General features: G+C 39.8%; 4 protein-coding genes, 2 long non-coding RNA genes and 2 pseudogenes across 6 annotated transcripts; 5 read left to right on the forward strand and 3 right to left on the reverse strand.

The window, feature by feature from the left end:
* The first annotated feature begins 9,963 nt into the window (after positions 1-9,963).
* LOC133953379 (4-galactosyl-N-acetylglucosaminide 3-alpha-L-fucosyltransferase 9-like) lies at positions 9,964-12,987 on the forward strand. The gene has a single exon (XM_062387285.1). The coding sequence runs from the start codon at positions 9,964-9,966 to the stop codon at positions 11,053-11,055; it is 1,092 nt and encodes a 363-aa protein (XP_062243269.1). The 3' UTR covers positions 11,056-12,987.
* An 898-nt stretch (positions 12,988-13,885) lies between these two features.
* Positions 13,886-14,680, forward strand: LOC133953380 (4-galactosyl-N-acetylglucosaminide 3-alpha-L-fucosyltransferase 9-like; annotated as a pseudogene).
* A 7,592-nt stretch (positions 14,681-22,272) lies between these two features.
* LOC133953442 (uncharacterized) lies at positions 22,273-29,795 on the reverse strand. The gene is made up of 2 exons (XM_062387369.1): positions 22,824-29,795; positions 22,273-22,748 (listed from the first exon to the last, which is right to left on the reverse strand). Exons 1-2 carry the CDS (start codon positions 23,251-23,253, stop codon positions 22,273-22,275), a joined length of 906 nt encoding a protein of 301 aa, XP_062243353.1. The 5' UTR covers positions 23,254-29,795.
* On the forward strand, positions 26,667-28,009 carry LOC133953381 (4-galactosyl-N-acetylglucosaminide 3-alpha-L-fucosyltransferase 9-like; annotated as a pseudogene).
* A 114-nt stretch (positions 29,796-29,909) lies between the features above and the next one.
* LOC133953440 (high affinity choline transporter 1-like) lies at positions 29,910-40,000 on the reverse strand. The gene is made up of 8 exons (XM_062387366.1): positions 39,656-40,000; positions 39,084-39,197; positions 38,030-38,185; positions 37,775-37,923; positions 36,742-36,885; positions 32,871-33,024; positions 30,910-31,127; positions 29,910-30,734 (listed from the first exon to the last, which is right to left on the reverse strand). The coding sequence occupies exons 1-8, from the start codon at positions 39,837-39,839 to the stop codon at positions 30,171-30,173; spliced, it is 1,683 nt and encodes a 560-aa protein (XP_062243350.1). The 5' UTR covers positions 39,840-40,000; the 3' UTR covers positions 29,910-30,170.
* Positions 39,301-47,670, forward strand: LOC133953443 (uncharacterized). Its single transcript, XR_009920691.1, has 3 exons — positions 39,301-39,487; positions 39,659-39,870; positions 47,563-47,670. It is a non-coding gene; the product is annotated as an uncharacterized LOC133953443 (long non-coding RNA).
* Positions 41,052-53,008, reverse strand: LOC133953439 (multidrug and toxin extrusion protein 1-like). The gene is made up of 16 exons (XM_062387365.1): positions 52,787-53,008; positions 48,083-48,184; positions 47,885-47,953; positions 47,535-47,683; positions 46,896-46,938; positions 46,251-46,295; positions 46,064-46,161; positions 45,756-45,853; positions 44,393-44,574; positions 44,206-44,314; positions 43,427-43,502; positions 43,034-43,103; positions 42,809-42,941; positions 42,609-42,703; positions 42,441-42,504; positions 41,052-41,939 (listed from the first exon to the last, which is right to left on the reverse strand). Exons 1-16 carry the CDS (start codon positions 52,976-52,978, stop codon positions 41,695-41,697), a joined length of 1,770 nt encoding a protein of 589 aa, XP_062243349.1. The 5' UTR covers positions 52,979-53,008; the 3' UTR covers positions 41,052-41,694.
* Positions 53,009-63,767: 10,759 nt separating this feature from the next.
* Positions 63,768-66,105, forward strand: LOC133953444 (uncharacterized). Its single transcript, XR_009920692.1, has 2 exons — positions 63,768-64,171; positions 65,571-66,105. It is a non-coding gene; the product is annotated as an uncharacterized LOC133953444 (long non-coding RNA).
* Positions 66,106-72,089: the final 5,984 nt, after the last annotated feature.

Below are 72,089 nucleotides of genomic sequence, written 5' to 3' on the forward strand. Positions count from 1 at the left end.
GATGAGAGGGTTTTACCCTCTGAAGTGATTATATGACCCAGAAAGTTAACTTTTTCCGAAACAAACTGCATTTTAGATAAACTAACTTTATGACCATTTGTTGCTAAATGTTTGAGTAAAGCCACTGTGTCCTGTACACATCTCTCCTTTGTGGGGGAACAAATCATTAAATCATCCACATACTGCAAAAGGGCACTACCTCCTGGTAGTTCCAGTGATTCCAGATTGTCCTTTAATGCTGCATTAAAACTTGTGGGTGACTCACAATACCCCTGGCAAAGGCGTGTAAACGTGTACATTTTTCCCTCAAAAGAAAATGCAAACCAGAACTGACTGTCGGGGTGAATGGGAATACTGAAAAATACATTTGACACATCAACCACAGAAAACCATTTACTCTCAGATGGAACCTGTGAAAGAATAGTATGAGGATTTGGAACATTTGGTGCACAAGCCTGGACTGCAGCATTCACTGCTTGCAAGTCCTGCACAAATCTCCATGCTTGAGGTTGTCCAGCTTCCTTCACTTTCCTAACAGGAAAAATAGGTGTTCGAACAGGAGATTTTTCACATGGAACTATCACACCAGCCCTTAAAAGAGATTCAAAGACTGGTTTAATACCTTCCACTGCCTCCTTCTTCAATGGATATTGATTTTGACAAGGTCTATATGATGATTTTGGGATTATTACTACTGGTTCTGCTCCTTTGATTAGACCCACATCATATTTGTGCTCAGCCCACACACATGACGGTACCTCCTTTAATTCAGGAATGTCATTTATGTTTAACACAAAACTGAATCCTTCATCACTCATTTCAAGAGGTATTCCCACTTGCGGTGTATGTTTATCAATGACAAATTCTATATCAGGAATGAGTTCAACACTCCTGATTGCATTTATCACTGCAGGAAATCTCTTACGATTCACCTTCAAACTTCTGTGAAACTCAATGTTAGGATCAGCTGTTTTCTCCCATCCAGTAGCTGCATTACACCTTTTGGTCCAGGTCCCCAAATCCTTCCATTCTTTCTGTCTGGGTTTGATTAGTGGAACATGGGGATCAGAATTTGGCATTTTAAACAAATCTTGTTTGAGTGAATCAGTCAGAGCTACTGATACAACACAGTGATTATTGTTCCAGTATAGCCAATCCAACCTAAGTTTTTCTTTACCCAGGCCTTCTCTGAACCAGTCTTTCTCAAACTAATGATCTGATCCAACAGAGATGTGTGCTCTACAATGTAAGCTTTGTGCTGTCATAACATCTGTTAATACGTCTGTACTAAGTGACTCTGCCTGTTGCAAAAGAGTGTTATTTAAAGCAGTGCGAGCAGAGTCTGGAATATTCCATTGATATGCATATATCAAATCCTCCTTGCAATACTTCAAAAACACTGATGTTTGTGGGACTCTAGTTACGACTATTCCTTGTGATGTTGAGATTAACATAATGCCCAATGAACACATCAAATCTCTACCCATAAGATTTACTGGACACCGTGGTGACAACAAGAATGAATGTTTAAAACTCCCCTCAACCTCATCATGACAAAACAATTGTACAGTATATCTCTCTGTCACTGTAGTACCAGTTGCTCCCATCGTTCTGAGATATCTTGCACTCATTTTAGGAGTAATATCAAACTCTTCACTTTTAATGACTGATTCTGTGGCCCCTGAATCTACCAAAAATGTGATGTCTTTACCACTCACTACAATCGTATGTTCTGGCATTTGTTTATATGCATCGTGTGAATATTTAGCATAAAGCTCAATGAGCCCCCCTTTATCCATCTCCTGTTTAACCTCACAATAATTGATAGCCTTCCTAATCATCTGCTCTGTGTCCAACATTAATTTGCATGGTGTGTGTGTGTCAGTGTTCTTACGATACTGATGTGAGGGTTGAAACTCTCTCTCCACGTTTGCCACACCTGGATCCGTATCTGTCCCCAGCTCCGCCGCCAGTCAATCGCACTGTGTGCGCTGATTCATAGGGCACTCTCTCGACCAATGCCCCATTTTTCCGCATTTAAAACACGCGTCAGCTCTTCCTCGTCCTCTTCCCCTCCATCGACCTCTCCCTCTCCCGCGGACTTGTGTTTGATAAGCCGCCAGCTGTGCCATCTGTAGCTTCTCTGTAAACTCAGAAGTCTTTTTCTTACTGTTCAAGAGTTTTTCGGCATGGGTGGCATGTAACTCGACCTTCTCGAGATTTGCAGACTCCCAAGCGATGCAGCTTGTTTGCACCATCTCACTGATCTCCGGTTTGATGCCGTGGATGAAGCGATCTCTCAAGTGAGCTTCCCACGGGGTGATAGGATTCTGTCCCCCCATTGCATTCGGCTTCTCGAGGCCACTATTTGCGGTGTGGATCACTGAGAGCCTGTGGAGATAATCGGTCACAGTCTCATCTTCACCTTGTTTACACATCGAAATTTTACTCATGTCCATTTTTGCGGGAAATTGTCGTCTTATTTCTTCACACAGTTCATTGATGAAGTCTCTATATTCATGGTTGTCATTATGGCCCCATGCTGGATTCACCAATCTCCGCTCTCGTGCGGGGAAAACTTGCCTTACTTTGGAATAATGAATCCCCATCTGCGTCATCAACAGTCTCTGCAGTTCAGTACTAGTTGGTTTAAACTGTTTGCAAAAAGCTTCCAATTGCACTGCATACTGTGTTCCCCCACTTACAACTTGTGGGAGAAATGAAATGGTAGATTCCTTCATTTCGGTGAATGTCCATGGTCTGTAAATCAGCTGAGTGTTTCCTGCAGCCACCTCCACCATCGGTGCTTGCACGGGTGTTTTTAAACCGTAAGGTGTGCCTTTTCGGGTGCGGTTTGGAGTGTGAGCTGCGGACCACGGAGTGTTATACGCTGGAGGGCTGTCTTCCCCCTCCGCCGCAGGGAGGTCGAGGCCTTGGTAGAGTTGAGAGAACTGCCGCTTGCGCCATCTGCACCGGTTGCGGCTGAGCATTTGGCGGGCCATCGTGCAGCACCGCTGCCGGCTGTGGTCGTCCCCTTGGCGGAGCTGAGTCGAGATCCGGATCTAAGCGGAGAAACTGAGACTTGGAGATAATATCAGTCCCTGCCTGCTGTTTTCTATCTCGAATATTTGCCTCTGTTACCCAACATTCATATGCGGGCCAGTTCGGTACAAATACTCTTTCATTTTTTTTCCTTTTTTGTTTATTTTCTTTACTCCGTTCTTCTTTAACTAGTAGTTTAATTTTGAGCTGCTGTAACTGGTTCAAACTCAAACTTCCTGTGCTTGGAAAGCCACAATCCCCAACCCATTCTCTAAACTGTTCAGTACTACTTTTGCCATAATTCGTTTCCATGTACTGAAAATTAGGAGATGAAGGCTGAGGTGCATTTACAGAAACTTTCCTCTTTCCTTCTTTACTGCTTTTTAAACCCATTTTTGCAGACCAAAAGATGTACTGATACGGGAGAAAAAATTAAAATGTTCCTGATTCCTTTTTTATTTATCTTATCAATATTCCTTTATTTAACTATTCTTTAAATTTGAATTTTGATTTGAGATTATTTTCTTTTACTTTTTAGCTTTAATAAACCCAATTCTATCTCGTATTTTAGTTACTTTTCCTAATAAGAGGTTTTAGAAATCCTCTTTTCCCCTTTTTTTTTTTTTTTTTAAAAATACCCTTAGTGCATCATAATACTTTTAGAGAAATATCATTCAAATCTCTAGACACACACTTCTCTCTAGTAATACGCCTCCAGGTATTAAATACTTGGAAATGCTATTACTTATTTTATGATAACAGTTATTTTTATCATGAACTCGACGTCAGAGCTCAAACTTAAAGGTGTGTTTAAATTAATAAACACGTCATACATTCATATATACTTTGTTAATACAGTTAACATTTGGACCTTTTTCCTGAAAGGTTCCTTCCTGGAGCGCCCCTTGGATCCTACACCGATTTTGTAACTCAAAACCTTGCCATGCAAACACGTCTGTTTCTCACTAAATGAGTGGATCTCTTAACGTATAAGTAAATATTCAAATCTAAAAATAGGTTTCATACATTCTATTGGGGTCATTTGGATTATTATGTCATAAACATAAATGCAGGTTTTGCTCCGCGCTGGAATGGACGTGTGCAGGTGAGGATATTTATTTATAAAACTAAAAGAAGAGGGACTATCTTCAGAAAACTGTGTGTGTAGAGACAGAACTGGAGCGATGCTGGGGAAAAGGCATGACTGAAAGCGAGTGTCAAGTTGCACGGCACGTAAATTTCACGCACTGACTATCAGACTTGCTCTTGCGGGGAAATGAGCTGAGCTGCCTGTATGAACTGCGGGAAGAGGTGCGCATATTTGTGATGGAGCATTGATCCCAGTGATGGTATCAGCGTTGCCATACATATACGCAGTTAATCTCCTCAGTCAGCGTGTACCCACAAACTAATGGGAACAATACTTATAAGTAATACTCCGGAACATTTATCCAGAGTCTATACTTTTGTGTCTGTGACATTAAGTGTAGTTGTCTTTTCCTGTTTAAGTACTTGCTATCAAGAAAATAATTTTATTTTTATAAATGTTTTCAAACATGTTGATAAACTTGTTTAATAACTGTGTGACCTAATACAAAATGTTTGTTTCATAGGGCTGCCTTCGGGCAGAATATTTACGGTCACTGTCTTTTCCCACATTTAGAATTCATTTAGATTATTTGGCCTTGTTTAGATTTAGTTTCTTTCTGAATAATTGGTTTAATTTCTGGTTTCCTCTGTTTTATTTTATTTTGTTGTTCTGTGGCCAATGTGCAATATGTTTGATGGGTACTGTGCAATCCGGGTTTAAAGGCTTGAATATTGGTGAGTTATTGGCTCCGTAAACTATCGCTTCCAGTGATAATCCAATTCTTAAAGTGTGCTGTGCTTATTTTATGCATGATATTTTAGCTTTGTTAAATTGGGTCTGGAGCCTTTAACTCCATCCGATGTCCCGATTCAATAACCATCTCTCGTGTCAGTATAAGAGAACAACACGCTCGGCAACATTAGTCACTAGTAGTTATTTATTTGTACAGAAGGACAGTTTTAAGCGACGCTATACGTCATGGCGCTAATACACTTCCGTAGAAACGTAACTCTTTTTTGCTGAATAAAAAAAAACATAAAAAATAATTTCAGGCACAATTTTGGCAATATTTGTTATGGAAAATATAGAAAATTAAACGAAACACAATTTTTCGAAACTAAGTACTGTTGCATAACCAACAGAAGATCCCAAACATGTGACGTGATTTTGGCGAGAATATAACGTAAAGTTATTGAATATTCTTCATAAACAATATTTCCCAAAATTATGCTAAATCAATTTCCCCCAAAACTAAGTACTGTAGCATATCAAGCAGGACCTTTGACATGATTTTGGTGAGAATATACAATATTACAGTTAAATTATTGAATATTTTCCATAATAAATATTTTCAGAAATTATACAAAACACAATTTTTCCAAACTAAATACTGTAGTATAGCCAGGAGATCCTAGGTCTGTGACATGATATTGGTGAAAATATACATTATTACAGTAAAGCTATTAAATATTTTTCAAAATAAATATTTCCCCAAATTACACAAAACCACATTTCTCCAGAAAAAGTACAATAGCATAGCCAGTAGGAGATCATAGACCTGTGACATTACATTGATACAATGTAATGTTCTACAGTATTACAATGAAGTTATTGAATAATATATCCCAAATCTATGCCAAATATATTTTCTTGAAATTAAATACTGTAGCTTAGCCAGCAGGTGACCCTGGACCTGTGACATCATTTTGGTGGGAATATACAGTAATAGAGTCAAGTTATTGAATATTTTTGTAATATCTTTTTTCGGTGTTGCACTTTGTAGACGGTTCCTGCGCACTCGTTTCACAGAAGGCTGTTCATAGACACCAATGTTCTGTGTCTCTCATGGAGGACGACGACTCATATTGATTATAACTGGCCGAATCTATAAATATCTTTCCAACTTTACTGAACTCTGAACTCTTCCAGGTTCCGCTGAAGATACGCCGAGGCGGATTTGATTGTTCTACGCACACTGAGTCAAATTGTGATCTTCAAGTATTGATCGTCAGGACAGAGGATGTCACACTATGTTAAATCCCTATGAGACGAATTGTGATTTGTGAATATGGGCTATACAAATAAAATTTGATTGATTCATTGATCGTCCAGCAGTGCAAAGCCGTCTTGTCAGGCTAGGAGCTGAGGATTTCGGACTCCTCCCTGGTTTCCCTGGTTGAAAAGTTACAACCGAATCAGAATCAGCAGAATTGGACACATCCAGCCCTGTGGAAAGGTGAGGGCAAGATTATTCAATGCAAGTTGATTGTGCTGTAGATTAATTTATAAACTACAAGTGTTAGTCGCCTCGCGTGTGATCATTCTCTGTCACGGTTATTTAAGAGTTGCTTTTACATGATAAATAGATAATAATTAATTTACTGTTGTGAATGCCACTTCATTATATCATGGTCTAGCCTGAAGCTAAAGCGAACATGTTCTTAGCAGAAATATTATTGATATGGATATTGTTATAATTTTCAACAACATATTATGAGGACAATTTTAAATAGTGCTTTTTAAGTAAGATTTAATAATTTTCCTAGCACAAAAGGGTGAATGGATAACAAAAAATACAAAATAAACAAATATCGGTATCGGCCAAGAATTTCCATATCTGTGCATCCATAGCTGCAACACTTTCTGAATGCTTTTTCAAAATAAGCATTGTTTTGATAGGAGCTAGCACAATATATTTACTAAATAAAGTTTAAAAAGTAGCACCAGTATGTACGATTAACTTATGAGCAGCAGTGTGAAAGATGGACCACAATAAACAAAAGTCTGTGTAGAGGTGGGTAAATAGGGAATGCAATATCAAAAGCAGGTCAAGGAATGACGCATTAGGGAAATGGTGGGTCGCACAGCGGACATTCAATATTACTGGTTTTATTTGTTTGGTAAGTAGGCAGGGACTTTGATATCAGACCACGGTGTGTGATCATATCACAAAAGCATGCCAGTATCAAATGGAGCACTACACAGGAAAGGTAAGAACATGTTTTTTATTCAGTTGGGAAAATCCTAGTATTGACTTTTCCTAAATAAGTATTTATTACCATAAGTCTCTTGCATTGAATTATGTTATATATAAACTAGTGCTGTTAATCGATTAAATAAATTATTCAAGTTAATCACGTCAATAGGCTATGATTAATCATGATTAATCACAAACTTAAATATTATTTAATACTATTTTCAAGTACAGTGTTTAAATAAAGAAATGTATAAACTAACTGGTTAGGGCTTTTCTAAACTTTATTTTACATCTCAGGCAATTACAATATCTTTATTCACTGAGCAACAACATATAAAATGCTAATTTATTTGGCAGACAACCACATCAAGTACAAGAATAACTGCTTACCTGTAAATAATTTGTAAAATGACATATGAGTAGGCTTAACATTCGTAAAGAAAATTAATGCCATGGTGTCTTTGAAGAGTAAACAGTCCCTTTTCCAACTCTACAATGAATAATATTATTTGATACTTGTGAGCTTTATCTATTAGATGAGCTGTTATGCCGAGGTAGTTATGGGTGCTTACTGATGTCCAGTGGTCTCCTGTAAGTTCAATAAATGAAGCTCGTGCCAGCTGCTCCACTTTCGTTTCCTTTTCACTTCCATAGAGTTCAGGGATTCTTGTGACAATAGTTCTCCTCGAAGGCGTTTTGTAGGATGAGTCCTCTGAGGCGATATGGACAATGTCTCGAAGCCCCTTGTCTTCAACTATGTTGATGGGTCTGCAGTCGGTTGCGACCCATTTAGCGATAGCGTTAGTTAGCTTAGTTGTTATCGTCTTTTTGACAGAGAACAGGTGTTCCAGTTTAACTGGCGGGCACAAAAAAGTACAGAAATCTATTTACTTTTTTTTTTTTTTTTTTTACCATTTAAATGTATATTGTGGTCTCAACGTGATGCTGACACGGACACATGAACTCGTGAAGGGTTTCTGTAGGATTTTTATTTCAGCAAGACCTGCAGTAGATCACCGCACTTAACACACAGGCGCTTTGTGAAAATGAAGAATCTGCCACCGGCTCTGAAAAACAGCCTCAACATCTGGAATGTCGCCAGAAACAATGCCCGCCAGTTAAACTGGAACACCGGCTCTGCTGCAGTCTGCCAGTGTAACTTGACGAGCACGTCTTGAACTTGTCTCTGTGTTAGCGTCTGTGTTAGCAAAGATGTGCTTTGCACGACGACGTTACTACAGACTCGTTGTACTACGGTGGAAAGACAGTTCATCACTGCAGTATGTACACACAAATCTGGTTTTATCTATACTCCCATTCCGAGGCTTTTTAAATCTAAATTTGCCGTTAAGCACACCGGGGTCCGTCTCCTCACTCATCACTTCGCTACTTCTTCACCCACAGGCAGGTAAACATCCGCGCTGGAGGACTACGGCAGGAAATTGTGTTCAGACTTGGTGATGTGATTAATTTGCGTTAAAAAAAATGAACGCGTTAAGGTTTCCAGATTAATTGCACGCGTTAACGCGTTAACGTTGACAGCCTTAATATAAACTACAATTATTGTTCTGTAATCTGTAATATTTCTATCTCATAAACACATAAACCTCTAATCAAGTGAAGATTGAGTCAGTATTTTTCACTATTTGTCTGATGATTAACAAACTCTTAGAAATTAATACTGAAAGAAAAAAGTTAATGGGTCAATCCGACTTGAATTTATAATCATGAGAAATATCAACTAATATTTGGATCAGTTTTTCTTATAAAGAACATCGGAATATTTTGTTTTTTACTTCCATTTATTTCATAAATAGCCACATTCAGTTTATATAATCATGAGATGTCAGCAATCCTGTGGGAAATCAAAGATCTTAGTTAATTAAATTAGGGATCGTAGAAATGTGTATTTATTAAGGATAATCAACTCTCCTCGTTGTGTTGCAGCTCTGTTTTAAAGCAAGAATGGACAAGTTGAAATACATTTATTGTTCTTACTACATGCCACTATTTGACATGTGTACAAGGGATATTTCCTATTGAGAAGTCATAAGAGAGAGAGGGTGGGGTGTTGAGTCACTGGCCACATTATGAGAGACATTGCTATTGATTAAAGTTTGTCGGTTTCATGTTCAAATATTTGTTGCAATAATAGAACCGGTTAGTGTTTGTCAAATCTAGTCTCCGACTCAGTCACTCCCCCCCATTTGATTACATAGATATGATGGAAGTGATGAGCCATTACTATTAGAACCGAACAAATTTGGAGCCTGACGTTATGGATCAGTATCTTCTGTTCGTGCGCCATCACCACCACGGTGTTGCCATTCTCCGAAGGTGAATTGGCCTGCAGGAGAATATACTACCTAGTGAAGCTAATGTAATGTAATGTAATGAAGCTGCTACGTACAGACCTTGCATCCGTCACCAGAGGCCGTTCCCCTCAAAGGCACCCTGGCTGTAGGGAATATACCTAGTGAACTTGAATTTCCTGCGAGCAAATGGCAACAAATAAAACAAAATCCAAATTGAACACTTTAAACCCAGCAAACCACCTGATATGCAACAATTTCATTAGGCTGCAAAGTATATACAAATTAAAGCATCTGGGGTGCAGCAAACCACCTGATATGCAACAATAGTGATAGGCAGCTAAGCACATACATATTATTCAATGAAATTATGCAATCACGCACACTGCTTAAATGTGAAGCTTGAAAATGTGAATCTTATCAGGCCTGTTGTTACTAGATACAGGTGCATAGCTGACTGTATTGGCTAATGGTCCTTTGAAGAACTGCAAGTCATGATGTTGTTATTAAAGAGGTGACAATAGTTTATTTTTTCTTTACAGATGAGAGGATCTTCCAATAAAACGCTGTTCCTGGTAAACTTAGCTATCCTTGGTCCTATCTGTTGCGTTATTTCTTTATTTGTATATTTAGAGGCTCAATCTCCCGCATGTCAGACTATGTCTAAAGTAGCTGATGAAAAAAATTATGAAGCTACAGGGGCAACTGAAAAGCCCATCGTTCTGCTGTGGTTCTGGCCTTTTGATGTGAAGTTTGATTTCCAAATCTGCTCAAGCCACTTCCACATTGATGACTGCATTCTGACTGATAACAGGTCATTGTACAGCCAAGCAGAGGGAGTTATCTTCCACCATAAAGCAATAAACTGGTATTTGAAAAACATGCCCAAGGAGCCACGTCCACATTTTCAGAAGTGGATTTGGTTTGATCAGGAATCTCCCACGAACACGGGGAAAACACCAGGTCTGGAAAATCTGTTCAACTTAACAATGGGCTACAGACGAGATGCTGACATCACAGTGAGAGATGAGGTGAAAATCAAGCAGACAGAGACCAAGGAGGAATTTGTTCTTCCCAAGAAAGACAAACTGGTTTGTTGGGTTGTCAGTAACACCAGCCCAACTACTGGAACAGCTACGAGACAGAAATATTACACAGAACTGTCCCAACACATAAAGGTAGATGTCTATGGTGCTGCTTATAATGGACACCAGTTGAAACCTGAAGACTATTACCCAACCCTTGCGAGTTGTAAATTCTATCTCTCATTTGAGAACTCACTCCATGTGGACTACATGACGGAGAAGGTCAATGGGCCCCTCGCAGCAGGGACCGTCCCTGTAGTTCTGGGTCCACCAAGGGAAAACTACGAGCAGTTCCTTCCCAATGGTTCCTTCATTCACGTTAATGATTTTCCTGACGCCAAAGGTATGGCAGAGTATCTGCAACGCCTGGACAAGGACCATGAAGCATACATGAGTTACTTTGAGTGGAGAAAGTACTATGAAGTCACTCCTCATCTTTTGACCTTGAGCAATGAATTCATTCATCCCGTCTGCCTCGCCTGTGACCACATCTCAAAGGACAAAGAATACCATGTTGTCAATGATCTTTATGAGTGGTACTTTCCATGAAAACTACAGTGAGAACATCATTTGACAGAGTATGAACTAGAACATATACTTTGAATTTGTGGGATTGCTTTGACATTTTATAGAGTAATGATTTAATGAATCAATATAATTCACATGGTAACCATTGATATTAATATATAGCTGGGGTGTTTTGAGTCACTTTGAGTTGTTTTGAATACATCTAGACAAATAAATGAATATTCAAATCTAAAAATAGGTTTTACCGATTCTATTGGGGTCATTTGGATGATTATGTCATGTTTATTTTTGTTTTGTTTACGGGGACCTTATTTTATAATTTTTTAAAGACAAGTGAACTTCCAGTTTCTACCCTGACTTCCTTAGGTTTTCTATTGAGTAAGGTTGTGCTAATGATTAGGTGGGGCATCAGTTGCATGGATCCAGCTGAGTATCTGCACACTTACATTAAAAACTGACATAATTTTACAACTCTAAGGGAAAAGCCTGTGCTTTACACCTGCTTTACACTGTTTTGATTCAAATTAACTCGCCAACACCATTTGGTGGGGAGACATCTTGTAGAGCAGAAATTATGCTATTGGATCTAAATAAACATTGCATGAGCATCCATTTTGCTTTTCATGCTATGTAGCAGTAGTTTTAATATAGCGCCCACATAAGGCTTGAAGGTAGAACAAAAAAGGGGCCTGGCTTGTGTTACTTAGATGGGCACCAACTAACTCCCAGTGTAAGCCTGCATGAAATCTGTTTCTCTAGAGCAGGGTTCCCAAAGTGGGGGTCCTGACCCCCCCGGTTGTCTCGAGACACAGAGGGGGGTGGGGTCGCGAGATGCTGTCCAAAAAAAGAAAATGTAAGTTTTTGCAGAGCATAATGTTTACGCTGTTTGTACACATGCTGGACATTACTTTGAAAATCTCCATAGTCAAAATATTTAATATTCAGTATGTGAACACAGGTATATCAGTCTCACTCTGGAATTATTGAGTATTTTTAAATATCCAGAAATTAGGTATTTGAAGCTAAAAATTTGTGACTTTTATTTTGTAAAATCTATTCATTTATATAATCAAAATTATATTAATAAAATGACACAGTGGCTGGCTTCCAGTTACCGTTCAGTCCGCTTTGGGTGCATTTACCATAAATGTCAGTAGATGTGCGCAGTAGAATTTCTGTATTGGCTGATTTGACCACAGAGACGCGAGTGTCGACTGGCTTGACAGCAGTTAATCTCCTCCAGCCAGCGTGTACTCACAAACTAATGAGAAAAATACTTGTAAGTATTGCGCCGGAACATTTATCCAGAGTCTATACTATTGTGTCTGTGACATTAAGTGTAGTAGTCTTTTCCTGTTTTGGTTTTAGTACTTGTCATCAAGACAATAAGGACGGCGTGGGTCTCTGTTTTTTTTTTTAATGAATTGAAGGTATATGTTTTATGTAAGTAAATGTTTTCAAACATGTTGATAAACTTGTTTAATAACTGTGTGACCTAATACAACATGTTTGTTTCATAGGGCTGCCTTCAGGCAGAATGTTTACGGTCACTGTTTTTTCCCACATTGAGATTACATTTAGATTTAGATGTTTAGATTTAGTTTCTTTATAATTAATTGGTTTGATTTCTGGTTTCTTTGTTTTATTTTATTTTGTTATTTGTTCTGTGGGCAATGTGCGATATGGTTGACGGGTACTGTGCAATCCGGGTTAAATGGCTTGAATATTGGTTATTGGCTCCGTAAACTAGAGGCCCTCTTCTGTTATTTCAGTGTATAATATTGTTTTCAATAATAATCCAATTCTTAAAGTGTGCTGTGCTTGTTGTATGGATGATATTTTAGCTTTGTTAAATTGGGTGTGGAGCCTTCAACTCCCCCCTTTTTAACCTTTGAACATGACCCTGTGCGGTTTGATCAGTTTTTATCACCTCTTGTGCGAATTGAATAAATTCTCTATTTCTGGAATCATCAGCCTCCCGTCCCGTTTATTCTGGATATATGTGGTGAACCCGATTGACATTCAACTGTCACCCTACACTTTTGGCCACTACACAAAGGTAAAGTTTTTTTCATCCAGGCCCTTGGAAAGGTGAGGGCAAGATTATTCAATGCAAGTTGATTGTGCTGTAGATTAATTTATAAACTACAGACTCTGGTCTGTAGTTTATAGTTAATCGCCTGGCCTGTGATCATTCTATGTCACGGTTATTTAAGAGTTGCTTTTACATGATAAATAGATAATAATTAATTTACTGTGAATGCCACTTCATTATATCATTGTCAAGCCTGAAGCTAAAGCGAACATGTCCCAAGCAGAAATAGCATTGATATGGATATTGTTATAATTTTTAACTACTTATTATGAGGAAAATTATCATATTATTTACTGATACATGATTTTCCTGAACACTCATGTATCAGCCAGGAATATCATATTTAATGTTCCTCCAGCCAACCAAAAATAATTACTACATTTTTCCTGATGTTTATTTATAAATATATTATTTAGAAATTATTTCATGTGTTTACAAACTCGATAATCATTCTGGTTGCATAACACCATGGTGGCTCCATATATTGCTACTATTAATTAGAGGAACGTTTTGAAATTATAAAGAATTTGGGCAGAAATTATGACCATTTGGTTTCAAACAAACACGTACTATAGATTATTGGTCTTTTAATGTTTCATGCAGTTTAACAGTACTTTGACAATTAGATTAGAATTGTAACTGGTGTGACGACTTGTGTATATTATATTAATAATTGTCATGACGTCAACAATATAACTAAGAAATGTGTTGACAGAGAGTTGTGATTATGCTTTCTTCTTTTCTGGCAGTTTCAAAATGGCTCCCGTTTCCACTTCTTCTTTTTTGCGGGCCTTGCATAAAGTGACCATTGTGCTGGCTTGGGTCATAGTGCTCTTTTTAATGGACTATAGGTATTTTCCATCTCCAAGATGTCCCCCTCCCCCAAAAGGGGTGACGAGGCATACTCCTACACGTCAGTGGTTTCAACCTCCCCAAGCAGCTTTTTCAACTCTGCAAGGATATAAACATCAACAGCTGCCACCTGACGGATGATAGATCCTTATACTCCCTAGCTAATGCAGTTGTGATATTTAACAAAGCTATCAAAGATGACCTGTCCAATCTTCCCACCACGCCAAGGCCCAAATTCCAAAGGTGGATCTAGTTTAACATGGACCCATCCACCAGCACACGCAAGATACCAGGCATCGAAGGATTTTTTTATTTAACCTTGAACTAGAGGCTAAATGCCAGCGAGCAGACATCCCTGCTCGCTGGCAACTGACCGTCAAGAAGCAAATAGATAAGGAATTTGAGCTGCTCAAAAAAGATCTATATGTTTGTTGGATTGTGAATGCAACTAACCTTTACACAAGCACAGAGGCTAGATACAGCTACTACCGTGAGCTCGCAAAACACGTAAAGGTGAACATCTTTGACATTTCCTCTGCCAAGAACTTGAAGGGAGAAATCTATTTCATAACTATTAGTAAATGCAAATTCTTCCTTTCCTTCGAGGATTCAGTTCACCCAGATTACACAGAAACATTCAATGGTAGTCTTTCAGCACGCACTGTACCAATGGCTTTGGGCCCACCCAGAAGAAACTAAGAGAATTTTTCCCCCAGGGGTAGGGCGGGGGCTTTGAAGACCGTCATCATTTACCCCCAAACCAGTACATTGAACCGGTTACCTACAACAACAAGCGGAAAAAGTAGAATTGCAGGCTGACCGGCTCTGAGAAATGCGCGTCGGTGGTGAACAGCCAGGCTTTTGAACGCTAGAGATTAGAGCTACGCGGCGCTTCAGCATTGCGTCAGCGTCTGGTGTGAACCCGGCATCAGACAACAGGTCCTCTGGTTGGAGATTTCCTGACCCGCTTGCAAGGACATCAATCACAGCACAAAGCATACCGACTTAAAATTATTTGTATTCACAACAGAACAATATTTTGTGTATTTTGCTGCTTCACGGTGCTCCTATACCACTCATTGAATTGGAACTATTGTATTACTACCTACTGTTCTGGTGGTGAATTGTTCTCATGACCCACAGTTCGGAGTACTATGAATGAAAAAGAGATGGTCCGATCCGTCATGAGATAAAAGCATAACGTTCATTCTATTGTAGTAATGCGTTGTGGAATCACAAAGCTTTTATTTTTAAAAGTTGTGAACTTGGATCCAAAGGTTTTATCGATTGCTTAACAGACCTCTGAAATAGCCGACATGCAAGTTATAAAAGAACTATAAAAGCAGTTTAGTTAATCATTTGAACTCATACATATATAAACCACACACATGAACAGCAATAAAGAAAAGTCAGTTTGTTTTTTATGACCAACTCTGACTATAAAATATTCACTGCACATAAACTAGATAGGATGAGCAAGTTCTTACTTCACGTTCTACAATAAAGGTCAGGGACACAAACAATAAATATTTAATATATATTCTGTTGTGGATTACTAAAAATAATTTTTGGAATGTTTGTTGTGGTTTAAAATGTTGTTTGGTAGTTGTCCTAGTTTGCTGCAACTTTTGTTGGGCTAGTCATGAGATAAAAGCATAAAGTTCAAAGACGTTATCGTTTGCTACGCAGACCTCTGAAATAGCCGACATGCAAGGTATAAAAGAACTATAAAATTAGTTTTGTTAATCATTTGAACTCATACATATATAAACCAAACACATGAACAGCACTAAAGAAAAGTCAGTTTGCTTTTTTGTGAGCAACTCTGACCATAAAGTATTCACTTCACATAAACCAATAGGATGAGCAAGTTCTTACTTCACATTCTGCAATAAAGGTCCAGCACACAAACAATAAAGATTTAATATATATTCTGTTGTGTATTACTAAAATAATTTTGGGAATGTTTGTTGTGGTTTAAAATGTTGTTTGGTTGCGTCCCAGTTTGCTGCCACTGTTGTTGGGCTAGTCATGAGATCTTCAATTGAAGGACTCTATGCCCGGGGTTATGTCCATGCAAAAATGTCAGTGCTGGTGGGTTAGCCTAACCCTTAAAACAAAAAATCCTAACTATTACTGAATTAGTAAATGGGCTCGTTACTATTCACTTACTTGGAAAACTGCAGAGGGCAGCAGACGAAGGCAGTTTATGATTAACCATAATTTCTGTCAGTGGTGTATAAAGTACTTGAAACCCACACTTGAGTTAAAGTACAGATATCTTACCTGAAAGTGATTCCAGGAAAAGAAAAGTTACCCGTCAGAAAATGACTTGAGTAAAAGTCCTAAAGTAGCTCCTTTTAAATGTACTTATGTATCAAAAGTATCTGGTGTTGAAATGTACTTAAGTATCAAAAGTAAAAGTACAAGTATCAAAATTTAAAATGTAAAGTGCTTTTTATAGTAGTCCTATACAGACACAAAACCACCCAAAATTGTTCTCTTCAGGATTTATTTCAACTGACTGAAAAATTATAACAACAATATACATATAATGTATAATTTTACAAATTTGGAACCCCAGATGCTGAGGTTAAAATAGTATTGGACTAGTGCATTTTAACTTATATTGACAAAAAATAATCAACACAACAGAATAAACAAGTGCCTCTTGCGTCTACCTCAAAACACTAATAGACCATAGTATAACCACTTAATAATTCTGTAAATATCACTAAACATGGACCTTTCATCAGTAGCAGGAATGATACACAATGCCCCTTATGATAACTCAGCAAAGGGAAACCAGTCCTAGGCACACAAAATAAGGTAGTTTCTCTTTTGTTAACAGCCTGCACAGTGCTAGTACAGAGAAGAAAAAATCACTGGACACAGTCTCGTTTAGCTGAAGGCCAAATTTCAGAAATCAGAAAGTCCAACCGAATCATTCAAAACTAAAAAGAGGACTCGCAGAAAGGACTCAAGTGAGTGACTCAACCTGTCGCAGTTCCCAGCTTAAACGCCTTAAGTATATTTGGTTACGCCTCAAAAGTGTTTGTCTTCTCCTGGATATCTTTGTCATGCTCTGTTATACAAACAGTAAGAATATATTTTTAACAATACCCTATTTGCATTTCTTTTTTTTTATATTGGTTGCTTTGCAAATTGTCCTCCACTTAGGGCTCATGCAGTGCTGAGCGCCAGTCCAAACAGCTGCAGCCTACTTCTTCTCTGACCCACAGCATCAGACAAACAGGTATGGCGGTGTTTGTGTAGTCACGGACTCAAAAACTTAAAGGATTCATGATGTTAATGTGTTTCTTTTAATGATTTTGAACTGTACATTGAATTTCCGAACTGTACATTGAACTAAACTAGAATTATCACGAAGCCCTGTCGAGAAAACATAGAAACGCTGGAGCAGAGTGGTTCAAATCGATGTAAAGTGTCATGGAGCATGCGCATGAAATGACAGAAGACGAAAGTCGAGATCCTACTAGCTGAACGACTTCTCTACCACCTGAAATCACTGTTACCGCAGCAATCAAACAGGACTTGTTAGAATCGAGTTGTAAGATTTGCCGGTTTTGAACAATGGTCAGATGAGAATAGATTAAGCAGTGATAGATTAAAGTGTTGCTTGGTAATGTCATCCCTTTCCTAACCAGATTCTTAAAAACATCGATATGGTTCATGTTGTTGCTATTATGAATAGGGTTTAGGAATAAGGCCAACTTAGCAACTTTGTCGCTAAATCTGGCGACTTTTTAAATCCTCATGGCGAAAGCTACTAGCGACAAATCTAGCGACTTTTTCTGGTGTTATGGAGACTAGCTCTGCCAGAGTGTTTCTTTTGAATCATTTTGCTGGTCCCAAGCCCGGATACAGGAGGAGGGCTGGACGTAGAAAACAGAATTATTTTTTAGTTTAGTGAATGTAATACTCTTCTGTAGATAAAAGCTTATTTGTAGTTCTAAACATATTTAAGGAGATTTTTTTCTCACTTTTTGTATGGCCTACAGCGACCATTACATTATGCAAATTAGGCGATGGTGTCACTCAGCGACTTTTAGGAGAGCCAATAGCTACTTTCCTTACTGAGGAGTTGGCAACAATGGAGGGGAGGCGTGGTGCGTTCACGGTTAAATACAACAAGCGGAGAAAGAAATGCGCGTCCCGTTTTAACAGCCAGGCGCCTGCGCACTTGAGAATTTTGCGATGCTGCGCTTCGCCGTCTTACCGAGATCAGTCTTGTACAGCTAGGGGGAGTATTTCCCCTCTAACAGCCGGTGGTGACCGGACAGATGCTTGTCTGGGGCAGGGCGTGCAGCACTTGGGCTCTTCTCTGCACTTGGATCCGGAGCAGGAGAGCTCCTCCGGCTGCTACTCGCATGAGAGTGGCTGTTACCATCATAAACCTGGGAGCGTCATCAAAACGTGGATATTTTTAGGTGCTTCTCAGGTGGTTCATGAGACATGTTCTCAGATGCTCTCTGTCCGCTGGTGGGAGGTTGCTCACCTGTGTGGGCGCGCATGTGTCAGTGTTTGCGCGCATCTGGATGGAACTCCGCCGTGCGCGATACAGAGAGCAGAGATCTAAACGCGCGACCATGTAGAGACAGACATAACATTCCTCTGGCGATCTGGCGCTTTATTACAAAATAAGAAATAAAATAAATAATAAAGTTGATCTTCCATGGGGGGCGGGAGGTGCCGTTGGCGGGGTGCCCCCCTAGTAGAACGGTAGGGGAAACACTGAATGTGCATGTCCAGCAGCGAGAGAGAAGTGCGCCGTGCGTACAGGCGCACCTCTGCTGCTCAAGTAACCAGTCAGGTTTGAGAATATACGAAGTAGAAAGTACAGATATTTGTGCTCAAATGAAGCGAGTAATAGTAAAAAGTCTTCAGGAAGATCAGTACTCAAGTAAAGTCCTGATATGTGAAACATCTACTTTAGAACAGTAAGGAAGAATTTCTACTTCGCTACTTCCAACAACTGATTTCTGTTGGCTTTCAGATAGACATTAGCCTGGGTGCCAGACGAACTTAACCCCGCCCACAACATTTGAGGTCGGGAAGTTCGGTCTGGAGTCGCTCCGTTGGGGAGAAATTATGCCCGGTTCGAAAGTGACCAGACCAATCAGATTATCAGGGCGGATTTTATACGATAACGGTTTCAACGGTAACGTAATCAACCAGGTCATCAAAGTGCGGTGGGTTGTTTTCAACAAACATGCCTGCGGCTGGAGAGCTGAGATGTGTAGATGCTGCATTTGAGTCTGTTTTAGGAGATATCAACAGCGCATTCATTTTGAAAGAGGAACAGAGAACCAAGGGCGACGAGGCAGCGCTAATAATATCACCCGTTGATCCAGTAGATTAAAAGCATATACTTACTTGCTCCAACATTAAGCAACAGCGTCCCAACATTTGTATTTCTTGGTGTTGTCTTTATACAACATGATCCGAGGATCATACAACGCACTGCACTTCTCCACTTCAATTATTAATTTAATGTCATCCATGTTTAAGAACTTCTCCGCTGTTTGCTCCATTAAATGTCGGGTGTCGAGGGTAAATTACGAATTCTCCATTGAAGCCTACGTTGAGAATACGTAGCCCCCCTCTCTTTTTATCTTTATCACTGCTTGTGTGGCCGTAGTGAATGGGCAGAGGGGGTCATTTAATAATGTCATTGGTAAAATTAAAGCTCCAGGACAACAGAAGGGGACTTCAAATCATCATTTATATCTTATAAAATATGTCATCACTATCGTTAAAAATCGATACACTCGCGTCAAGCGCAAAAAATAGACTCAACGCCGTAACGATCTCTGCACGGTGCGAGGCAGCCTCGGCGCAGCGCGGCGCTACAGCCTCCGGTGTGACCCGCACAAAGGTTTAACATGGGAGTGGATGGGAGCCAGCTGTTATTTAAGGCTTGGCGCTGCGCTTCAGTGTCGCTTAAGCGTCTGGTGTGAACCCGGCGTTAGTAAATAACTCACAATGAGTCGCTTAACATACGTCACATACTACGTTGCTCTGATTGGTTGTAGGTCTATCCAATTGAGACAAGAGGAATTTTTTTTTCTGGTTCGGTTGAAACACGCCCCATAATCACAGCCCAATGAAGCGGTATCAGACTCACAATCTTTCTAGAATTGTGAGTATAACAACGTCAGGCTACAAGATCAAGATCAAGATTTTTATTTGTCAAATGCACAACAATAACATTAAGCAGTCGCTGGCAGTGAAATGCTTGAGTCTCAGGCTCTCTTCTAACAATGCTCAAGTAATTACACACTATACAATAAAATAAGAGAAATAGTATAAAATAGAACATCAAAATAGGAAATAATGTATGTATATCTAAATATATATTAACAGCTGAGGAGAAAATAAAACAACAGAAGTGCAAATATGCAAATATGTCACGGTGCTAGTTTGATGGAGTTATTGCAGTTCAGAGGAGTTTAAAAGTCTTATGGCCTGGGGGATGAAACTGTCTCTGAGCCTGGTGTTGCGGGCTCGGGTACCGTCGGCCAGATGGCAGCAGGCAAAAATGTTTATGGCTGGGATGAAAGGGGTCTTTAATAATCTGGCTGCTCTTCTTCCTGCACCGCTGGGTGTAGAGGTCCTCTATGGATGGTAGCGCTGTCCTGGTGATGTGCTGGGCAGACTTCACAACCCTCTGTAAAGCCTTACGATTCAGGGCGGTGCAGCTGCCATACCAGGCGGTGATGCAGCCAGTCAGGATGCTCTCTATGGTGCATCTGTAGAAGTTGCAGAGTATCCTGGAGTCCATGTGGAGCTTCCGCATCCTGCGGAGGAAGAAGAGCCGCTGTCTGGCCGTCTTTCTGATGGAGTCTGTGTGATGGGTCCAGGTCAGGTCATCAGTGATGTGGACCCCGAGGAACTTGAAGCTGCTGACTCGCTCCACCGTGGCCCTGTTGATGGAGAGGGGGGCGTGTTCTTCTCCTCATCTCTTCCTGTAGTCCACGATCAGCTCCTTCGTTTTGCTGATGTTGAGATGGAGGTTGTTGTCCTGGCACCAAGATGTCAGGGCTCTGACCTCCTCTCTGTAGGCCTTCTCATCGTCGCCTGTTATCAGGCCTATGACAGTGGTGTCATCAGCAAACTTAACGATGGTGTTGGAGCTGTGGGTGGCCACGCAGTCATGCGTGAACAGGGAGTACAGAAGAGGACTGAGCACGCAGCCCTGGGGGGCCCCGGTGTTGAGAGTCAGGGTGGAGGATGTGGTGCTGCCGATCCGCACCGCCTGTGGTCTGCCTGTCAGGAAGTTCAGGATCCAATCACGGAGGGCGATGTTGAGCCCAAGGTCTCTGAGCTTGGTGACGAGCTTCAGGGGCACGATGGTGTTGAATGCTGAACTGTAGTCGATGAACAGCATTCTCACATATGTGTCCCTCTGGTCCATGTGGGAGAGGGCAGTGTGGAGGGTGAGGGAGATGGCATCTGCAGTCGACCTATTTGACCTGTAGGCAAACTGAAGAGGGTCCAGAGAGTCAAGGAGGGAGGAGGTGATGAAAGGTTGGACCGGCCGCTCAAAGCAATTCATGATGATGGAAGTGAGTGCTACTGGGCGGTAGTCGTTTAGGCAGAGGATTTTTGTTTTTTTGGGAACAGGGACAATGATGGTCTTCTTGAAGCATGCGGGGACTACAGACTGGAGCAGTGACCGGTTGAAGATGTCTGTGAACACATCTGCCAGCTGATCTGCACACACCTTGAGAGCTCGGCCGGGGGTCCCATCAGCTCCAGGTGCCTTGCGTGTGTTGATCCTTTTGAGGGATTTCCTGGATATGACTGGGGGGCTGTCCTGGATATGACTGGGGGGCAGCGGTCCTCCTGGGCCTCTTCGATCTCCGCAGCTGGGGAGTTACTCTCAAAGCATGGATAAAAAGTGTTCAGATCCTCTGGGAGAGATGCAGACACCACATCAGCACTGCTGGTCTTGGCTTTGTAGTCTGTGATGGTTCTCAGTCCGGCCCACATGTTCCTAGTGTTGGAGCCCTTGTAGAGTCTCTATTAGCACTGCTAATAGCACTCCGGAGCGCATACCTGGATTTCTTGTATTCCTCCAGATCCCCCGAGATGAAGGCAGCAGTCCGTGCTTTGAGTTTAGCATGGACATCACCATTTATCCAGGGCTTCTGGTTGGGAAATATTTTTACTGTAATCCTGGGTCCGACGCCATCGATGCATTTGCTAATGTAGCAGATGACCGCGTCTGTGTACGTGTTAATGTCATCATCCTGGAACACGCACCACTATGTTGTTTTGAAGCAGTCCTGAAGAGCCGAGTCTGATTGATCGGTCCACTGCTGGATGGTCCGAGTCACCGGTCTGTCACGCTTGACTTTCTGCCTATAGAAAGGCAGCAGCAGGACGGAAACGTGATCTGATTTGCCGAATGGGGGGCGGGGGAGGGCCTTATACGCACCCCGGAAGGGAGTGTAAACATGATCCGGTGTGTTTGCTCCGCGCGTCGGGCAGCTGATGTGCTGGAAGTATCTCGGCAGGACTTTCCTCATCTTGGCGTTGTTAAAATCCCCGGCCACGATAAACACAGCCTCGGGCCGTGATGTCTCTGTCCTGTCGATCACGGCATGCAGCTCGTCCAGTGCCTGGTTAGTGTCGGCGCTGGACGGGATGTACACTGCTATTAGAATGACCGATGTAAACTCCCTCTGGATGTAATAAGGACGGCATCTGATCATTAGGTGCTCCAGGTCCGGAGTACAGCCTGAAGAAATAATTCTCACATCAGAGCACCATAGATTATTCACCATGAAGCAGACACCCCCTCCCTTGCTCTTACCTGAGTTTGTTGTCCGGTCCTGGCGGTGAATGGAGACCCCCTTGGGAACAATGGCGGTGTCCGGGATCGAGGGGTCGAGCCAGGTCTCCGTGAAAACCATCACGTTACAAAACTTGATGTCCCGTTGAAACGCCATCCTGCTACGAAGTTCATCCAGCTTGTTGTCCAGGGACTGGACATTAGCAAGAAGAATGCTTGGTAGAGGAGGCCGGTTTTCACGTTTCCTCAGCCGGACCAGGACGCCGGCTCGCGACCCTCTTTTCCTTCGTCCTCGCCTCCGTGTTCCAGGTACAGCAGGTAAACCGCGCCATGGGTAGTCTCCCTTGTTTGTTGTCGGTGGCGGTGAAAAAGTGTTTTTTACCATCAAACCAATGGACAGAAGTTGTTCTCTATCATATATGATGATAGGGCTCGCTTTACCAGAGTGCATGATACAAAAATAAGTAAAATAAATAACAAGATAGAAAAAAAAGAGAAAAAAGAGCAGAGCTGTGGGAGAGCGCGAGACACAGCAGCCTTCCACGGCACCGTTCAGACATATTCACATGTTTAACTGTTATATAGTCTGGTCTGTGCAATGCTTTTAACAACTGTTCTAAAAACACTATATACACTACCTTCTAATTTGATTCATAGCATTGATATTTGCTCATGGAATACAATGTAATTCATCATAGCACACTTACTTACTTAAGGGAAACAATTAACAATTTCAAGTTTTACATTTATTTTAAGGCTGGTGTACTTACGCCAGATAGTTTAGTTGGTACCTCTTAGAAAAACGTGTTGTCTGCACTGAGGGAAACTATCTTGATTTGCATTTGTAAAGCTCAGAGCATTGTCATTTGCATGTGAAAGCCTCCCCAAGGCCTAGAAGCAGGGGGGTCACCTCCCAACATTCACAGACCTGTAAAACTAGCAGAAACTGGTAAACCTGCGTCGGTTCCTGACAGTTTGCTGTGCTGCCTGCAGATTCCTGTGAACAGCCGTTAACCGAAAATTCTCCCAAGATTTTCTGAGACACTTAGTGACACAAACTGCAGTGGGAGGGACTGTAGTTTCTCCTCTGTTAGGCTTGGTAATACCACCAACACAGCTTGTCTGATGTCCTCCCCCGGTACTGACATGTCAGCATACACTCCTGATCAAAATCTTAAGACCAGTTAAAAAATTGGATGAATTTGCATTTTGCACTGTTGAATCTTAGGAAGGTTCTAAGTAGAGTTTCAAAATGCAAAAAGAAGAAAAGGGAACAAGAGCCCAAAGGTTGTGAGCAGGCAATTTATTGAAAACAACAATTTAACTGAAGTAGGCTGTTCATCAGCTGATTAGTTCCCAATTATGGGAAATTGCAGTCACTGACTGTTTAATTTAGGCCCAATTCCGTTTCACCCAGCTAGCGTTAGCATGCTAGGATTAGCGCGCTAGTGTTAGCATTCTAGCTTTAGCCAGATGTTAATGAGCTAAACTACTCCTCTCATAACAAAGCATCCTGGTAGGGTTGCACACTAGCTTTTCAATTTCAAATGTCATTGATTCACTTCAAGTCATTCAATTCGGTAAGTTGTCAATTTAGTAACTGCAAACAATAGCATTGGCTTAATTAAGAACTCAACTATGATTTTACAATCATAGTTTTACATATAAATGTTGTAGGCCAGGGGTCTTCAACGTTTTTCAGGCCAAGGACCCCCAAACTGGGCAAGAGATGGAGCAGGGACCCCCTACTATATATATATATATATATATATATACAGTAGGGGAGAGTGGGTTAATGTGGGACATTTTTTCCATTTGCTTCCCTCTAGGTGAGCTAAAATGATATATCAGTAAAATTTACACATTTCCCATTAATTCAGGATATTTTCTAGCAATGGAAATGATCAGAATGTCTTCAGGACAAAGGGCAGTGAAAATATGATTGTTTTAAAAAAAGTGGTCTTGTGTCCCACTTTACCCCTTCTACGGGGTAGAGTGGGACACTTACCTTTTCCACTTTAAAACTACCATAACAACACGTTGTAATAGTTAAAATCCCGACAGCTAGAATTGACAACCACTAATATCGGACTAGTAACAGAATCATGGGGATAGGTCAATTAAGCACATTTATGATTCATGTGATCTCTTGCACACCCTAGCTTACCTGCACATTGTTTCTCTGTCCAATTGGCAGGGACAGGGATATTGTTTTTCTCTGCGTATTCAAATGCCAGTTCACAGCTCTTAACTGGAGCAAGGCCATGGAACTGGTCAGCTAGTTCTTGGCATGATGGCTTTTCTACAATGTTTATGAAAATAAAAAATAAAACATATATAATGGAATATAACACTAGAATATGTTTAAGACTAAACTTAACTTGTGCTTCATGGTGGGGTAAAGTGAGACACTGTCCCACTTTACTCCACAGCATTTGTCCCACTTTACCCCACAGCCACCGTTTTAGAAAAAACAACATCTCTTATCAATTCAGGCTAATCTTCAGCTAGCATCAACCACATGGTCTTATATGTTGGAAGTTCACCAACATGTATGATATAAATTTTTCTACCTGATTCAATTTGTTTTGACACAACAGTTGATTAAGTTCAAAGCAAGAAAATTTACTTTTACATGCAAAAAACTATTTTTTGTGAAAAAACATACTTTCCACAGCACAAGCACCATCTTCTCCTTCATGGCAAGGGGGGAATGGGAGGGGCTTGAAAACATATTGGTCAAATGACCACAAATGTGTTCCGTTGCCTAGATACAGGGGGTTTCTCACATTACCTGATGTCCCACATTACCCCGCTCTCCTCTATAAAATTGTGTTTTATATTAAACTGGGCCTAGTGCCTTGTATAAACATAGCTACCCTGTTATTGTGCAATCAATACTAAGCTTATCAAATATTACAAGGGTCCATTTATTCATGTTTTTAATTTAAACATGTGCAAGGTACAGGGTGGCCATGCCACTGCCATTTATAAACATACATCTTGCATACAACACTGAGCTATTAAAGTAATTCACAGATTCATGTTTTATTTTAAACATGCATGTAGAGGGGACACTGAATCCTCAAGCCATCTCCGGATGGCACACATACGCCCACATTAGTGAGATGTCGGACCCTGATGGGTAGCACACAACTTATCTAATCTTGGACGGATGGAGGTTGTCAGGCAGAGGGTCATATCAGCCTCACAATATGTTGGAGGTAAATGTGTATTTAAAGACATTTAAATTTGTGGGGGGGAAATTGGTTCGAAAAAAATTATAATAAAAAATTATAAAATAAAAAAAAAAATTGTCTAATCAATCAAAGATTTCGCGACCCCCCTGCAGTACCTCCGCGGACCCCCTAGGGGTCGCGGACCCCCTGTTGAAGACCTCTGTTGTAGGCAATTAACATTCAACTCACGTATGTAGTGGCTGGACACGGCTGTAGCTCCTCTGCTCCCATGCTCTCTTGTCAAGTTCCTTTTCAAACGGCCTTGTGGAACGCAATCGATATCAACAGTATTTAACTTTAACATGCACCATCTTCAGTCAGAATACAACTTGCCTGTAATTTCACAATGTGTTATTGTGGAAAAATGCTGTCAGCTACTGTAATTATATTTAGCCCATGATGCATTGCGATATACAGATAAACTTCGTAAAACAACAGAAAAAGATGTTACTGTATAATTTTAATGTAGAAACTACAGCGATTTGTTTCAGTGTACAGCAGTAGAACCAGTTAGTGTTTGGCATCTAGACTCCGGCTGAGTCACTCCCCCCCATATGATTACATAGATATGATGGAAGTGATGAGCCATTACTATTAGAACCGAACAAATTTGTAGCCTGAGGTTATGGATCAGTATCTTCTATTCGTGCGCCATCACCACCACGGTGTTGCCATTCTCCAAAGGTGCATTGGCCTGCAGGAGAATATACTACCTAGTGAAGCTAATGTAATGTATTGAAATGAAGCTGCTACATGTAGACCTTGCATCCGTCACCAGAGGCCGTTCCCCCCAAAGGCACCCTGGCTGTAGGGAATATACCTAGTGAACTTGAATTTCCTGCGAGCACACTGCAACAAATAAAAAAATATTTAAATTAAAAATTTGAATACCCAGCAAGCCACCTGATATGCATCAATATCATTAGGCTGCAAACTATATACAAATTAAAGCATCTGGGGTGCAGCAAACCACCTGATATGCAACAATAGTGATAGACAGCAAAGCACATACATTTTATTCAATCAGATTCAATGAATCCTACAGTCTAATCTATTCCTAAAGTTTTTTTAACAATAATTGGTTGGAAATATATGCTTCTTAATTCAGCCCCACGCACACTGCTTAAATGTGAAGCTTGAAAATCTGCTCAAGCCACTTCAAAATTGATGACTGCATTCTGACTGACGATAGGTCATTGTACAGCCAAGCAGAGGGAGTTATCTTCTACCAGAAAGACATAAACTGGTATTTGAAAAACATGCCCAAGGAGCCACGTCCACATTTTCAGAAGTGGATTTGGTTCAATGTGGAATCTCCCACGAACACAGCGAAAATTTCAGGTCTGGAAAATCTGTTCAACTTAACACTGAGCTAAAGACGAGATGCTGACATCACAGTGAGAGATGAGGTCACAATCAAGGAAACAGAGACCAAGGAGGAATTTGTTCTGTCCAAGAAAGACAAACTGGTTTGTTGGATTGTCAGTAACAGCAACCCAGCTACTGGAACATCTACGAGAGAAATATTACACAGAACTGTCCCAACACATAACGGTAGATGATTATTACCCAACCCTTGCAAGTTGTAAGTTTTATCTCTCATTTGAGAACTCGCTCCATGTGGACTACATCACGGAGAAGGTCAATGGGCCCCTCGCAGCAGGGACCGTCCCTGTAGTTCTGGGTCCACCAAGGGAAAACTACGAGCAGTTCCTTCCCAATGGTTCCTTCATTCATGTAAATGATTTCCCTGAAGCCAAAGGTATGGCAGAGAATCTGCAACGCCTGGACAAGGACCATGAAGATTACATGAGTTACTTTGAGTGGAGAAAGTACTATGAAGTCACTCCTCATCTTTTGACAACGAGCAATGAATTCATTCATCCCATCTGCCTCGCCTGTGACCACATCTCAAAGTACAAAGAATACCATGTTATTAATGACCTTTATGGGTGGTACTTTTCATGAAAACCACAGTGAGAACTTCATTTGACAGACTATAAACTAGAACATATAATTTTGATTTGTGTGATTGCTTTGACATTTTATAGAGTAATGATATAATTAATCAATATAATTCACATGGTAACCATTGATCTAATTTTTAAACTCGAGCTGATGAAAAAAGTGTTGCAAATGTTCTCTTATTGAGTCACTTTGAGTTGTTTTGAATACATTTAGACAAATAAATAAATATTCAAATCTAAAAATAGGTTTTATACATTCTATTGGGGTCATTTGGATAATTATGTCATGTTTATTTTTGATTTGTTTACAGGTCGAAGGTAGAACAAAAAGAGGCCTGGCTTGTGTTACCTAGATGGGCACCAACTAACTCCCAGCATGAAACCTGTTTCTCTAGAGGAGGTGTATGTGTTTATAAAAATATTAAAGTGAGAGCCTCCAGACATTTGTCAAAAACAACTGAACTTAGTGGAAGGATGCATTATGGTTCATGGAAGAACCAATTAAATGTTTCTGCATTTTCCCCATTTTCCGGGGGGAATAATTCATCGATCTTGATGAAAAACTCCGGCACATTTTATCTCGAAAGTAGCTTCTGCGGTGATTTCCATCCAGACTCAAGAAGTGATCTTTGAATTTCAATGTTGGTGGCGTTGATATAGCCCTTTTCAGCAGAAAACTAGAGTGACACAAGCTGTACTGAATTTCCCACACTTAGAGATATCAGTTCCCTAAATGTGCCCATATCCCAGCCTTCCACCAAGTTTTACTTTTGTGTAATCTTACTTACAAACAAACACATATAAAAACCAAAAAACGAATGGACAAGAGTTCAATTATAATCTCCTCGGGCAGAAGTGCTACTATATCCTACAGCTTTGCGGGTTACATACAACAACCAGTGGAGAAAACAGAATCTCTGGCTGACTGGCGCTGAGAAATGCGCATCCCGTGTGAGCAGCCAGGCGCCTGCGCGTTAGAGATTAGGCTTCAGCGGCCGGTGTGAACCCGTAGTGACTGTCGTAAATATATATTTTTTTAACTTTCCGGTCCATTTAACACAAAGCTACGTCATGGACATGGATCGCTTGGAAGATGTCAGTGTTATAATCCTTCTGTTAGGGGAGTAGTTTATTTTGTTTTGTTTTTAAATATTGTAACGATCTAGGTTACGGTCTGAGTGCTGAAACATCGAATGTGGAGTCCGTCGATTGAGACGATGGAGTGCTATTCATTTGCAAATATTCTATTGTTTTTGCGCAGGCTACGGCCAACGGTAACCTTGGATGTGAATTAATGTTTGGTGAGACCAATGCTGTAGGGCCTGCAGTGTGAAAGGCCCATTGTAGGGCCTTCACAAATTAATAAACTCTAAGATTTGAGAGCTTCCCTATTTTTGGAGTGTGTCATATAGTTTGATTTTGTTTTCTCAAATTAAGGATGGTTTATGATTGAACTTTGATTTATGAATGCATTTGTCTACCATTCCTCCACAATATCAGACCCATTTGGTTTCATTTGTAGTATGCAATATCGTAATGAACTACACAGTCAGTTGGTCTGCTCAGTGAAGCAAGTGTATAGTTCCACTCACTCCCCAATATGAGTTTATAAGCTATGAACAATGTCAAATGTATTGTGAAGTTGATTGATTACATGTTCACTCTTAGGTCGGTTTATGTCACAAATATATTCACACACTGAACCATGCTCTGACAACTTTTGGTATTCTCTTCACAATGTATGACATCTTGTGTTATGATGATTTGAAATCTGGTCAAAATGGTACATTTAGGTATGAAACTAAACCAATTATTGCGATTTAATTCACTACTAATTTCGACGGTGGTTACACAAGGTTATTTATTGGGAATACTGGAAATAAAATTATTGATGTAATTGGTAATTGGGACAAAATGTGTTTATTCACAAAATGTCTACATGTTAATTGCATGGAATGCTGGTAGACATTTTTGAGAGAACAATTTTTTTATGAATTAATAAACCATTACAAACATATGTAAAATGGAACAACATCCAGAGAAAGAACAGGAACTTAAGAATGTAAAATGTTTAGGACCTTAGGAACAAACTAAGCAACTAACTAGTTATTAAGAAATAGAATGCTGGCCAGCAACTTAAGAAAGGGGGGGGGGGGGGGGGGTTATCTCCCATTCAGCAAAATTGGTTGTAAGACAACTCCATTCATTTCGTTGTCACACTCATCATCACTTCCAGCTTCTTCTTGGAGATTCGGAGTGACAGCGTGCACTGATGATACAGGATTGTTGCATTTTACCTTAAAAATGTCCCAACTTTCAGGCAACAGGCTGTGGTTGAACATGAACAAAGAAAGCACAGAAAAGACCAAGATAGTTAACAGGGTGCACAGCATGGAGAATGTTCTGACAGGTAACATTTGGACATAGATGCCATCTTCCAGAGTGCAACCAGGAAGATGAAGAACAACAGGGAGACCTAAAGTGTTCTCTCCCACCAGAATCCTTACAATCAGCCCTGTAACATAACCCACTGCAGCACCATAAGCATTTGTGACTTCAAAGAAGAGCACGCAGACCAGATGGGGGAATATAAGGGTGTAGGAAATGTCTGCTCCAAGAATCCAGAGGACCAGGGTGCTGTTGGTGAAGAATGTTAAAGCTGTCCCAACCACACCCACAACAACCACTGTGATACGAATCACCCATTGCATTTCACAGTCTGAAGCCTGGAGACAAGAGGAGACACTATTATTCATTCAATCACATGTGATTTCAAAAATGCTTTTATGTGATCAGTCTTTTAGTGTTCAATGAACGACAAGGTCAAGGACAGCCCGAGCTCACATCTTTAGAGAAACATTGTGCCACAGAGCTGCCACCATCAACATCTTTACTCCTCACCTGTTGGCGCAGGATGTTCTTGTAGATGTTTGTTGCGAAAACCGAAGTTGCGGATAACAGGGCTGAGTCTGTTGATGACATGACAGCAGCAGCCACAGCTCCAATTCCAATGATGGAGATGTAGGATGGAGTGAGAAATTGAAGAGTCAGGGGAAGGATAAATGTGTGCTGACCACGAGCATATGGAGATGGAGAGCCATACTCTGTCAGGTTCCAGTCTGGACAAGAGAATCAACCGTCAACATTTTGTAAAGATTTCCTCAGCAGATTATTATTTCAGTACAGCACTCTAACAGAAATTACTTAGCCAATAAAGTAATTATAATAATTTTATGTTATCACAACAGGATTATAGGATTACTGCTGTAGTTGTATACGTAATATATGTTTTGGCCCACTAGGGGCAATGGAAGAAGCTGTAAAAACAACAATTATATACTGGGACCAAGATTAAGTTGTTATGGCAAATGTAAGAATTATTTTTACATCCATCCAGCAGAAACTTGGCATCATTGTATTTCAATCAGTTATAATTTTGATTATATTATATTTTAACTTGTGAGGTTAAACCTCTGTTGTAAAACATCTCTCTCTCTCTCTGCCAACAGGGTAGAGCACAGCAAGTTAATCAGTGAAACAGCTGCTAATAGTGGTTAATGAGAGGACTGAAAGTGAAACCACATTAGAGGAGGAATAACAAAACTTGGTTCATCCCCTTGAGCAGTCGCTTCAACACTGTTTCACCCACTGTTAAAATGTTGATAGTTCAAGTAACTTGAGAATTGTGCGCTTCGTATCTTAAAAGTCACAGGCTGCTACCACCAATCAATCATCAAAAACACAGACCACTAAAGGACAACATAAAACAACATAAAAAAAGATAATCAAAAGCTTCTTGGTCCAGCTCTGCATCAACATTTAATCTGGGTTTCCTGTCTGACCCTTACAGCATCCTTTCATCAAGATCCATGGAAATCTGTTCAGTTGTTTTTTTGTCATCTTACTAACAAGCAAACATACATCGGTTAAAACATAATCTCCTTGGCCAAAGTAACTGCAGATCAAGACATGCATTAGAATTTAAAAATTATTTTTAATTATTTTGAAACTATTACAGTGCGGTTTAAAAGTCTTCAAACTTGAACAAAAAAGGCCTGCCTCCCCTTACCCCACAGACAGAGCAAATGTGAAATGAGAAAATCCTTGACAAAGTTTTCAGTACCTGAATTTTGTAACAACTGTTATATACAATGGAAGAGAAGAGGAAGAAGAAGAAGAAATGGTTTTGTATTTATATAGCGCTTGTCTAGTCTTGATGACCACTCAAAGAGCTTTACAGTACAGCTTTACATTCACCCATTCACACACACATTCATACAGTGCTTCTAATCGCAGCACTTTGTTATTCTATGGGGGCCATTCAGAGTTCAGCATCTTGCCCAAGGACACTTTGGCATTCAGGTGGGTCAGACTGGGGATCGAACCGCCGACCTTCAGGTTGGAGAGCGACCACTCTACCCCTCATCCACAGCCACCCCAAAAAGAAGAAGAAGAAGAAGAATAAGACAACGACCCTTCCACCCTCACCTGGACACAAGGTGTCCCTGTTCTTCCTTCCGCAGAACTGTAGGGGGATTTGACGTCAGCAACAATCAGAGCACTTCTCAGCCAGGTGCTCTCTCTCTTTTGGGCTACCTATGGGACGAGGTTTGCTCTCCCGGACGCCAGCACCATTCTCTGTTTTGTTTTTGGAGACTTTGGTCATTGCTTATAATTAATTCTGTTAAATAAATATCCTGGTAACAGTTCACCGGTGTCGTCTCCCTCCTTGTCACAGTCGTGAGCTGGGCTGTGACAAGAAGAAGAAGAAAGCCTCTATGGGCTGCTTCAGATACATAGGGGAATAGGGGATATAGGAGAAAAAGAGAAGGATGATTGAACAAATGTGTAACAACTCCAACCTGTGGAGGCAGCGACAGACCCAATCAAGACAGGGGGGATTCCCAGTATGGCGATGATGAGGGCAGCAGCGTTGCAGGTAAACTGGGCCGTACGTGATGAGGAGGAAGACAGCATCCTCTGGTGGAAGCACTGAAATGAAACGCTGCCAAAACCCTAGAAGCAGAGGGAGAGGAGGAAGCTACAATACATTACATTACATGTCATCTCTTGCCAAGGACACTTAGGCATGCAGATGGGAAAGAGTGGGATTTGAACCGGCAACCTTCTTGTTGCAGAACACCCGCTCTATCCCCGCTCTATGATGAGGATGTGGAAAGATGAAATGAAAAGAAAGACTGAGGAGATTGATCAGTCACGTTGAAGAAGAAACAAGACTGTAAAGATTTCTACCACTACTCTGATGTATACTATTTGCAAAGAACAGTAAATACAGGCTCATATCAACATGTTAGCCAACTAATGCTAAGCTAACATTACCTTTTGATTGTACAGTAATAATCAGTGTTGCCTGTTATCTCCTCCACTCGTACGTCAGGTGATGACAAATCAGTTTCTATTGTTACGCTTTACAATCTGATAATGATATAGCAGATAAATAGTAACATAGTATTGATATTAAACAATATATCATCTTATTTTGATTATAACACTTGCAGGAGTTTACTGTCATTGAGCAGGGGCTAATCTAAAAGTCCAGGATATATTGTAAAAAAAAATATATAGAATACTGTATATAACAGTAACTAATGATAATTTTCATTATGGATGAAAATGCTGATTATTTTCATCATTAATTGATTGGTTTCAAAAAGTCCAAACTTCAAAATTACAGAACACAAAAAACTTTAAAAAACATTGAAATGATTAAAAGTCAAATCAATCTGCGCTATAATCTTTAAAAAAATTAAAATTAAATAAAAATGTTATGAAGCTGATACTATTATCCAAAGCGACAGGCAATAACTGCATTCAGCCCTGAGGGTACAACCAACAAGAACAACAAGAAACAAGAAAAGTACAATTTTCCTCAAGAAACCCAAATAACTAAATCTTGCTCCTACAAATAGTTTTAAAAAAAGCTTTAACCCCTTAATGCCTGAATTAATTTCCAATTATATAAACAAATTATTATTTGTGTTTTTGGCTGTCATACAGATGCTAAATTAATTGGAGATTTTGAATTTAAGTATAGCATATACAGTAGATATATAATTAAGGTATGAGGCAAATTAGCGACATTAGGCATAATGAAGCAAAAACGTAATGTAGATTGATGCTGCTTTTGCTTGGAATTGAATAACAAAATATGTTTCTGTACAATCAGTGCTGTTCCATCATCAAATTATTTCAAATACAGCTTAATATCTCAAAATAACTTTGCTGGATAGTCCCAAGGGACTAGTACGTATTTTCCACTCCGACCACTAGATGGTGGCAGAGTGCTTCCAATACCTTGCATGGTATGTGTAGTATTTGCACCATCAGGCACAATCGTCCCCTCGGCTGATATCCAGTAGTAAGAGCCAACGTGTTCAATACTAACACAATTTAATTTTGATCCACCGTTTGTCCTTCGGGTGTCACTGGGCCACTGTCACTGGCTCAGGTTTAAATGTGGGAGGAAGTGATTGCTTATCAGGTGCTTGACCCTGAAGGGCAAATGTTTTTTTAACCTCTTTGGCACTGAATTATTTGTTGTGCTGCACTATGAGTTTTTGGATCGATGAAACAGACTTTATACACATGTGCTTAGTTAGAGAGAGAGATTTAAATTGACTTTTATACTGCTAACCAAGGACCAGGTAACTCCAGGGTTAGCCACCTCAATAGCTGCAGTGTCAGACTCAGCTCCTTTAACACAGGTACTTTACTTTTGGTACTTTTAGTATATTTTATGCTTATATATGAGAGGTTTAGACCACAGAGAGCATATAAATACTATGATAATGATATGTCTGCTTTGGGAATACTTCTTTCAACACTAACTTTAGCCAGCTAAAATGTTCAGTCTTAATCCTGTTCGATCTTGTGTCTCTGCTCATAAATCTGCCTTGAAGACCACCCACCTGCTCTCTAACTATCGACCACCTGCTTGTGCTCTTTGGTCCGGTTTGCTTGTTTAGACTACTCCCACTTTGACAGCTGTAAGACTGCCAACTCGGCACTGGTTGCAGTAAACAAGACTGTCTGTGTTTGTCTATGCCTTGGCTCCAACTCTGATGAGCAATTACAGCTACAGTTATAACTGCAGAGGTCGGACAATAGGCCCAGTCGACCAGGGTGATTTAAATAGTAAATTCCCTTTCAAATGTCTTCTTCTTATTCAGAGGGGCACTCTGGCCCATGGGTTGAGACGCAAACCATTAACTGCAGCATTTCAGGTATAATGACTCAAATAAAGTCACATATAGTTTTATCTTGTATAAAATTACCTTAATATATTAAATTTGATTTGCTTTGTGCAATTGCTCAGTTTCCAGACTATTTGACTCATCACCTGCTCTTAGTTATACACTTGGGCCTTAAGTTTTTATACTTGTCGATATATTCACAGTCTGTTAGCTTGACAGTCTTAGTTCTCCTTGCCATGATTTACTTCTTAGTTATTTGCTACTATATGACCTCTGCCTGTTATTTATTTTTATTTTTTATAAATCCATGTTAAAGAATGTGAAAGGCTGATTATTCCTTGTACTGTTTTATCCTCTTTCTACTTGCTGCTTGCTTTGTTTGCTTCGCTGATTGAATACATTTTTGAGTCCTGGCCATCACCTCTGGTTCAAATTCAGCCAGGGGACTTGCATCTCCTCACAGCTGGCATGGCCTGCATATGACAACAAGTATATTTAAATCCATGCAATAAATCCGGTAACAGGGAGATTTTCTCCCTTTCCAAAGATCCATGGCTATCTTATTTCAATTGTATTTTATAAGTAGTAGTAGGCATTTCTTCTGATTTTGGCGAATGAAACAGAATCTGCACAGATTTTGCTCTGAGATGTCAGAATTTTGTTAAATGTTACGCTTAAATCCCACAAAAGAAATCTGAAATCTGTCGGCCTGTGCCACAATTCCTCAGAAAGCAATTGCACTATTATTGATCACCTGTACATCTCCATAACTGGAAGCGGGGTATAGTTTTTCCACTCCTGTGTGTGTGAATGTACCATTTTAAACATAGACCATACAGAGTGAGGACATTTTTGCCAGTCCTCACCAACTGAGAGGATGAGGGTTAAGACCTGGTTTTTAGGGAAAGACATTTAGTTCTGGTGGTTATAGTTAGGGTAATGGTCTGCCAAATGCATAACGTCGACGTGTGTCCTCACTAAGATAGAAGTACAAGAATGTGTGTGTATATATGTTTGTGTGTGCGTGTGTGTTTTTCACAAGAATGCACACAGTGAAATTAGTATCTAACAATTTTCTGCCTGCCCTCTGAGGACGCTTAAAACTTAATCAATGTTTTTAACAGCCAGCATTAGCCGCAGATGGTCAGTCTGACTGACGGTCAATTTATTTCTCTTTGAGAGAGAGCGAGACACCACAGTGGGTCAAAGAGCGCTGCACACAGCTCTACAAAGAAGCAACAACACAAAATACAAAGCTAGTGGTTGTTGATGTCCTGTAAAAAATATTCTTGGTTCATTTTGAATCTGTAGTGAGACAAATATTTTAATATTGTGCCCCAGTGTTGTATATACAATGTGTGTGTGAATGCTATCTGTTGCCCCTCTGATGCTTTTCATTTTAAACTGAACCTTCTGTGATATCACACCAATGCAGGCGTGATATCACGCCTAAATTTACTTGCAAAAGAAGGGTGAGGTCCTTTAAGTCAATGTATGCTATTGATGATTCAATATTTACCAGCAATAGGAAGTCATCAATCCACTTCCAGACTTTGTTGTGTTCCAGAGAGCCAACCCAGGGTTCTTGAAATGTGTTGTTGATAGCAGTCTGGAAAATGTTTGCTGATGTGGGGTTGACCAGGAGGAAGGGGATGCACAGCCACTGCAAATAGATACTCACATCTGAATTATCCTTTTCGCTGACAGAGACAGAAAATAGGTTAAAAATTCTGGAGCCACAAACACACAACAAAAAGGTTGTAAGTTGGAATCAACTCAGGGTCTTAACATTTATGTTGTATATTTCTTATGGAGACTTTCCAGGATACAGGTAATTGTTCTTGTTGTTTGTGATGTGTGTATCAAACTTGGCCTCTTACATCAACAAATCTATATCAAAATAATTTGGCTGCTTCCGTATCAGACTGTGTATTTTATCCTGCGAGTCAATTCTGCTTTAGACCTCCATTTCTTTTAGTAAATAAAGACTTGTTCAATTCAAACTTGAGACTGGGTGGATATTTTTGCTCACTACTCAAATTAAAAGGTCCAAATAGACAATTATAAGAGCTAAAATAAAATAAAAGCTTATGGTTTTACTAAATTGCAAGGAATAATTAGGCCATTACTGGGATCAAAATCAAATAACAAATGTGAGTGGTTGGGACTAACTCCTGAACCATTTTTCAATTTCTTCCTTTTCTCCATATAATTCATATAATTATTAAATATTTATTATAATCATGACCAAAATATCCTCCTTAAAAGAAAGAAGGTTATTTGAAAGAGTTAAAGGGTCAGGGTTAAATAACGGTTGGTGAGTAAACTGTAACCCTAACTTTGTGAGAAAAAACACTGACTGACTGTTGCTTTGAAACGTTTTTTTAACACATACTTACTCAAAACAAATAGAAAACTTCTTATGGATTTTTGATGGCACTGCTAATATATACATCTAACATATACATCGAGCTTTAAACAAGGTGTTAAACCTTGCATAGCTGTAGAAAATGTGTAAGTTAAAAATAAACATGTGCTGAATTGTAACTCACCAAACCGACAAAAACCAGAGAGAGCTGGATGATGTCAGTGTAGGCCACTGAATAGAGGCCTCCTAACAAAGTATAGATGATGGCCACAGACGATGAGATCCAAACAGTGTAAACATAGGGCAGGTCTAGTATCACACTCATAGTTGCTCCTGATAAAAAAAACAAAAACACACAAACACAGATATACAAATATCAATGCTTTACCTTCATCGACAAAATGGAATTGTGCGTATTGTATGTATACTGTATGATTACCTAAACCGAGCAGAGTGCAAGACACCCACAGCACATCCACCAGCAGAGCAGGCAGTACTAGAGCCCCACTCAGTAGTCTGCCATACTTTATCTGGAAAGGGTCCATCATGGTGACATACTTCTTGTCCCTCATTGGCTTGGCAAAGAAAAGACCACCTTTGAAGTGGATAAGATATGAACTATTATTTTTAAGGAGATACCTGTATACATTTTACATTGCATAGTTTCGTAAAGTTTTGTTGAATTCTTTTGATTCAATGTGCACTGAAAGTTTTTGAAACAGTCAAGCACACCAAAATAAATTCTTAACTGACAATGCCAAGTGTTGTTTTGTAACAACTACATTGTTAATGTAGTTGTTTAATAAAAAATGGTTTAGAACTATTTAAAAGACAAAGACTAACAACATCTAAAAATCTAAATGTCTGATCCTGTAGAATCAGTGTTTCTCATTAACTTTCTAGACTGTGGTGGCCTGCCAAATTCTAATTTGTCCTGCTACAGTACCATAATGAATCAAATAAATGCTCTCAACCTGGTGTTTTTCTCTGTTGCGGAATTGTGTAGTTGTGCGCGGCGCTAGTGTCTTTTATTTGTGGGGTGCTCGCTTGCTATGGTCCATTAGGTTTATACCAACCACAGTGACACTCAGAACCCACAGTTTCAGCGGCAGTAGTCCTCAAACCCACAAGTAGTATTCAATGCAGTTCTTTCTCTCACACGAGAAGTAATCTTTCTCTTTTTTGTCAGAATACAGGTCAAACGGAATCTGATATGCGTATGAGAGTGGCTGTTCTGTGCTAGCATGTGCAGCCATGCTACTGCCATAGATTTAATTGATTCTCTGAAAAAACAATGCAAAAAGCAAAAGAATTTCATGGAAATCAGTGCAGTTGGGTTTGCTCAGTCCTGCTGACTAATAAATGCAGGTGAAAACATAAGATCCTGGTCGATGTAATGAGTAAATGGTCTGTAAACAGCATGGTGAAAACATGCTGTTTGTGTCTGGTATCTAGATCACTGCAGCCTGCTGTCTTCATGGTGTATGTCTTACCTAGTATGAAAGACACAGAGTATTGTATCGGCATTAGAGCCCATATCAAGCCCATTTTAGGACTGTACACTGCCTCAGCAATCCCCAGGATGAATCCACCTCCAACCCATGTAGCTGCCAAAAAAGCAAAATGCAACAAACACACACACACACATAGACACACACACGCACGCACACACACACGTACACAAAGTTGGGTAAATATTGCTGAGGTTAGATATTGACCTTTGACAGTCAAGCTGCCACATTTTGGATTTAAATTATCTGGTTAAATCAGCAGCTTTACAAGCCAAGATCACAAATGTGCTTGCTGACATATTTAACAATGTATTAATTTGCTTTTGTTTCTACCGTTTTTCATTTTTTAAGGATGACAAGACGATGACAAGACCTGAACAACCTGGGTATGTCAAGGTTAAATAAACAATAATTAAATAATTAATTAAAACCAGACAACATTTTTCAAACGAAAAATAATCTCACACAAAATATTCAGCAAGATTCAACAATTTATGCTTTACCTGCTATCAGCTTGGCTAAGATTATCTTCTCTGTCCCACTGATCAACTTACCAGTCATGGTGAAAATCCCAACCAGCAAACCGATATTCCTGCCCCCAAGAAGCACCACTTCTGTCCTGTCTCCATTGCAATTCCTCTCTGCCACCCTGGCCTTTCGGGCGGCCCACATCCCTGTGCCCAGAATAATGATGTAGAAGAACAGCACCGCAACCACACCAGGAATGTTCAGAGCCATGGTGGTCTGCCACTGTGGAGCACACTGACAGGTAGGTCAACTGGATGGCAAACACATACTGATACTGCAGGGTTAAGTTATCTATAGTTCACAATGGATGACATATTGTTGATGTTGTTCAACTTAACCTGCATATGTTAAAGTTAAGCAAGGCACAGGACATTCACTTCTTCTATATATTTTTTTGTCCTTTTAAGCCTTAGGTGCAGCACACAAATCTAGACTGAATGAATGTCCCATCAGTGTGGAGAAAACTGATTGTGAGGTTAATAAAATAAATTGTTAAGCAATTCAGATGATCTACTACATTCAACTTCTTGTTTTAAAACATTTTTTTTTTTTCTGCCCTGGAAAAAGTCTCTGCACGTCCCTGTTGACAGAGGTCAAATAGCTTGTTAAACAGGGGTCGGTTGTCTAGTTTGTGTCCGTTGAGGGGTCCTTCAAGGACAAAAACACTATCTAGCTTGGAAGTGGAATGGCCTCACAACACATCACAATATGAGGAGTAAACAAAACTTGTTAAACCAGGTTAAACCTGAGGGTCACTTATTCTCAATAATCCTAAAATCAGGCTCAAAGTCTAACAAATGCATCACAGCGCAAACACAACTGCCCATTTCCACTGGTTGTAGTGGGTGCTGTTCTCATAGCACCACCTGTTGGTGGAGTTATAATATTACAGAGGAGAGAATAATCATAACTTCAAAAGCATAACAATTTAAGCAGCATCCGTCAATGCACAACCAAGGTGACTTTCTTAAAATGTCGTTTTTAGTCGAGGACTCAATATGAAATCCGCGTGTAATAGAGAAGTGTGTCAATGTTTTACAAATATACATACAACACATTAACATCAATCACTTAACTGTTTATTTATTTATTTATATTGATGAGAAAATAACTCATTACAGAAAATGCTTTCAGTGTAATGCTAACATAGCATCTTTGGCAATACTAAATTAACTATTTATTTCAGTCTATGTTATTTGGCAATAAAATGTAGATGTATTTATAAAAATGAATATATTAACAAAACCTGAAATGCAAATAATGTCCATACTAAACACAAGAAAGGGATTCAGGTTCAGATTCTAAATTTGAGGACACTAATATCATCCAAATGTTATATCCCCATATCCATATCAACTGATTAAAACAAAGGTCACCAAAAGTTGAATATTATCCCTAAAAAAAAAATAAAAAGGCACCAGATTAAGATTGATATCGTTTTATTTCAGCAACCATTTGGTGACAAAAAGGGTACAAAGTTACTTTTGAACAATCGACTATTTGTTCAGTGATACTAAATCTTATACATTGTTAAAGCATTCAAACAATTTTTTTTACATTTTGTTTTGGTGCAGCCTATACGCCTCGTTTGTCTAAATTCAATATACCATTTAGTCTTAATTCAGCTCCATCCCATTCATCTTGAAATAGAAGATGTTGGAATCTGGAATGGAGTCCACCTGTCATGAGTTTAGATTGGATATGATCTAGAAAGGAACGCATTACAGAGACTATGAGGTCGAAGGAGCTGTCTACAGAGCTCAGATGCAGGAATGTGCTGAGGCACAGATCTGAAAAGGCTAAACAAATTACGCTACCTTCAAGGTTACAAAGAGAAAAATGGCCTCCACAATTCTCAACTGAAGACACTTTTGCGCCCATCACAGCTCTTCCCAGAAACTTCCAGAAGAACTGTCATTGCAACTCTGGGCTTTATGCCAGTGTCCACATGACACCATTTCATACTATAATGTCATTCAGTGTTAAAATAAGTGTTTTACTGAACTTTACGCTAACAAACCTGGCAGCCATTATTCTGATTGCCACCCTTGCATCATCCAAGGATTCATTTTAGCAGCTTATTGAGGAAGTAACTGGCGATGATTCCAACGATGAGGATGACAACCATAACTATCAGTGCCAGTCCCCGCCGTAAAACCAGTTGTGTTACTGAGAGAACATTTCCCACTGTCGTAGTTGTGTATCTGCTCTGGTTTGGATCGTGCACCTCCTCGTATGGGTTGCCCTCTTCAGTGCTCTCACAACTTGACTCAATGGTGCTGACCACCTGGACCTGGTTGGGATTCGGGTCTGTAGATTTGAGAAGAAACAAATAAAGTATTAACACTTACGCTACAAAGACAATATATGTTTCAGATGGGACTGTATGTGAGATCCCCCAGTCTGAGTGAGAGCCTCCAGACTTTCTACAGACTTTCTCAAGACAAGGGAGCCCATGTGAGAACACAGCAGGAGATACTCTGCAGGATTCACCACCAGCCAGTGGGCACATTGATGATGATTCTCACAGGCAACAGATGCAAAAAGAATACAAATATCTCATAATGAAAAAGCGGTAGCACACATAGACAACACCGACAAAGAGTCTCAGGTGATGAGAGCTTACACTAGTTACCATTTCATGTAAACAAAAACATGTGATCTCCGCAGTGGAATTAATGTGTTACCTTTTGTCTCTGTTTGCTGCACCAGCCCTCATCTCAGTAATCCAAAGATTTCTGTATGTTCTGAACGTATCCGAGCAGAGAATCTCGAACTGCGTTGTTCATGTGTGAACGGGATGTTATTTACCTTTGTTTTCTATCGGCACAATGTTGTTTTCTTCTTTAATCTGGACTCCTGCTCTCACAAGCGCCTGATCATAGAAATAGTATTAAAAACAGTTAAAGGCATGTTTCAAGTAAAAATTAAGCCTATTGCCAATTTAATCCTGATTGGTAAAGGGATGTAGGTACACACCTCTTCAGCAGCCCTCTTCCAATCAAGTTTATACAAAAACATGATAAAGAAACTTGATTGGATCACCACACAAATGGTAGTTCCAGTCCATAGTCCTATTACAGAAATGAAAGATGTTTCAATGGCTTTCCTTAATGTTTCTTGACAAACAGGAGGCAAGGTTAAGTTATTATAGCTGGTCATTATTGGTCTTTACTCACCTACAATCCCCATTTTTGCTGCAAACATAAGGGACACACCAATGGGGAAGCCAATGAAGTAGTATCCCACCAGGTTACACAGAGCACCAACCAATGGTTTACCTACTCCTCTAAGAACTCCTCCAGCCACACCCTGTGAAAATCCAACAGATCTGGTCAAAAACATTATGTTTGTCTGCATCAGATCTGAAAGGCATGAAATTGTAGTTTGAAACTGTTTCTCACCGCAGTGGCATCAAAAATATGCATGAAACAAAATATAATCATGACGTCAGCAACCCTCTGTAAAATGTCTCTGAAAAAACATGCAAATAGAGATTAGATGTGGTCCAATGCAGCTTGAAAGTGTGCTTACGTAATCATTTGCATCATGTTTATAATCAGGTTAGTTAGGGTTAACTGTACTGGAACTTACTGGGCAACATATGATTTCTAAGCAGTGTTGTCTTTGGCATCACAAATAGTGACTACAACGTCTCTAAGTCATGCTCATGACGACATTAGTTAATGTATGACAGTCTGAACAGCAAGGTGAGACAGGCAGATAAGACAGACTAGATAACTGAGCTGTTCTGTTTGTTCATGGAAGTAAAGAGTTGTTTAAAAGATGTTACTCACTGTTCTGAGGTGAAAATGTATCCAACAAGATTTCTGGCGATGCTGAGACTACCTCCAATAACACATGCAATGAAGACTGTAACAAGAGAAAGACACCAAAAAGTAAAATACTGTATATTGTTTAACATTTTCCTCAAGAATGATTACTATATGTAAATCAGTATAGATATTAAAATGATCCAAGGCAGGTGTTTTGGTTCCCTGTACAATCTAGAACAGATTTAAAATCCTCCTCATTATGAACAAAGCCTGTGATGGTGTGTCAGCATCATACCTTACAGATTTCATGATTCCTAGAGTCCTGAAACCATCTTCTAGTTTTCTAGTACAATACATCTTGATGTGTAATGTGAATTGTGTTAAGATCTCTTCATGCGAGCAACCCAACCACCAAATAGGTTAATTTGTTTGGTTGGCTTGGCTTGGTATGGTTTGGAATGGTTTAGTTTGGTATGGTTTGTGTTGTGTTGTGTTGTGTTGTGTTGTGTTGTGTTGTGTTGTGTTGTGTTGTGTTGTGTTGTGTTGTGTTGTGTTGTGTTGTGTTGTGTTGTGTTGTGTTGTGTTGTGTTGTGTTGTGTTGTGTTGTGTTGTGTTGTGTTTAGTTTTGGTTTGGTTTGGTTTGGCTTGATTTGAAAGGGTTTGGTTTGGTTTGGTATGGAATGGTTTGGCTTGATTTGAAAGGGTTTGGTATGGTTATGTTTACAATGGTTTTGTTGGTTTGGCCTGGAATGGTTTGTTCTGTTTTACTTTGGTCTGGTTTGGAATGCTTTGGTTCTTACATGCACAGATGATGGGGAGTTTGGATGATAACTTGGCCTGTTCTATGTTTCCTGCTCCAAGCGCGTTCCCCACTCGAACACTGGCAGCCGCAGAGAATCCCAATGGGAACTGAGGAAAAACAGAGAAGTAAAAGTCCAAAGTGTATTCATCTTCTACTTGGAGCAGAGAATCAGCATCAATAATTACCATGTAAGCTAAAACAGCTAGCTCATATGCTATCGACTGAGCTCCCAGCTCAGTATCACTAATCAATCCGGCCAGGAATCCTCCCAGCTCAAACATCCACCACTCCAGACACAGCATGAGCATACTGGGAATGGCCAACTTCATGAAGGGTCCCCACTCCTGCAAACAGTCCAGTGACCAACCTGTGAGTCACAGGTCCACAGGTTAAATATGGTAATAATCTTTTTATTTCATCTCATTTTTTTATTTCATGTTAGAGGCAGCACAGCCAAATGCTGAAATTATTTGCACTAGTGCAGTGCCTGTTTCACACACCTGACAGTCAGACAAACAGACACACAGACACACACACACAAACACAGAGTCAGACACACAGGAAGACGCAGTCGGATAAATACACAGACATACAGTCAGACAGACACACACCTACACACGTAAACAGTCAAACAGGCACACACACACTGACAGTTAGATAGATACACATATGTACAGTCAGACAGAAACGCACAGACAGTCACAAACACTTACACACACAGTCAGACACACACACACACACACACACAAAGAGATAGACACACAGACACTCAGATAGAAAGTAAGATGCACAGATCGACAGTCAGACATTGTGTCATTATATTGCATGCGTATTTTAGGGCTTAAAGTTTAATAGAGAAGGTTAAAAGTGCTCACTTAATAAATTACTAGTCCAGCAAATGTTAACTTCAAGTTAGAAAAAAAAAACTGGATTACTGTTTGAGGAGCAAATAATCAGTTGTCTTATACAAGAGGGGTTATTTTTATTATTTATTTAAGACCATATTTGAAGACCATATTGCTACTTGAGATTTTGAAATGCCAGCATGGTCAATGTTCTTTCAGCCGGTTATGGAATTGTGACAGTGCTACGTCACTAATGCCTGAATATGAGAGCACAAATCTGAGAGCAGGACTTTCGTGAGCGCACTGGAGCAGCCTGAGTGTGAGAAGAAGGACTCCATGTGAAGTACAGCAACAACATATAATCTGAGTAAAGAACAGGTTGGAGCAGGAGCAGAGGAAGTCTGTATATGAGCAGCAGCGATTTGAGGGCGGCAGGCTTTTGACATTACAGAGTCTGAACATGAATGAAGAAATAATGAAACACTCTGGAATAAAGATCTGAGAGAAACTCCAGTCATCACTGCGACCTGTTCTCTACTAAGTATTACACAGTTATGACCTTGTCAAACATTAGATAGAGGAATGTCTATAATGTACAACTATTGTCGTCACAGTCCACGCACTTGAACGATGAAAGAGGATGAGATAAGTAGACAGAGTAGGACGAAGAGTCAACCATATAAAGAGAAAGAACAGATCATACCTCCCCACGTGGCCTTGTGCAGACCCCTCCCGCAGATGTAAATGTATAAAAACACAGCCAACAAATACTGAGAGATGGCATTGGCAGCTGCAGATCCACTTAGAGAAAAAGAAAAAGACAAGTAAAGAGAAATTAAAAACTGTCAAAGCATTGGTTTCTCACAGATATGTAGTATTGCATTGGACTGTACTATTACTAGTACTATTCAGTGTTGATGGACTTATAGCATTACTAAATATCCATCATTGAGTCATTATAAGCAGAAATGCCTCATTTTCTTTGGAGCTCGCAAATGTAAAGAAACTTACGCAACACCCATATTCAGAAGAAAGAGGAAAATGTAGTTGATGACAGCATTGAAGATATTAACAACCACTCCAGTTATAACCTGAGGCCATATAATTCCCTGTAAAGCACAACACAAGCTTGGCTCAAAATTCATTTTATGGACTGAAGTGTGTCAAGAAAGTTTTTGAATGTGACAGAAAGTGTCACCTGATTTTGAAGATACCTCCCTTGTAGCTGGTACATAAACGCTGCCTGCAGAAGGAAACCATGAAATCACAACAGTTATTCTGGCACAGGCAAAGAGAAACGTTTGGGCATGAGAATTTTTTTGAGCAATAAGGATAGAGCTGTGTGTCAAATCGATGTACATAGTACACTCACTGACTTACTTTATACATTTCAACAGGGCAGTCTTGTGCTTAATCAAACAGTTGCTCTATAAAAATCAACAACTGTCATTGTTTAGCCTAGCTACATTTATTTTGATGTATTAACATGCTAATGTTAGCCTCAATAGCACTGAGGTACAGCTGAGGCTCATGCAAATGTTATAATCCTGCAAATATTTTGTCACAAACCAAGTTTCTTACAACTTAAAATATTGATCAGATGATGATGCTCAATGAAAATGTCTCAACTTGTTCTATCTTACATTAACCTTGCATGATTAAATAATTCAATGGTTGTCAAGATATTTTAAAAACAACTTATGAACTTGTGCTGAAAGAAAAGAAAGAACATCCACAAGTTTCATGGAAATCCATTGGATGGAGTTAAATGTTTTTTTTTCACGAAATATATTTTGGTCTGAATCAATTTGATCCATCAATGTCTAGAATGTACCACACCCACCGGTAGAGCAGGCATGAAGATCTTCACATACATCTGTGACAGGCTTTATGTAGAAAGAAAAACAGAACAAATTATGTTAAATGTGAAACTGCATGTGTGACTAACATTGATGATTATACATCAAGTAAGAGGTTATAAACCATTAGGATTCAGCTTTTTGGCAGATGTCAACTTTGAGCCAACAAACAAGACAGTTTGCCTTAAATGAATACTTCAGTCCCTGAAATCATATACACATACTTATCATGAAATGTCGAGCACCCACAGAATCATCAGCTCAATGAAACCTGCTTTTCTTTTTTAAAGATGCTGTATCCGATGCTTTTATGTTATCAGTGGAGCAAATAAAAAGACCTGGCGCTAAATACAATTTCATATTCCTCTGTATCTGTTCAATGTACGAATAAGGGAAAATGTGTTTACCATATCAATTTACAATGCAGTAGGCCAATGTTGTATGTTAAAGCTTGTTTCTGCTGCTCTCGTGTGGCTAAGTCAGTCAAGTGCAAGTAATCCTCAGCCCATAGTCGCATTCACTAAATTTTAAATTGTCAGTCTAGAAAAGAGTCCCCATCCAGCCGTGTCAGTGAAAAAGAAGCTGAAAGCATGTGTTGTTCAGGAGATTGAATAATGACTGACCTGGCGACCTCTGGGCTTTGTCTGACAGCAAGGAGGAGAGGTTCAGTGTTGATGAGGATGGCCCAGCAAGGGAAACAGGCCAACAGCAGAATCAAAATCCCCCTCTGGAGAATCACACCAACTCGCTTCAAGTTACCACTCCCATACGTCTGCATACAGGTAGACACAGACACTTTAAAGCACTGAAGGAAAACACACAATCATGCCAATAACCAAGGGTATGAGCTGACTCGATACAAAAGCTCATTGTTAAGCTGTTTTAAAGGAGACCCCAGGATAACCTGGGAACCCAGCGGTACTGGTTGGGTTTGACTTGGTTAGATAGCAACAACCTCTGGTGAGGACAGTACCTGAGATATTAGGGTATCACAAGTTAATGACAAACCACTTCCAATGGACACACCACTGACATTAACCACCTGCAAATGACAACAAAACACAATTTAGGGAAAAAGACAAAAACACAAACAGTAAACAATTATCCTGGATTCCAGGGTTAAACACAGTTTTTGACGAGGAAGAACTTAAGAACATGTTTGTCTCCTCACCGCAATTGCTAATGCTACTCCTGCAAGCTCAGTTTTTCCCATGTGACCACAAAACACTGTGCTGACGAAACTGATCATGAAAACCATCAACTGGGAAATGACCTGGAAGACAAAAACAGACATGATAGCCTTTGTTCATTTGCTTATTCATTTAAATACCAGATACATTCATAGAAAAAAAGACATCAACATGACACGTCATAGACATTTTCAAGAACAGTAAGTAAAGCCCAGAGAATAATCCTTCAAATATATCACACATATTTAACAGAATATGCAGCATTTTAGATACAATATGTAATAATATGACTCTCATTCTTAATAACCAACTCAGTAGGTCACCTATGCAGAGCAGTCAGTTTTGGGGAGGGGCGAGACCCTAAGCATCTGGAGGTTGGTCGGGCTGCTTTGACAGGTTCACCTTCAGAAACTTTGCTACGAGTTTTACTTCCTGTAGAGAGTCCAGTTTGATCGTCTTCTCGGCGCTCGGCCAGGGCCGGAACCGACTCTGGCAGGGCCGATCCGAGGACCTCACTAAACCATCCAATGACGGGCAACAAAGGGCAGGGACTTAATTAATTTGAGCACATTCCCCATCCCTATTCCCCTTAGAATTACCCAGGTGCTCATGCAGGAGATCGGTTCAGTTCACTCTATTATTCGGTCTGAAATTTGGCAGCAAAACGAGACTGCAGTGATTTTTCCTCTTCTTCTCTTTACTAGCACTGTACAGGCTGTTAACAAAAGAGAAAATAAAGTGCATTGTGTATCATTCCTACTACTGATGAAAGGTCCATGTTTAATGAAATCAACAGACTTGTTTAGTGGTTATATGGGTCTATAATGGCTTTGTATTTATATAGCAATTTCCAGTCTTGATGACCACTCAAAGTGCTTTAAAGTACATTTTGACATTCGCCCATTCACACACACATTCATACAGTGCATGTATTCGCAGCACTTAGTTATTCTATGGGAGGCCATTCAGGGTTCAGCATCTTGCCCAAGGACACTTCGGCATGCAGATAGGTCAGACTGGGGATCGAACTGCCGACCTTCAGGTTGGAGGATGACCACTCTACCCCTCAGCCACAGCTGTCTACCTGTCTACCTAAGTGTTCTTAGGTAGGCACAAGAGGCCCTTGTTTATTCTGTTGTCTCTAGAATAAGTTCAGATGCACTGGTCCATTACTATTTGAAGGTCAGCATCTAGTGTTCCAAATTTGTAAAATTATACATTGTATGTATATTGTTGTTATCATTTTTCAGTCAGTTGACATAAATCCTGGAGAGAAAAATGTTGGGTTGTTTTGTGTCTGTGTGGGCCTACCATAAAAAGAACTTGACATTTTTTTATTTTGGTACTTGTAATTTTACTTTTGATACTTAAGTACATTTCAACACCAGACACTTTTGATACTTAAGTACATTTAATATTTGCTACGTCATTTTCTGATGGGTGACATTTTCTTTTACCGGTGTCACTTTCAGGTAAGATATCTGTACGTTTACTCAAATATGTCTTTCAAGTACTTTATACACCACTGATCAGCGGCTAGTAACTGGCAGCCTCTGGTAAACAAAATCAATCCCACAACATAAATGTAATATATTGATTATTTTATCTGACCATATCGGACTGACACAGATATTTCTGGGTGACGCAGGTCCTGATCTCTATCATGGCAAGATGTGTTGAACATTTTTTATTACTTTGTGTGTCCACGTGGCGCTGGAGAGCCCTCACCAGAAAACACCATACATGCAAGACATAGCGATAAAAAAATCTTACTCCACTTACAAGGGAACATTTAATCATCACTTACTCATATGATATTTTGAACTGAACATATTAGTTTACTATGTTTGTTTTTGACTGAACAGATTTGAATCAAGACCTCAGATGATCATGTGATGACTTACATCAGTTCTGGATCATGTGTGGAGAATATTATATTTTCATATTTACGTGGGAGTGTCCAGAGGCAACTATGAGGTGGTGTCACTTTAACTGATGCTGCTGCAAATAATTGTGGGACGGCATTTTTGCTTTCCTTTCATAAAGAATGGTCCAGTGTTTCCTGTTATGGAAGTTTTCTGGAAGCTGGTGAAAGGATTACTCAGGCAGCAGCTGATCTCTAATGCAGAATGTTTTAATGTAGACTTGATTATTACATTACATGTCATTTAGCTGACACTTTTGTCCTAGGTGACTTACATTTTTAATACACTCAGTATTTATGAGGGGCCATTTAGGGGTTCAGTATCTTGCCAAGGACACTTCGGCATGCAGATGGGGAAGAGTGAGGATTGAACCAGCAACCTTCATGTTGGAGAACACCTACCCTACCCCCTTGTGCACACCGATCCCTGATGATCACTTGATGCATCAAGGAGATCAAAAGGGAAACAATATATAAACGCTAACAGAGCAACATGAGCTATTGTCACCCCCCAAGTCTGAAGACGTCTCCCACAGCTTCCCAGTAAATCTTCCTCTACTTGCGTCACACTTTCTAATGGCACATCCATGAATAGCTAGAATTGCTGTCACTCTCTATGTTACATGTAGGTGTTCACATTCTATTGAATAGTTAAGTCTAAAATCATTCCTAAATCACGTTGTGTCCTTACGTCTTGCAACTGGTGAAATATGTAAAAGAGTTAAAGATGGTGCCTCTCTGTCTACTCTGGAGCATCTGAGTTAGATATTAAAGTCCATGAGCGTAGACACAATGTAGTGTTGGTTGGTCCTTTATCTATAACCTGACCTTGGGTACTGCTTGGAGAGAGAAGGGAGTATCTGTTTAATTTAGACAGGCACTATTGACTTGTAAAGATATAACGTAATAAACATTATATATATAATATATAGTGGCATATACATGTAACTATACCTATGCTAAAGGAGAAAAGTGAGGAAGCGTTGAAGCTACTTTACTTGTCCTTTAAAAAGTTCACACAGCTCTTATTACGGCGGCCGCTGAAATTCTCATTTCACTCAGCTAGGAAGTTTCTTAAGTCAAGTTGACTTTCCAAACACAGACTATATCTACAACATTGGACACTTGGAACAGATTGAACAACAGACGTTTGAGTTACATCTTCCTTTTTTATGGTAAAGCATGACATTTGTCACCAGGGCAACAGTGTTCAGTGAAGTCTCAAACGCTTTACGATTTTGCATCAGAAGGTCCTTAGATTAAACTGATCCAATATGATGTCACAGTGAACATTTTTTAACTCAATATTATTTGCATGTATGGTTCAAGAAAATATAGAAAGAAGAAAGTGAAGATAGTGTTTTGCCCTACACATTATTACACATAATTTAGCAATCAGATATGAAACTGGTACATTTGGCACAAATGTTTACTTAGACTCACAGATTAACTGATTAGATTTGAGGGGGCAAAGTTCAAGGTCATGTGACCTCATGCATCATATGTTTTGGCCTTTTGACCTTGGGGATTTCTTCAAATTTGACCAGTCTTCACTTGGCGAAGGTAAAGGTCATGGTAACGTCATATTTGACCGGGAAACAAATTTATGTTCTAGTTTTTCACAGAAGACATAAATGATAAATAAAAAAAAAAACATAGGTGTACATAGTAAAATTAATTCTGGGACTCTTGAATAGAGGTCATGTTATCAGGAGCACCAGGGCCTTCCTACTCTAATGGGTGAAAAGTCCCCTGTGAAGATGACCTTTTTCTTTGTCAAGTCATCCTCACTTAATCACTTACTAACACAAACACAATGTTCAGACAATGCAACATGAGAAACGTCCAAAAAATGTCAACTTAAGCGGTATTCACAAAAGTCCTGCGCAGGAAATGTGAAGAAATGTCTCCAGAAATCCTTTTTATACATGAACAAAACAATGGGAGAATCTCTGCTCAGAAGCATTAACCACAACGGCAAATCCTCTGCTGGATTCAGGTGAAGCAGCAGGCGGAGGAAGGATTTAACGTATTAATTCTGCTGGGGAGATCACATGTTTTTACTTACAGCACATCTGTGAAGTATAGGGGGCCAGATGGAGAAAGTGTGCTGAAACTCTAGAGTCTCTCTCTCAGGCATTTGTGTTCACACATACATCCCCAGTGGAGAAATTCCAGAGGTTCTCTAGAGATCAGTGCATGTCTCAGCTCTTTTAAAATCCACTGTTCTGGGCTACTGCACTGACCCCTTCACTGACACAAGCTAAAACACAGACCCTCATTTGACAAGTATGAAATTCAGGACCAAAACAGTCAAACTTTCTGTCAGTGTGTAACATGTGGATGAAAATATAGTGGAATAAATTATCACCCTTTTACAAGGGACCCCTTGCAAATCCTCAAGGACCCTTTGGGATTCCAGGACCCCACTGTGATGAACCCTCCACTAATATCAACAGTACAGGTAGAAACCCTCTGCGGAATATACTCCTCCTCCACATGAGACCAGTAGAATCTGAAGTTCTGGTGAAAAACTCACATAGACGAGCATTGTTAACATTTTGATATTTATTGTATTGTTCTTATTATATCTTTTATCGTATTGATGTGGATTTAGAAGATTTTCTCTCTTTGCAGTTATAGTTTATTTTATGAGGCACCCTGTTACTCTTATTATTATTATCATGATCATGATCATTCCTGTGATGATTCTTATTATAACAGCGAATACACAAGGAGGAGCATGCTTCCTCAGTCTTACCACTGGTCCCGCTAGTTTGCAGAGTTGAACCAGCTCATGTCGGTACTCCGGTGTGATGAAGCCGCGCAGGCGCTTCGGGCAGGAGCCCCATGCTTCACCGGATCCTTCCACATGCGCCTTCACGTTGCCTTCTTGTAAATCTTCCTCCACCTTTCCATTGTTTTTCACATGCGTTGGGGCAGTCGCGTCCATAATTTAACAAAGCTCCAGTGTTGGCTGCACTCATCATAACCACCGGTTATATGAAAGGAGTCAGTAGTGTGGTGGGAGGAGTCAGGGGAGGGGCAGGGATGCGTCCTCTGAGCCAATCATGCTGCAGCGTCAGTAAGAACACATGGTGCTGCATTCACTGTCTTTGGACTCGTCGTGTGCAGTATACAACTCTGTGTAGTTTTTCATGACTGCAGCCATCCACTTGCGTGTGAGGGTATAATAACCTGTACGTGTTTCTGATGTTCAAGGAAAACTGGCACAGACAGATTTTCTGACAAAGAGAAAGTAGAAGGAGTACGATCTCCTCATCATCAGTAAAAGATAAAAACAGTCAACAAGATAAAATTATCGGTGGGTTTATTTTTCTGTGCAAATACCAGTCATAACAGATTTACAGTTTACTCAAGTCAAGTCAAACATCTTTATTATCCTCGATCGGCAACTCGCTGTACAGCTAGCAGTCAGAGCATGACAAAAACAATCAATAACTCCAATGTTAATAAATACAAAATATAAATCTCAAAGGCAAATTTAAAATGCCAATGGCAACAGGGACACATTCGTTTTAAACTTTTCCTCAAGGTGCAACCATCTTTTATATTCAGGGATACTTTAATAACATATATATTTTGAATACATTGTTTATAATCAGAGTATGGAAGTGTTTATATTGGGAACTGTAGCTTTATTTCTGGAAGACATACAAATCTGACCAATTTCCACCACAGCAAATAACAGGACGTGTGGTTTTGTTCATTGTCATTTGATCCTCTGTGCTCCATAGGTCAAAGGTTAAAATCATGAATGAATAGTTCTGTTAATACAGAACGGCCTGAGAAAGGTTCGGACCCTAGAGGCAGGGGAATTTGCTCCTTACCTATAGTTTGTCCATAACCTAACATTTTAAATAGGTTTAGGATGACGCGCTCCATGTACCCATACCTTCCCCCACTCACTCGCTCAGAGCGACACACGCAGTGAGATCAGAGTTTGTGCACGTTAGCAGCTGGTCGGTGACTTTGTAGAAGAACAGTGAAACACAGAGTTTCTCTGGTCACAGCTGCTCAGTGATCAGCTGAATCATGATCCGAGCAGCAGCTGCAGGTGGTTTATACGGAGCTTGAGTTTCTGTGTCCTCCTCCACTCTGATCTCACTTGAACTAATAAACACTCATCACCAGTTATCAGGACCTGATCAGTTCATGAAGTAAATTGGTGTTTGTTTGATTCGATCCAGAGTTTATGAGGCTGCATTTAAACATCATGAAAATTACTCGTCAACCTATAGTGCTCAGTGCAACACGAGACGTGGCGCTCAGTCAGGACACAGTGTTCAAGTGAGCAGAGCGACACGCAGACATTATCCTACACCATCGATTCATATCCAAACACATGACCGTAGGTTTGACATCTAATTCATCCCAATAAAAAATTTACAATGAACGGGAACTAGTTCATTTTTATCCGCATGACCTGAACTTCAACTAAATGTATATATATGATTTCTGTCATTTATCTGTGCATTCCCACAACAATATACATAGAAAATTTGAAATGGTGATTAATCGTTTGACAGCCCCACTAAAAACATATAGCGGAGGTCTTAGTGCAGTCAAATATTTAAGTGCCGCCCCAAGGCAATAGTAACCTCTCTCATAGCTTTATTTACTACTTTAAAAATCATAAGAAAAGGGCATCAAATACTAATGAATCTGATTTATTTACCAGGTTAGTTTACACATGAGACAACATTTAAATCAATAGAATCCCTCGAGAAATCAATGAAAAAAACGTTTATTATAAATAAATTATAGTTTGGAAAAACATAATTGATTGAGTTCTGAAAGTTTCAAAGAATTCAAATAGGCTTGCTATTGTTGTATGAGCTTGCACCATTACCTTTAGATGAATTTGATCATCAGAGGTCCGACAGTGTAGATAGCACATAGGTGAACCACATTAAACAAACTGGTGTCAATATAGCAGTGTAAATAGAGGACTGGTGGAGACAAGCTTGATGAGGGAAGTGTGAAAGGTCCATACGATGGAGGGAGGCTCCACCCCCTCCAGAGCCAGCCCCTACGCCAGTTACCTACATCATAATTTAGTTTGGCGGGGTAAATGGTAAATGGATTTGTATAGTGCTTTTCTAGTCTCGATGACCACTCAAAGCGCTTTTACATTACAGTTTCACATTCACACACACATTCATACAGTGCATCTACTTGCAGCACTTTTGTTATTCTATGGGGGGCCATTCGGGGCTCAGCATCTTGCCCAAGGACACTTCAGCATGCAGATGGTTCAGTCTGGGGATTGAACCGCCGACCTTCAGGTTGGAGGACGACCACTCTACCCCTCAGCCACAGCGTTCCCTACAGACGGAGGAGTAGAGTGGTAAAGTCTGAGGGGTGGTAAAGGCTGAGGGGTAGAGTGGTAAAGTCGATGAAAGATGAAGGCGCACAGGTTTTCTTTGTCGTCCTCTGGAGAGCGTTGGGAGAGTATGACCCCATCAGCCTCTACCATGAACTGAAGGGAAAGGTCTGGGTGAATGAAAACTGGAGCAGTGGAGAACAGAGTCTTAAGTTTTATGAATGCTTTGTAAGTGTCAGGAGACCAGGTGAAAGGAACTGTAGACGAGACGAGTCTTGTGAGGGGTGTGACTTCCTTACTGTAGTCCCTGATAAATGGGCAGTTGAAGTTGGTGAATTCCAGGAGGCATTTGTAGATGTTTCCCGATCTGGGGCACGGGCCAACTGTCCCCGTCTGTGGCGGGATCTGCCCGGATCGGCCCTTCTCAATGATGTAGCTCTGGAAAGTGTGGAACGCATCAACCCTAACCAATCAATTCCAAAAGTTGACAATGTGGAGATAACTTCCTTTCTTCTCATTGCGGAAACCAATTTTTACATTAGCAAAATACCTGAATCTAGAAATGGGGGAAATTATACAATTTTTTCCTTTAATAACTGATAACTTGATTATCAGTTTTTGTGAATGACAGAGTGAGCCAGACACACACATAGCCTACAGCTCTGGAGTCAGAGATACCTGCAAAGAGAGAGAAAAAGAGAGAGACTATGGGAGGAAAAAGACCCAGCTGGTGACATGTAGTAAAATAAATAAATTAATAAATGAATGTGGGGCAGAGAGACAGAGAGAAGGGGAGAAGTGCTCAGTGCATGATCGGAGTTCCCCCAGCTGTCTTGACCTAAAGGAACATTACAAAGGGATGGTTCAGGACTCACTTGATCCAGAACTGACTTTAGGCTTTATCAAAAAGGAAGGTTTTAAGTTTAACCTTGGTGTCTGACTCCCAAACCCAGAGTGGGAGCTGGTTCCACAGGAGAGGCTCTACCTCCTGGTCCACTCTTATAGATTCTTGGAACCGCAAGAGATCCTGGCTTTTAATATGGGGTTATGAGTTCTTTGATATATGAAGCTGCTTGATGGCTCAGTTTTTTCGTAAAAAATCAATATCGTCAGTGACAAAGTAGAGCCACATCAGTACCTGGCAGAGAGTTGATATACGAAAACACTTGTTGCACGTTCCACTGGGATGGACAGCCGACGTCTTCCCCTCCGTCAGAAACACTGTTTGTTTCTGGCATCCTTTGCTCTCTCTCCCTCTCTCGCTCACTCTCAACTAGTATCCTGAGCCTGGTCTTCATGGGAATGGGAGGATTGTCTTCCTCTTCCTCTTCATATTCCTCCTCCTTCTCCTCCCCCTCCTCTTCCTCCTCTCTCGGTGAGCACTGCTGAGTCTCCTCCGAGGCACCTGACCCATGAGCCTGTGGAGCACAAAGACAATGTCTTGTGTGTTTTCCAATTGCGAGACTTTAATGTTCATGATGCATAGTGATATTTTTCTAAATAAATGTTTCATTTTAATGAAGTCACACAAAACTATTATATTACCACTGTGTGAATAAACCTTGGAATGAAGGAAAAACTTAATTCAAACACAAAATTACAGACTGTCATTGAGAAAGGATCTGTTTCCACAGTCTAATTTCAGTTCACCGCCTCAGATTTCCAACCAGACACTATCAGGACAATCTAAATTTTTTAAGTAAAAGCGCTTGGAATTATCATATTTTCCCTGTTTTGGTTATAGCAACAGAAATGGAGATTCATATGGCACTTGGCAAAGATGACATCACTCAAAAGATGGCAAAGGGCAGTGATTTAATCCAAATTGGGTTAGCTTACAAAATTAGAGGACTGAACCTTTACTCGCAGTTTGGCCTGGAAACAAGTCGAATTCCCGGCCTGAATTACTGTCCCAGTCAGTGCCGTAATTTGACCCATATTTAAAATAAGGCTCTAGGATAGCCTTCTTAAAGGGATAGTTCATCCTGTAATGAAAATTCACTCATTATCTACTCACCACTATGCGTATGGAGGGGAAGGTTGAAGTGTTTGACTACGCAAAAACACTGCTGGAGTTTCAGGGGTAAACTTTTTTTAGAGTAGAATCCAATACAATTGAAGACAATGGTGAGTCCTTGTTAAGACGTAATAAAACAACAGAAAACCATTACATGCCTCCATGCCTGTGGTGTCATCCAAGTGTTCATGAGCCCCGACATTCATATTCGAAACGGCGTCTTTTACACCATGTTTTTAGCTGAAATCACACGAAGAGGTTTATTCAGGGACCGTTGCAAATGTAAATCCGCTAGCTTAGCCAGTTCTGGTGGAATTTTAGGTTTAAACAAGGACATAACCTCCTTCGCAGGTATATAAAAAAAAAAGTTAATTGCTTATCCAGTTTGGTAATAATCACATTGTTAAACGCAGCATTACCATTAATTAACTGAAAGACCAGAAAGCATAAAAGAGGCTCATTAAACAATCCCAGGGAAGTGCTTCTATGTGAGTATGAACATGATGAGCTTAGTTAATAAACAACAGTGTGGAAGACATTTTGAAATCAAGCCGATTATGTCACATAATCGGTAACTAAAGGACACAAAATTGTGCCAAAGGTTTTCCTCCCTGTTCGTTCTATATTCCAAATATAATAAGGTTACGTGAATGTGAATCTCTAAATTGCTACTTTGCTATGAATGTGAATGTGAGTGTGACTGTGTCTGCCTGCATGCAATCACAGTTAGTCTGACAGTCTTAAGAATATACTAATACAGATTGAAGATAAATATGCATACAAAAAGTGGCTAGGTAGCTAAATAGGGTTAGTACCAAATAGTGATTTGATATATGGGTAAAAGGAGGAGATAGCAGGGGATAATCTAGAGATCTACAGTCAGATTTACACAGTGAGAACATGGAAATGACCATTTCTCAGATTTTATCTTCTGAACTGCAATAAAGCATCTGTGATCAGGAGCTGCATCTTATCAAATTAGCAGCTAGCCTAAGTAAGATGTAAGTGATGCAGCGGCACTCTGCAAGAATGCATGCATAACCAAGGGTTGTTCCATTTTACCAGGTACAAATCTGATACCTGGTGTCTAGAGCAACAATTAAGTAATTTTATAAAGCGATAAAAGGATAGGAGTGGCACTAAAAGTTGAGTCCATTGGCTGCCCTGATAACCATTATGATTGAGAGCAGAAACACTAAGTGTGTTATGAGACTGATGGTAAATGTGTTTTTAAGGGGACATATTATGAAAATTCCACTTTTGTAGTGCTTCCACACGTTAATTTGGGCACTCAAAACAGGTCTGAGGAGGGCTGTTTTAGACAGGGTAAAAAGGGTGCTGTTTTAAATGATCCTTGTGGTATTTTTGACCAAACATCTGCTCAATATTCAATCTGCTAAATGATTTAAGTGTTAACAATTGTGGTGCAACATTTAACTTCACACTAGAAATTCTACACAATAATCCTTTAAGCTAGGTAAGCAAACTTATGCAGCTTTGTTTAGTTGATTTGGACTGTTGCTAAGCTTGGACTGTTCCAGGCTTCTCATTGTTGTATTGGTTCAGGTTTTCCGGCCAAAGCATTATTGGTGACCACATCCCTTGATGGCCAGAGTTAAACATCTTCACATCCAGTCACCAATTCTCAAAGGAAATGCAACATTTTTAGAAGAACTTTTTAAAGAACTGAGGCTGTATCAAAAGCAAAGTGATCTCTTAAAGTTTTTAAAGAGTGTGCATCACCACAATTGAAGATCTGTAAAAAACAAGATAAAGCTGTATTACAGCCATGATCTCATAATTTCACTTGGCTCAACCCAGTGATAACCACACATAAGGAGGAACCCGGGCTAGAGTAACGGTTCAAACTAAATTATTTAATCATCAGAAAAAGAAATGTCATTTAATTAAACTGTAGGAATGTGAAGGAGGCCAGAAAGAGCAAAACATGAAACAAATCTGGAGTATAAGAACCCCAACTCAAAAGGAATCAAACAAAAATAAACAAAAAGAACTACCTAAAAAAAAGACAGAGAATCCGTCATCTTGACTGGACAAGAGAGAGAGCTTCTTCTCTCCAGCCTTTCTAAGATCTCCCTCCCTGTAATCAGTCATTACGTATACTGTAAGGAGGAGCCCACAACATGCTGTTTCTGATCAAGCAGTTTGCAATGCACCAACAGACCCTAGCCTCTTAATCCACTGAGACCTGGCTACCTCGACAGAAACAGGTTCAGTGTTGTTGAGGATGAATAAACAGGTTATTAGCAGAATAAAAAGGAAAACCCACTCTGACGAATCACAACCACGCAAGTTTCCGCTCCCATAAGTCTGCATGAAACAGGTAGAAGAATCAAGATGTGGAATGAGAAAACACACCGCACCGCCACAAGAAATGGAATGTTCGGGTTAAGAAAACAAACCTGACACGAAACCTCATGAGCTGCTTTTATTGGGAGGGAACAGCTTTTGTTGAAGAAATCTGCCAGAGATATGAGGTAATCACAACTTAACGACAAACCATTGCCAATGCAAACTACCTGTCATTGTAAAAGAGATAACAATTCAAAGGCATGCTTATAGGAAGTTAAATCAGAAAACAGACTTGAGTGCCATTATAAACAAACAGAACTCAGACGCAAGTCTCTTGATACCCCTGATGATAAAGTCTACTTGTTCTAATTTCCCCCAGGTGACCACAGAGAGCACCATGCTGAGGATAATATCAACTGGGACATGACCTAGGTTACAAAAACTGACAAATACCCTCCAGATATCAATATTAAAATAACAAAGGGGATGTTTGATTTGAAACATAAGTTGTGAATGAAACTGTTCAAACCACTGTGTAAAGTTCAAATATCTGAAAAAACCATGTGGGAAAGCTGTAGCAAAGCATATATGTAATACTGAGCAGTGTTAGAGACACTAAATAAATAGATGCTCCTCTTCTCATTGTTCCAAACTCACACTGAAAACACTACTTACTGTAATCAGCTGTTTTACTTTTGCGAAGGTAAAAACTAGTATTGACTTTTAAAGCCCCTACCAGGAGTTTTTAACTGGTTATGAAATGGTCTGTTTAATATTGCTGCCTCTTTATGACCTACAACAGCAAATTCGATATTTGGGAGAACATTTTCTTTTCTATAAACTTTATTCAATCTTTGTGGTTGGGTTTGGTTTACCCGCAAGGTAAGAGCAACAATGCGTAGACAGAGGGAGAGAAAACGGAGGTGGGGGAACTTGAATGGTTAAAATCACCAAATGAACTCTCGGGCACTACGATCATAGCAATGGAACAAGTGGTGAAATTACAGCCCAACAAATATTTATATTTACACAAAATTTGCTAAACTAGTGTGTTCATTCAGATCAGGCTGAGTTATATACGTACATAGTTCAACAAGAAAAAGACTGGGAATGATAATCGATTTAATTAATTGAAAAATTATAAGATAAGTCGGTTAACTAGTGTTTAACGGGAGTGTTATACAAAAGCCTTCTGTGATCATAGTCTTAGTAGTGGGGAGAGACGGTTTTGTAAATGTGACACTCTGACTGATAGCAAGAGGCAGGCTGACATTTTGATTTGTAACATACAGCTTTATTTAAGTCCTCATTATAGTCACACAGTACTATTGCAGACAACTTGTGGATAACAGATAACATGAGAGTAGACATTCTTGTAGATGCTGTCCACTCACAGAGGTTGCCTCGTTGTGCCTTGCTGAATGGGCCACACACAAACCGCAAAAACAAATGATGAGGCAATTGAAAAATGAAACCTGTGTCGACAATTCATTGCATGTTCTCGCAAACAAATCACTAAAAACAACTTGTTTCTTTTAAAGATTGACAGGATTTCAGCTTATTTAATCAAAATGTGTAACATATATATATTATTATATTTTTATTTTGGTACAACAACATTAATGTGCCCATACTAAAGCTAAAACCAACATAAATATATCAAAACTATATATGTTCTCTGAGAGAAAGGAACCCAATAATTATCGTTGATTATTTGACACTCAAAAAGGGACTGGAGGGACTCCCACACCTGCTGTGTCCAGTGTCTGGGACAGAGACACACTGAAGTGGCTCTGTCTGACCCTTCTTCTGCATCGACAGCACAAATCTGATGCTCGGCGTAATCCCACACCAGGCGGATTCGTTAGGCCCAATTCCTGGACCTACTTGAACTGCTGATACACCTACAAGAGCTGCCATGTTGGTGCCAATAACCTCAGCATCTATTTTCTCCGGCTCATCTCTGCCTTCATGAAAGGGTGACTGTAAGACCCTCATGCAGCTCGGGGTTCAAGAATGCAAAGTACTATATAATGTTAGTTGTAGGCCATTTTATTTATTTATCTTATTAGGCAGCAATAGGGACCCTTGCCTGAATTTGAAACAGAAGTGATTGGCAGGATTCCATGAAGCAAACAAAGCAAGAAACAAGTAGAAAGAGGCCAAACACAGTACAAGACTTTCACTAGATCAGGCTGGAATCACAACAACAACAAAAAAAGGCAATGAAGGTAATTAAATACAACAAAAATAGCATGTGACCAGAGACCATTGGAGTCATCATACCTGAAATGCTGCAGTTAATGGTTTGAATCTTAACCCATGAGCCACAATGCCACCCTGAATATGTAGAAGACCCTTGCAAAGGGAATATTATAAATTAAATCACCCAAGTTGACTCAGCCTATTGTCCGACCTCTGCAGTCAGAACTGTAGCTGTAATGGTCAACGACTTGGAATATGGAGAATAGTGCTGCTTTTATTCCCACTCCTCAGCCGTTCTTGTTCTATGTAACTTTGGTGAAGAGGTAGATCTCTAATGACAATGGTATAACTGACTGAGACTCTCGGCATAGCTTGCCAGAATCAGGCCCAGTACGTTCAAGAGTAATGCTGAACTGTAAATCAGTTAAAAATAAGTCATCCAATATCACAATTGTAACCCAATATGGAGTGAGGAAGTTTGTTTTGCAACAGCAGCAGATCTTCAAATTTATGAGAAATAGCCACTTTTCAGTTGTGTTTTAGTTCAGTGGGACGACATAGTTAGAGATTTAGTCCACAGATGATAGACTTTGTTTTTGCTCTATGTGAAAATCCTTCATTGCTCAAACACCAAGTCCAATAGAATTCATCACCAGGTGTGGCTGCAGAATGCGCTGTTGATCATTTAAAGTTGCATTGCTTCTTCATATTTACAGAGATAATTAAGGCTTCTTTTAAATAATTTGAGAGATCAGGAGTTATTGTTTTTGACTGATTTTACTATTAATAATTGTAATGTTTATGTAATTAGTTACTGTTCTATACAAAATACTTTATATTTTATACAATACATCCTACACTTTAAGATGAGCCCCCTGCTCAACAACAGTAAAATCCTGCAAGTGTAATAATAATAATCAGATGATATATGATATAATAGCAATGCTTTGTTACTATTTTTCTGCTGTAACATTATCAGATTGTAGAGCATAGCAATAGAAACCGATTTGTCATCATGTTCGACCTGAAGTACGAGTGGAGGAGAGAACAGGCAACACTTATTATTGCTGTACAATCAAAAGATAATGTTAGCTTAGCATTAGTTGGCTAACATTTTGACATGAGCGGGTATTTACTGTTCTTTGTGCAACTGGAAATGTGGAACGGAGCAGTGGTTCAGTGGTTGAACTGTTGGCTGACACAGCAGAGGTCTGTGGTCTGACACCTGAGTCCGTCTCTCTGCTCCCCCATCCCGCACTTCACACAATGTAAAGTTGATCAATGTTATTCAGACCTAAGTGTTGACTGTGACTTTCAGTATAGAGGGAATAAATGGATCACAAGGAGTCTGTTTCATGTTTTCTGACAGAGTTGAAGCATAAGCAGCATTACACTAATAATATACCAAAATATACCTTACCAGACAGTCATGTAGCTCAAGACCTACCTTTCAATTTCAATAATGGGTAGGTGGAAACAAAACTAGTGAACTTGTCTAATTTGTAGAACAGTGAAACTGCCCTTAAATTCTCTGTCTGCCTGTCTGCCTACCTGCCAACCTGCCTGTCTGTCTGTCTGTATCTCTCTCCCTATCGCTCTTCATTCCACGTGACAAACGTCAGTAAACAGCTGGACAAGGCTTTGAAATCTTTTTAAGTTTTTTGTTTGTTTATTTTTTAGGAAACGTCGGACCATTGGCGACGTAACGTTTTCAGCGGCGCTAATGTTGTGGTTCACTAAACAACGTCGGGGGATTGCACAAACACCTGTTTGTCTGATGTGGCGGGTCAGAGAAGAAGTGGCTGCAGCCGTTTGGCGCTCATCTGCACGAGGAAGAGGAGGAAGAGCAGTGAGGTGCGCGGTGGGCTGTGAGCGCCGCGGAGCATGTCAGGGCGAAATTCTCACAAGAACACAAATAAATGCCCCGTCAGATATAAAAACACGTTAGGGGGGAATTGATGACAGAGAGAGTAATTTTTATTCTTAAATATAGATGAATGAAGAAAAAATTGGTCTCCAGCAGAAGGGGCACTTTTTTCATCCAGGGCAAAAGGGCCAGTGCTTGAGCACAACGAGGGGTCTATCTGTGCACGTGCCTGTTCATCGTGCAGCTTCCTCCTCTCCCTCTGCTTCTAGGGTCTTGTCAGTATTTCATGTCAGGGCTTCCACCAGAGGATGCTGTCTGCCTCCTCATCACGTACGGCCCAGTTTTGCCATACTGGGAATCGCCTCTGTTTTGGTTGGGGCTGTCGCTGCCTCCACAGGTGGGAGTTAGCTTAGAGATGACAGACCTTAAATACAGGCACATTGTGGCCTAAGCTATTTGTGTTTATTGATTGATAGTTGCAGGGCCGGCCCTAGCACATTTGGCGCTCTAGGCAAGCTTCACTCCTGGCGCCCCCCCACACGAAAACTTATTATAAAATTATTTCTTTCTTCGTCGAAGTTGCTTGGACACACACACTCTAACCATAAGCCTCAATGTGCTAGCATGTTCTGACAACACCAAGGAGGTTCGTACCTCAATTTTTGCCTCATTTTACCCTAATGTTAGATCAATTTTTGTAATGTCAAAGTATTGGTTGGAGATATATGTTATGGGTCCCAAAATTGATACCACAGCAACAAAGTATATCTGTAGAATACAGCATGAATGCAGCAGCAGTAACGACACGGAGCATTCAGTTCCACATCCAGACTGCATCTTATTCAAATTAAACACAATTTCAAGTACAAGCATTTCTTTGAGTGTAACTGCATTTTTAAGTGCATAATACATACATTCAATTATTATGGTGCCTCTTTCCTCCAAACATCTTAATATACATCATCACTCATAAAGAAATATAAACATTTACAATATAGACCTATTGAACATTAGCTTATAACTGGTCTTTAGAAGGCAAAATAACAATTCATGAATTACAGAGTCTGTGTGTGTCGGAGCTGAACTACACACTGTAAAGTAAACAATATACTATCGCGACCCGCCTGCAAGACGACGTGCAGGTAAAATAAACACCTATACAGGCGAATGTAGCCCCGCCCACCTAGTGCGCGAGTGTCTCTCCTCACTGCCCAGCGGAGTTTCTAAGTTTTACCAGTCAACACGTCTCAATGACACCCGTGGTGATCAAGCGAGGCTTTAGGAGCTAACGTAGGTGACTCTCACCCACTACTGCCCTGTAGAATACAGGATGGAAGCAGCAGCAGGAACGACACGGAGCATTCAGTTCCTCATCCAGACTGCATCTGACAGTACGGGGTGCAACTGCTCCGTGTCATTTACTGATTTCTCTAATGAAACTACTTAAATTACTGTCAGAGTAATTAAATACAATATTTTTGGCCATACCACATAGAGATGGCGCAGTTTTTGGCGCCCCCCTCTGAGTGGCGCCCTAGGCAACCGCCTATGTCGCCTGTAGGAAAGACCGGCCCTGGATAGTTGTCTTCCTTCTCCTACATATGGCCTCTGTACATTACAAACAGTTCATTTGAACAATAGTAAGCGTAACATCCTTCCTACTTGGGTTTTTTACATTAGCTGCAAAAATCTGATTTCCAGTTGAGAAATCGCTGATGATTCTGTGTTTGTTCTGGACTTGTTGTATATATTTTTTGCTCTCTCTCCCCCTTCACTTGCAGTTCTTTCTCCTGCAGGGCAAGTGAGTGGCAGGAGATGTGGATGGCTTCTCCCTTCTGCAGCAGACAAGGCACACCTGCTCTCACTCAAGGCATCAACCTCCCAATAAAAGCCTGGTCTTGACTTCCCTACTCTGCCCAGATAATGCCGTCTAGTTCGGTGTTGATATCTTTTGGTAGAACCTCGCCATTGTTTTTTCTCCCTTTAACTCAGGTTATCCTGTGCCTTGCTGTTGCCTTCACTGTGTGTTCAGTGCTGGGTTTTTTCCTACCATGTGCTCTGCACTCGTGCTGTCCTTGGGATCCAGCCAGCCTGCTCTCTGCCTCCACTACCTTCTCTTTTTTGCTTCTTTTTGAGCAATAATGTGATTTATTTATCTACGCCTGCATTCAGTCTCTGCTGTGGGGTCCGAACTAAATCAAGACATCACAACACCTAATTCCTGGGATTTCTCTGTGCATATTGTTTGATAAATCACCCTCAAATATTTATTATAACAAAATCACTCACAGACAGTATGTTCAATATTAAACAGAGGTAATTATCAAATAACTTTTATCTGGTACTTTTATCTTTTTATGTTGTCCTTCTGTCTTACTGAACTTTATAAAAATTAAAATCTCATGATTATAGAAGATGAGATTAGATCAGAATATACAGTCAAATGTTTTTTTAAGCTTATAAGCAAAAACAGTTTGACCAGTTGTTATTATTAGTACTGACTATCACCATATTGTACATGTGAATGTGCCTGTATAAGGATTTCCATCGTAGTAGTTCAGTTAGACAACTCTGGCTCAAATTCTATTGAAGCAGTCAAACTTGTTTAGGCTTCAACTTAATCACCCCCCCCCCCCCCCCCCCCCCCCCCCCCCCCCCCGTCCGTCGGAGCCTACAGGTGGATGCTGGGGGGGGGAGGGGCTGAAGCAACTGGTAGCAATACTGCAGCATCAGTGCTAGCAGAGGGGCTGATGGTAAATTTCTCTCTGCTTAAATAGACCACCTGCTAAGGTGTATGTGATGTATGTCAAATGATTGGAGTAGCGCAGCTTGAGTTGGCCGCCTGAACTAGCTCACAGGCGTCGCTCCATAAACACATATAATTAGGTAAATATTTAAGCTGTTTGTTGTACTCTATTTTAGTATAAAGTATTAATATTTAGGGGTTTGTATTGGCATTTTGTCACTAAACCTTCAGACTGTTGCTGTGCATCAGGACTAATATAGGTTTTTATTCTAAAATGTCATTTTGTCAAAAACTGTATTATTTTTGTCGTTGCTGTAAAGTAATAGTAGAGAAGGCATCAATAATCTTAGGGCTATGTAATATTTGTTGTACTCCCACCACATGATGGCAGTGAGCTAAATTTGCTCCAAAATTAGTGTAACATGAGCCTTGAAGGGTAGATAATGTTCAGCCTTGTACCACTGCTGGGCCTGTGATTTTAAACAGGCCCAATTCGTTTGACAAAACAACCCCAGCTGTAGATAAAAACTATGTACCTGCAGTAATAAACACTTCAGTGATGCCCCTTTGTTTTAGCTGGATAAACAGAATATTTTATATAAGCTTCACAGAGACTGACGTTTTTATTGCCATGTTTAGAGTTGACCTGTTGTTAGCATGGGGTTGTCCCCATATGCTTCTATCACAGATGGACGGGGTTGTGTAGACCCTAAAAAGGACAATAACTTAGGATATGGGTCAATCTATTTTGGAACATGAAGACTTTACAGATCTGCCTCGTAAATTTAGACGTGAATCCCTGACATAGATGTTTCATTGTGATGACAGTCACAGTCATGAAGGTCCCAACACTAACTATGATGCCACAGCTGTCAACCTAGGTTCTAATGTGTTTTGTGACTGCCCCTTGTTGAGGGGCACACACTGACTTTAAACCTGCTGGAGACAGCTGTTATACCTTTGAGAAAAAGGTTAAAACATGATCTGATGCTGTCTATTTTAACAGCCCTGTGGATACACATGCGACCTTAGACCTAGTTAGTGCTATGCCATAACCAAAGTTAAAAGGTACTTTATCCCATTGCCTGCAGTTGACAATATTATTCTAGAGCCTTGCACATGTCAAAGTATCCACACTTAAATCATTCTGTGTTTTTAGAAGATGTGTGCTGGATTTGATTCCTCTTTTTGTTTCCTGTTTATCATATTGTATAAAAACCGTCCTTTTTAACTTCTCGTGCTGGGACTCTGAGCCATGTTGCTGGCTGTGTAGCCCTGTGCAGAGCTAATAGTTGAAACTAATAGTTGAAACTCTAAAGCAACTCCGGTCTGAGAAACTCATTATTTAAAATCTCATGATAAATTTCCACAACATAATCATCATAGCTATAGCATGTGATTATTAAGTAATTAGAGCTAAAAAAATAAATAACAGCTGAGACTGAGGGGAAAGGTCTTTTCCTTAGTATGTTAAGTGCCTAAATATATTTCACGTTTTGATTTGGTGCTGTACAAATGAAATTGAATAGAATATAGCATTTGATCCTAAAAAAAGTAAGGTGACTTCAGGTAATATTGGACATTTATTGCAATTTTCTATTGTGCGACTTATTCCGTTATCTGTTTTACCCATTCGATCAACATATTATAACTTTCTGTAGTTATTGAGATGTTTTCTAACAACACCAGGATAAATAATCGAGATATCATACTCAAAGGAGACATGACACAGCCTTTAGTGTTCTTCTCCAAAAACAATAATTCCTCATGAGATTGATACTGTGGGACACTTGTATTAGGCTTTAAATGCCTAAGTCACCATGCTTTATACATGTCAAGCTCAATATTACAGATTTTTCACAAGCATTGTGGAAAATGTATAAGAAAATGTATATTATTCATAGAAATGTTATTAATTCCAATGATGAGAACCCTGGCAGAAATATAGAAACTATACAATTTATGAAGTCATTCTATTATAAATTCCTGTGAGCCTTCGTGTCACATGACCAGCTCCAATCGTCACACACCTTCACTTCTATACATAATTGGCTTTCAACCAAGCTTCATGAACTGACAAATAAAACATTTCATTCACTATTTCTCAATGACTCATTATCAAGAGCTGGCTTTCATTCAATTGTTTATTGGCATATAATTTACTGTATTCCCCTGTTGTGTCTCCCTTAAACCTGGATGACATTAACAGATGACCCATTGTTTTATTGGAACAACAGGAGCCCGGCAAAATAAATATCCTTTTACTGGGGGCAACTATAACTTGGCTGATAAATAAATCAATAAAATCAATTAACCTAAACATTGTCAACACAGGTGAATGAAAATTATCTAATTGGAAAAAATAGACTAATTTATTTAATGATGAATTATTTCTGGGTGACTCCTTGATTTGTGATTTTATCAGATGCAATTATTCATGATAAAATCTAGGAATGCTCTTATCCCACGTCCATCTGTGTATCAGACCCACCCTGATACTGTGAATTTGAGGTGTGGATGGACAAGTTTGACCAAAAACATGATGAGGGAGTTCTCCTATCTGTCCAACGAGCTGTTCTGGCACAGTAAGTTCCGGAGCTTCACATGTCACATGTCTGTCAAGACAACAGGTACTAGAATTTTTTCCTGGATTCATCAGATGCATGTAAGTAAAATGTCTTTTATATTTTTTTTTGGTTGTTATTATAATGTCTAGAGCATGTACATATGTAGTTAGTGGGGAATAGGTGCATCAAATTTCTTTTAGAGCTAATTATATAATTTTTGCAATTATACAACACTGGGTGAATGTGGTAGTCAAAATAGCTGGCTTGTTGCAGTGGGCTCAAACAGGTTGTGTTCCCTCCACTACACCACTGTCTGAAACAGAGTATTTTCTTTATACATGGATAGTTTACATTCTACCCTTGTGTTGTGTTCTGGTCAAATTTGACTGATTTAAAAGTTTTATCTCTAAAAAATGTAGTTAATTTGATCAGCCTGACCTAAAATTCCATGACTTTGTCCATGGAACAATTCAGTTCTGGGGACAGGAATGTTCCTGAATGTGGGGTGTGGATTTTTCATAAGCATTGTGGAAAATGTATAAGAAAATGTATATTATTCATAGAAATGTTAATTCCAATGTGATGAGAACCCTGGCAGAAATATAGAAACTATACAAATTATGAAGTCATTCTAAGGTTTATTAAACAGTTTATTCATTCCGTTATTCTATTTGGGCTACTCAGTTAAACAAAAGAGTCTTTGTAGGTGAGAGACACCTCATCTTCTTCTCCACATTTGGTGAAACCAACGGCTGCAGACCTCAGGACAGAAAAATATATGCTTTTGGGATCATCTCTGTCAAACTGATTATGTGGTACTTAGTTAACCAGATGTCTGTGCCTTATTAGATTGGGTCTTATCGCATGTTTAACCTAGACACATTCTATTTTTGCATAATTTGTTAAGGAACCACATAGCCCTTGTAGTTGACACAGTATATATCTCTTTAATCTGTGACTTGTCCAAACTAAAATGGTAAAATATATACGTTTAACCATGAGCTTCAGAAGTTCTTGGCATTCCATTGTAACCTGTAGAGTTTATTTAAATGTTTCACATCCTATTTATCCATGACAATCTGCTCTCTTACAATACTAACAAATTTAGAATCTCATGTGTTCAATGTGCAGTTTTGTTTCTGTGTAGTTTTACATATATGGTAGGGAATCGATTATTATTGTGTCCATAAATCTATTTAAAGATTTTGCAAGTTCCTAGAGGCTTTCTCATAGAAAAAAGGTTATGTTGTATTCTGATGTAAGAGAGGAAACAAACTGTCCAGACACTGCACACACACACTCACGAGAGACGTCATGGAAAAACACTCCACTGTGAGTGTTTTACTCTCTCTTGTAGCATGGCAGAGTGAGCCAGCTGGTTCTGTGTAATCACCATAGACAACGCTGCTGCTGCTGCAGCTATTATAAATTCCTGTGAGCCTTCGTGTCACATGACCAGCTCCAATCGTCACACACCTTCACTTCTATACATAATTGGCTTTCAACCAAGCTTCATGAACTGACAAATAAAACATTTCATTCACTATTTCTCCATCTGTGTATCAGACCCACCCTGATACTGTGAATTTGCGGTGTGGATGGACAAGTTTGAACAAGAACATGATGAGGGAGTTCTCCTATCTGTCCAACTAGCTGTTCTGGCACAGTATGTTCAGGAGCTTCACATGTCACATGTCTGTCAAGAAAACAGGTACTAGAATTTTTTCCTGATAGTAAAGAAAATAGCTTGAGGACAGTGTATGAGACGACAGATAGAGAGGGAGTGGGTGACATTTTTGACATACCTTCAACATACTTTTTCCGTGTGTGCATGTCGGACCTGATCATCTCATTTTTTTTAACCAACGCTGAAAACGCACACTGCTAAAAGAGTCCTTTGGAGCAGTACAGCTGCATTATATTGATATTTATTTATCCACACAAACTCAAGTAAATAAAGGGCCTTTATGGAGATGATTGCCATGGAGGGTGCTGCAACCAAGCTTTCACAACTGAACAATGAGGGACATTGAACATAGAAAGGACATTGTGCATTTAATACCTATTCTCCTCATTATCCTCAAACATACACTACTCCTGCAGCAACAATGTTACAAATTATTATGGTATAAAGCAATGTTGTTGGTTTAACTTGCCCTTAAGACTCTAATCTAACCAATCAACACACAACCCATCTGTTGTTTTAAAGACCCTATAAAATGTTGGTGCAGATTCCGGATTTTTTCCCAACTTTCAACATTGTGAGATATGGCATTATTCAACTTTCTTGTTGTTTTCTCCGATAATAATTCATGCATCTTGATGCAAAACATCAGGCATATTAAGGGACTTATAAGTATGTGGAACTCTGTGCAGATCCAAATAAAAATAGATTAAAATCTGGTTTCATGAGGGAACAGTTTGTTAATTGTTTTTTACTTTATTCTGTATGTATGTTTGTCTTATGTGAGTGAACAATAGTGTCACTTGTTTTCTATTTGTTGAAAAAAACTGTTTCAGTATCCTGTGTTCCAAATAGCTAATGTTGAAGCACCAATGATCATCATGTCTGATTAAGAGTTATCTATGACTTATCACAGTTGTTTATGTCTTAGTGTTGTTAGTGAGGCACTAATTTATAAAGATAAATTTAAAGAAAAGTACTGACAGAACAGGGGCACTTTAGAATTCAGCTGGCTCATTAACCCCCTGGTTGAGTGTGACCTGCTCACCGGCCTAATCACCTAATCTCCGACCTTCACATTTTAAATGTGAAATTACAACAGAGCCAGATTTTCAATGCTATTTTTCATCCAAAAGACCTACGCCACATTTGCCTTTTCAGGTGGACACCAACCTCTGGAGAAATAATCAGTAGCCTGGCCTCCACTTTAGTCAAAACCTTTACAGTTTTGGGTTTTCCTCCACTTCAGTAATGTGAAACAGTTTTACATTTGCTCCCCTCTAGGCTACTAAAATGATATATCAGTAAAATTTGCGCA

The sequence above is a fragment of the Platichthys flesus genome, chromosome 5, assembly GCF_949316205.1.
Source record: "Platichthys flesus chromosome 5, fPlaFle2.1, whole genome shotgun sequence".
NCBI lineage: Eukaryota > Metazoa > Chordata > Actinopteri > Pleuronectiformes > Pleuronectidae > Platichthys > Platichthys flesus.

Coding starts and splice junctions, on each gene's coding strand:
- LOC133953442 (XM_062387369.1), bottom strand. CDS start 23,253: ATGCACTCTGGTAAAGCGAGCCCTATCATCATATATGATAGAGAACAA. Junction 22,749..22,823: donor GGACCGGACAACAAACTCAG/GTAAGAGCAAGG, acceptor TTATTTCTTCAG/GCTGTACTCCGGACCTGGAG.
- LOC133953439 (XM_062387365.1), bottom strand. CDS start 52,978: ATGGACGCGACTGCCCCAACGCATGTGAAAAACAATGGAAAGGTGGAG. Junction 42,942..43,033: donor ATATTTTTGATGCCACTGCG/GTGAGAAACAGT, acceptor GGATTTTCACAG/GGTGTGGCTGGAGGAGTTCT. Junction 42,704..42,808: donor AGCAAAAATGGGGATTGTAG/GTGAGTAAAGAC, acceptor TTTCTGTAATAG/GACTATGGACTGGAACTACC.
- LOC133953440 (XM_062387366.1), bottom strand. CDS start 39,839: ATGGCTCTGAACATTCCTGGTGTGGTTGCGGTGCTGTTCTTCTACATC. Junction 39,198..39,655: donor TGGGATTTTCACCATGACTG/GTAAGTTGATCA, acceptor CTTTTTTGGCAG/CTACATGGGTTGGAGGTGGA. Junction 31,128..32,870: donor GTCTGTCGCTGCCTCCACAG/GTTGGAGTTGTT, acceptor TCTCTTGTCCAG/ACTGGAACCTGACAGAGTAT.
- LOC133953379 (XM_062387285.1), top strand. CDS start 9,964: ATGAGAGGATCTTCCAATAAAACGCTGTTCCTGGTAAACTTAGCTATC.